Raw genomic sequence first — 68,825 nt, 5'->3', positions numbered from 1 at the left:
ATATATACAATGGAATATTACTCAGCCATAAATAGGAATGAAATTGGGTCATTTGTAGAGATGTGGATGGATCTAGAGACTGTCATACAGAGTGAAGTAAGTCAGAAAGAGAAAAACAAATAGCGTATATTAACACATATGTGTGGAACCTAGAAAACTGGTACAGATGAACCAGTTTGCAGGGTAGAAATTGAGACACAGATGTAGAGAACAAACGTATGGACACCAAAGGGGGAAAGTGGCAGGGGGTGTGGGGGTGTGATGAACTGGGAGATTGGGATTGACATATACACACTAATATGTATAAAATAGGTAACTAATAAGAAGCTGCTGTATAAAAAATAAATAAAATTCTAAAATTCAAAAAGAAATAGATATAGGCAATTCCAAGATACAGGTGAACATGGAGAAATTTGGGACTGTCACTGCATTTCTCCCTTTCTTTCTGGATTAGAAAATATTCTTGTTTAGATTTAAAATCTAAATCTAGGTTTTAAGAAGGGCATCACTTGGAAAAAGGGAGGCTTTCAGCTAGGAAATATCTCCAGTTTATACTCTAGTCACGACATAGCTGACTGAGAGTTTCCCAGTGGGCCATGCCCCGTGAATGCATAAATTCCAGATTTGTTGACCGTAAGCAACCAAGCAGACCAAGTCCCTCCTGCTAATAACATTCTATAGGTGAAGACTCTCCATTATCTGCCATCAGGAGGTGTGCTTAGCACATTTACAAGGAATAGTTTCTGTCTTTGAATCCCCCCTACTACCTGTTGGTATCCCCAGGAGAAAGAGAATGGGTTGCAGGCCAGCTGCTAATCTTTTCCTTTCTGGTGATGAATCATGCTTTGACTCTTAAAAAGGTTTCCATCTGGATATTAAGCATATCAGTTCTATTCACATTTCATTGACCAAAGCAGGTCACATGGCCAAGCCTGGAATCAAGAGGGTGGGAAGTATAATCCTTCCTTAGGGAAGGAAACCAGGTATTGCTAAACAGTGATATAGTCTACCACAGGCAGCCAATCCATAGTCAGGAAGGGGGATCCTGATGTACAGATTTGCACTGTGGTAGGGTAACGCTAACTGCTGTAACAGTTAAACCTCTCAATTTCACTTGCTTAACCCAAAGAATGCTTATTTCTCTTCCTTTTTCTTTTTAAATTTTATTGTTGATTACAATTTTGTGTTAATTATTTCTCTTACATATTACAATTCTATGTGATATTTGGCAGGCAGCTTTCTACATGGTAACTCAGGATACCAGTCTCCTCCCATTTAATTACCCTCTCCGGTGGCCTGAGTTCTCTTCCGTCTGGTTCACAGGGGAAGAAAGGATGCAGAAGTGAGAACAGGTGCTTCCTAAGAGCTTTGGTTCATAAGTGACACACACAGCTTCACTTACATGCAAGGTAGACTAGGAAACGTAGTCCAGACTGTACAGCTTCTTCCCAACCACAACTCTACACAGTGGAAAGGGAACAAAATCTCTGGTGGAAGCCAGTCACCTCTGCTGCAAGCATTAAAAGAGGGGACTAAACAGATCTATCTTTCTCTAAGAAATTCCAACTGGTGAACACTAAATAATTTTCTAATTTGTGATAGAGCTGTAGCTAAAGGAATGTATCAGTTGGGATTGGGTTGAGTTGTGAATGGCGGGGAGGGGGGTGGGTAAATAGCAACTTAAAAAAAAAAGTTTATTTCTCATATGTAAAAGTCCCCAAATGAGCAGTCCAGGCTCTGCTCCATAAAGTCCTCGGGGATCCAGGCTCCTTCGATCTTGTTTTAGAAGGCATGGCCTCCATTCCCAAGGAATGGTTTCCTCCTGGTCCTCAATGACAATTCCATGTCCAGCCAAAGTCTATAATCTAACTAATAAGAAGGAAGACAGGACAAAGAAGAGGGGAGAGGGCTCATACCTCCTGTCATTTTCCTTGAAAAGTTCCTGGAAGCTACCAGAGGACACTTCTGTTTATATTCCACTGGGCAGAGCATAGTTATATGGCCAAATCTAGGTGCAAAGAGAAGTCTTTATTCTGGTAGGCCAGAAGTTGACTGGTAAGAAGAGAACTACTCTTTTGTTTTACAAAAACAGCCTGATGGATGGAATTAGTTATGAACAAGTAGGCTCCTTGCAGATTAACCTAGATGGGAAAGAGTTAGTTAAAGAGAATTCAGTTGCTTTTCACAGTAAAATCAGAGAAAATTAGAATCTTCCTCTGTTGTGCAAAACAGCAAGATTGCAGGAATATAGGAGAGAAAGAGAACAGTCTTGGTAGAGGGTGGATCTGGGTACCATGGTGTATTGGTTTCCTAGGGCTGCCTTAACAAAGTACCATAAACTGAGTGGCTTAAACAACAGAAATTTATTGTCTCACAGCTCTAGAGGTTTGAAGTCTAAAATCAAGGCACTGACAGTGTTGGTTCCTCCTGAGGGCTCTGAGGGAAGGATCCATTCCAGGCTTATCTCCTTAGCTTGTAGATGGTCATCTTCTGCCTGTGTCTCTTCTTATCATCTTCTCTCTATGTGCATCTGTCTCTGTGTCCAAATGTCCCCTTCTTATAAGCACCCAGACATATTGGATTAGGACCCACCCCAATGACCTCAACTTGATTTACTCTGTAAAGACATTATCTCCAAGTAAGGTTACATTCTGAGGTACTGGAGATTAGGACACCAACATGTCTTTTTTTTGGGGGGGACACAATTCAACATATAACAAATGGTAAGGAAAAGGGTGGCTGGTGAGAAATTCTCTGGGGACGGATGACAAGGACCTTTAAGAATAGCAGTATTTAATATTCACTGTAATGTTCTGTGTATTTAGAATAAATATGTTCATTTAGATATAAATCCCCTCTGTTACCCCAAAATGTTAGTAAAACGTCTGCTGCCTATGAACAGCATTCAGTTTAGGGGTGCTTTGGAGAATGGGATCCTCTGTCTGAGGAAGCGATCTCGCCAGCTTGTCCTCTTCTACACAAGGCAAGCCTGGAGAGTTAATGCCCTGGAAGCACCCCTTAGACACTTCCAGATAAGGTGTTAGTGAATAAATACCCCAACTTCCTTGCCCCCTGTTTGGGACAACTTTGAGGTTCCTTCCTTGTCATCTCCAGATGCCTCGGCGGCACCAACCCCCAATTGCCCACTTCCTTGCCCTCCTGACCTCATGCCCCTCACTGGTGTTTCCTGGAGTTGCCTCACAAGAAAACTACTTGTGATCGAACCTCAGTCTCGAGTTTGCTCAGATGATTCTAAAGCTAAACAATGACCGAAAATCTGAAAACTTAAACTGGAATTCAAGAGCTTTCTTACTTAGTAAGCTTAGGAAAAAGTCCTGATATTCTTTTTTTTCTAATTTTTTTTATTGAAGTATAGTTGATTTATAATATTGTGTTAATTTCTGCTGTACAGCAAAGTGATTCAGTTATACATATATATATTCTTTTTTATATTATTGATATTTTCCACTATGGTTTATCATTGGATACTGAATATACTTCTCTGTGCTATACAGTAGGACCTTGTTGTTTATCCATTCCATGTATAATCATTTGCATCTGCTAACCCCAACTTCTCACTCCACACCTTCCCCGACCCCCTCCCCGACCCCCTCCCCCTTGGCAACCACCAGTGTGTTCTCTACGTCTGTAAGGCTGTTTCTGTTTCAGAGATAAGTTCATTTGTGTCATATTTTAGATTCCACATATAAGTGATATCATATGGTATTTGTCTTTCTCCTTCTGACTTCACTTAGTATGATCATCTCTAGTTGCATCCACGTTGCTGCAAGTGGCATTATTTTGTCCTTTTTTATGGTTGAGTAATATTCCACTGCATATATGTACCACATCTTCTTTATCCATTCATCTGTCGATGGGCATTTAGGTTGTTTCCATGTCTTGGCTATTGTGAATAGTGCTGCTGTGAACATAGGGGTGCATGTATCTTTTTTAATTATGTTTTGTCTGGGTATATGCCCAGGAGTAGAATTGCTGGATCACATGGTAATTCTGTTTTTAGTTTTCTGAGGAACCTCCACACTGTTTTCCATAGTGGCTGCACCAGCTTACATTCCCACCAACAGTGTAGGAGGGTTGCCTTTTCTCCACACCCTCTCCAGCATTTGTTCTTTGTTGACTTTTTAATGATGGCCATTCTGACCAGTGTGAGGTGGTATCTCATCATAGTTTTGATTTTCATTTCTCTAATAATTAGTGATGTTGAGCATCTTTTCATGTGCCTACTGGCCATCTATATGTCTTCTTTGGAGAAATGTCTATTAAGGCCTTCTGCCCATTTTTTGATTGGGTTGTTTGCTTTTTTGTTGTCCTAATATTCTTAATGAATGCCTATTGATGTCTTTGATAATCCCCTGCCCTGGAAAGTGATGCTGGATCAACATCTCTTGTTTCATTCATGAGCTTTCAGCATTAGATTTGAGAAGGTGGGAAACAACAAATAATTGTATTTTTGAAGTTCATTTTTATTTTGCTCTGTGCTAGTACCTTGAAACAGATGGTATCCATTCAAATGAAAATGAAGTTTAAAAGTGATTTTTATTAAAATTAACATTCAGTTTAAGCTTTGCTTTATTCATACCACAAATAACTATGTGAGTTCCCTGTAAATAGGTTGTATATATCACATAATTCATAATCATTTGTGCTCTACCAGTTACATTGAAATTATGACTGAAGTTACCACAGAACCTCAATAGTCATTACTATGTAATTTGCAGTTTTCCAGATTTGGGAGCTTTTTGGAAGCTGCAAGTAGCTAGCCAATTGTTTTTAGAGAGCACAGTAGTGAGTGTTATTACTGAGGAGTTGAATGAAGCTCCTTTTTATGCCCTGAAGATTACTTGATAATTATACTTGATGCTATCATTTTTTTAAAAAAGTAACCAACACATAAATAGACAGCAAACTAACTATAATAATAGTCCACTAATGTGGGCCAATATTGTTGGCTGTGAAAATTAACACACTCTTCCATTGTTTTTTATTTCTCTAATGGCAACACCTGCCTATACAAGTACACTTACCTTTAGATGGATTGCCTTGACTCGTGAATGGCATTAGATGAACAATCAGTGGAATTAAAGGGAAGAGTTCTGAGACTGTGTTTATCGTGTGAAAGCACAAGAGGCCACAAAGATGACTCAAACTAAGTCAGCTCCCCTTACCTTACCCAGAACAAACCTGGCCCTGTCCTCCCTTCAAAGTTCCTTGACTATGGTGCCCACACCTACCACCACCGTTTCGTTTCAGCTATCTGACCCCAGACTAGAATGTATTACTACAGCCCACATCTCAGAAAATATTTTCTATAGATGAGGCCCATTAAAAGAGTTCTAACTTTTAAGTACTCAAAAACAATATTTCTTCTCTACTTTTTTCCCTTTTAAACTAGGCCGTAGTAGCCTCTCCCCAGATATTTTTTATTTGCATATGTTTTTATTATGTATATATTTTTCCATTTTTTATTGAAGTATAGTTGATTTACAATGTTTCAGGTATACAGCAAAGTGATTCAGTTATACATATACACATATATATTCTTTTTCAGGTTCTTTTCCATTATAGGTTATTACAAGATATTGAATATAGTTCCCTGTGCTATACAGTAGGTTCCTGTTGTTTACCTGTTTTATCCCCAGACATTTTTTTATGCAAGGAAACACACTTCTCATTCAAAACTGACCCCAGGCCAAAGTGTTAGGAATTTAAAGTTTGCTTTCAGTCCCATTAAACTCCTTTTCTGCCTTCTCCTCCTCTCAACTTTATACGTTCAATGCACATCTGAGCATGGCTTGATTTTATGATAGTCTCTGGTGCCAGGCCCCGTGCTACCTTTATTCGTGGTAGTTGCTCTGTACATTTACCTCTAGGGAGTGAATAAAAGATTCTTTCCCCATCTAAAAGTACTTCAGCCAGGGGGAGGTCACATGAAATTCTGAAATCTGATGTCAAGTTACCTTCCTGCAACTATTAATATGTGTGTGGCCTGTGAAACTGCCCACCATCCTAACTTCCCTGCTGAAAGAATAGAAGTCCCTGCCTGAAAACAGCCCAGTGACGACGTTGATATTGAGTCTTTGGTGCCCTCATTTTCTGCAGCAGCTATTCCAAAATAAAAGCTCTTGCCTTTCACTGGTAGGTTGCCCTGGGAACCACTTTAATATGTCTATTAAGATCTTTGTTCATGTGCTGTCTGGCTGCTGGTATTGGCTCCCATTTCTAATTTTAATAAGACTTACACTAGCTAACTCACTGAAACAGTCCTCTTATATTTTTATTCAACTGATTAACTCCAACTGTTTTATGACTAAACCATTTTATTTAACAGTCTCCAAAAGTACCCCATAAAATGCTCATGAGTCCTTTCTAGGGGCCTTTTAAATGAGCAGGACCTACTACACTTTCAAAATTCTTGTGATCAAACTCATCTACTTCTAGAAGGCTCCAACTGATGGAACTACCGCCTGTAGAAAATCCGCTGGCTGTGTGGGATGAAATGGCAGACTGACAAGATGGATAGAAAGGCTGCGGTTAGACACTGCTGGGATGCCGCCCAGCTCTCCCTCTCTCAGGAATCCCCTTCCACAGAGCTGGGCACTGGCAGCCATGTTTATACTACAAGTCCCCACTGCCTGGTCACAGCTGCTTGGACCTGAGGGAAACTTTTAACCGAAGTCGGGCTAATCCAGTTCTCTGGCCCAGGAATTTGGAATTCAGACTGAGAACTTAGTTGGTCTGTGTAAGATTTGCAATCTCAGGAGCAGGGGCTGGGGGTGGGAGGTGCATGTTACATGCCACCCTGTGGACAGGGGAAGCAAGAAAGCCAATCTGAAGAGAAAGGAGAATGAAGTGAACAGGAGAGAACTAGAGATAAAGGTGCAGTGTTTTGAGAGCGTTCCAGCCCCTGGGCTCAGCCCTGGCTGACGCTCAGCTTCATTTCTGCCTTCCCTAGGGTTCCATGAGCTCCCCCTGCAGCCTTATAGCAAAGCCCTAAGTTCTGCTTCAACTGGTCTCTTATCATGGCCTAGGTGATGCTTTTAAAATACACCCACAAATTCTTTGACATTCCTCCGTTCCCATGGTGAAGGATAAACTCCCTCCCCTGAAATGTGGGCTGCATTTAGTGACTCACTTCCAACAAAGAGAATGGGGTAGAATGGACAGTGTGTGACCTTCAAAACCAGGTTGTAAAGGGCATTGCCACCCACCTTACTCTCTTGCGTCTTGCCCACTCTGGAAGACTCCAGTAGCTGTGTCTTGAGGGCACTCAAGCAGCCTATGGAGAGACTCAAGTTGAAAGGCACTGAGGCCCCCCAACCATCAACCAGCTCTTCTTGCCCGCCATGTAAGTGAGCCACTTTGGAAGCAGATCTTCCAGCCCCAGTCAAGCCTTGGCCAACACTTTGACTAGAAACTCATTAAATTCCTAGCCAGAGCCATCCAGCTAAGCTTCTCCCAAATCCTTCACCCATAGAAACCATAAGGGTAACAAGTGTTTATTGTTTTAAGCCACTAAGTTTGGGTAACTTGTATGCGGCAGACTTCAAGGTCCCACACTGTCTGGGCTCCCTTTCAAACCTCATTTCTGACCCCTGCTCTCCTTGCTTTTTATGCTGTAACTACATATTTTCCTCCTTGCAGCCTTCACCCTAATATTTCCATTACCTGAAGTCCTCTTCCCACAAATAGCACTTTCTCATCTTTTAGGTCTTAGCTTAAAAGACAGTACTTCCCAGAGACCTTACCAAGACTTTACCCAAACTATCCTTCTACCCCATTCTCTCACAGTATTCTGTTTTTTGTCTCCATAGATTTTACTGTAACTTATATATTTATTTGATTGGGGGTTTTCTTATTGATATTTGTCTTCCCACTGTAAGTCCAGGGCCAAGCACACAGTAGACTGTCAGTAGTATTTGCGGAGTAAATATTGTAAATGAAGTGGGTCCCATTAGCTATGACTAAGGAGTCCTCACTAATAGCCCAACAGATGAACACTGGGCCAGGGGACCCAGATTCTATTTCCTTGTTTTCAACAAACCAAATGCCCTTTTCAGGGTGTTTTCAGCTCTTGCAAGGTATCTGTAGGACAGGTCGATACTCACCTAATGAAGAGGGCCCCCAAGCCTAGGGGGTTAGCTGTAAGAGGCCAAACCGTTAAAAAGCCTTGGATGAGCTGGCTGGCCACTGAGAATCAGCGCCAGCTCTGACAGCCCTCTATCCTCCCACTGCTTCAATGTACCTGGCTTTCCAGCCATTTTCAGAGCAGCAGGTCTGACCCTAATCCCAGAGTGCTGGAAAGATTTCATTGTCACTGCACCTGGTGTGGGGTTCCTGATGTCCTTTCTCTCTCCTCCCCGCCCCCGCCACCCTCTCAGTGCTAGAAGCTTTTCCCTCTCCTGCTGTCCTCGCTGGGTCCACAGGAGTGCACTCTTCCCTCGTCCCTCTCATTCCAGCCTCCCCCCTGCCGGGTCACACAGTGCCTCCCCAAAGGGCCTCACTCTCCACTGTGTTCTCAGACTCAGTGGTGCCAGTAGAACTGCCCCAGTAACTCCCATCTCAAGTCTCTAATTTACCTCTTAGGATATTTATAGCTTCAGTGACCCCCATCCCGAGGATCACCCACAGGTAAGGTGACTTTTCCTCACAACGAGCCAGTATACAAAGCAGGGCCTAAACCTGAGGAGGACACAGGTGACCTCCTGAAGAGTAGCCATTTCTTGGGCAAAACCCATGGCTTATGTGGCTGAATAGGTAGCCACAGCTATCCCTCATCTTCTCTCTCTCTGTACCCCTGCTCCCCTTTCCCAAGACCACTGGTCTCCTCCCTCTCTCTCTCTTTCTCTCTGTGCATCTACTCTTCCTTTTTTTTTAGTCTCAACCAACTTCCTCTGTTAATTTATACAAAGCCCACCCTGTACTTCATTCCTACTTCATCCCACAGGTCACTGTAGATGAAGTGTACATCTGTATCCTCTGTATCCCTCTGTATCCTTCAGCTCTAATTTTCAAGACAGCTTGTGAGAATTCATATCATCTTTTCAGGCCAGCTATGCCTATCCGAGGGCAGTGGCTAACCTCTGCACGGAGGCGTCAGAGGCCATCAGGGGCTGGCAGAAGGGTCCTCGGCAGACTGTGGGCAGGTACTCTCCCAGAAGGGTGCAGTGTGGGCAGGCCTCCTTAAATGCCACTGCTCCACCAAGACCTGCCTCTTAGGAGGGAAAGTGTGATTTGAGGGTCACCCAACAGCCTAAATACCTACTCTATCAACCTTTGGAATTCAAGGAATTTTCTCCAGAAAAAATACTGATACTGGAGGATGTTACACAAGCACAGCTTACGGTCTTACAAAATGGGACTTTAGAGACCAGGAATAGCAAACTTACCTCGTGCCAACTCAGCAGCATTGTGTTACAAAGAATTGTGCCCTCATCATTCTGTGATGTTCAGGTGTGAGGATTTGCTGATATCTGCCTGAATGTATTGAGTCACTCAGCACCATTTCTTCGAGGAAACCACCCCTTTCCCAGTGTGCTGGACTGGAATGTCCCTTATGGTGTCCTGTCCCTTCCATCCTCAGTGGTGAGCACATGATCCAGGCTGAATCTGTTCTAACCTGGCCTCAGTGATTGGTACAGAGGTGGATATGGGACCCCCATAGGACCATTTAGTCTTTTCTCTGATAGATGTGTTTTGTTAAACTAACAAGCCCTGAGGCTGCCAGGTGCCCTCTTCCCCATGATGTGAGAAAGCCTGCAGGCAGGCTGAAGACAAGGAAAGTCCTGTAGAACACAGAGATGGAGAGAGAGAGAGGGAGGGAGAACCTTAATAATACAATTTGACCTACTGGATCCAACTGTGCCCAAAGAAGCCAATTCATTCCTTTTTTTCCCCCTTAAACTACAGTAGTCCCCCCTTATCTGCGGTTTTGATTTCTGTGGTTTCAGTTACCTGTGGTCAACCTCGGTCTGAAAATATTAAATGGAAAATTCAGGAAATAATTCATAAGTTTTCAGTTGTGTGCCTTTCTGAGTAGCATGATGAAATCTTACACTGCCCTGCTCCGTCCTGCCTGGGGTGTGAATCCTCCCTTTGTCTAGTATATCCTGCCCTTTACTCACTTAGCCATCTCCCTTACCACTATGCTTGTATTCAAGTCACCCTTATTTTACTTACTAATGGCCCCAAGCACAGGAGTAGTGATGCTAGCATTTCGGATCTGCCAAAGAGATGCTACAAAGTGCTTCCTTTAAGTGAAAAGGTGCAAGTTCTCCACTTAATAAGAAAAATTACATGCTAAGGTTACTAAGATCTTAGGTAAAAATGAACCTTTATGAAATCATGAAGGAGAAAAAAAATTTGTGAAGTTTTGCTGTCACACCTCAGATTGCAAAAGTTACGGCCACAGTGTGTGATAAGTGTTAAGATGAAAAAGGCATTAAATTTATACAATAAGATATTTTGAGAGAGACCACATTCACATAACCTTTATTACAATATGTTATAATTGTTCTATTTTTTATATAGTTATTCATTTCTGTGCCTAATTTATAAATTAAACTTTATCATGGGTATGTGTATATAGGGAAAACTATAGTATATATAGGATTCAGTACTATCTGTGGTTTCAGGCATCCATTGGGGTTCTTGGAATGTGTCCCTCACAGATAAGCGGCAGGGGGACTACTGTAGTTTGAGCTGGATTTTCTGTCACATGCAACTGACAGAATTCGAACTAATAATCCCATTCATTTTACAGAGGAGACTGGGAGTCCAAGAGAGTAACTGATTTGCCTAAGACCACTCATCTAGTTAGTTATATGGCCAATCAGAAAGCAGGTTCTAAAAGACTGTGACATGAGCCATCTATCCTTCTGGGTCAGAGAAAAAAAACCCTGTTGAAAGCTACCTGGATGCTGATTCTGTCACTAGCTCTCTCCTCCATTCCATGTCATTGGAAAATTTGATAAACATCCTATAAATGTCTAAGCTACTATTAATATTCTTAAACAACACTAGGTCCTAACCACAGAAACCTCCCCCCATTATGACAGTGACCCACTGACCAATCTTTTTTTTTTTTTTTCCATTTTCGGTGTTAGAGCTCTTTCTTGATTCTTCTAGCAAACCTGACACCTACATAGTAATCCAGACACAAGATTTTCCACTGTATTTCTAACCTTTGGGTCTACAAACACTGAATTAAGTTTGTTTTGTTCTTTTCTGCTCCCTTAAAAAATGACATTTTCCCCATTTTTTAATGAAATTCTTTTATCCTATTTTTTTAACATCTTTATTGGAGTATAATTGCTTTACAATGGTGTGTTCATGACTCTTTTTGAATTATGGTTTTCTCAGGGTATATGCCCAGGAGTGGGATTGCTGGGTCATATGGTGGTTCTATTTTTAGTTTTTTAAGGAACCTCCATACTGTTCTCCATAGTGGCTGTATCAATTTACATTCCCACCAACAGTGCAAGAGGGTTCCCTTTTCTCCACACCCTCTCCAACCAATCTTTTGATACAGCTGTTTAATTGCTTACTAACCCACGAATTGTACTATTGTGCAGTCTACACCCTTGCTATTCAAAGTGTGGAGGCTGGACTTGGGCAACAACCTGGAGCCTGTGAAAATGCAGACTCTCAGGCCCTACTCCAGACCTTCAGAATCTGCATTTTAACAAGATCCTCAGGGGATTCACTGCACAATAAAGCTTGAGAAGCATGGATCTTCCTTACCTAAGGATCCTTACCTTAACACAAACACACATACACACTTTTGCCGTATGTCTCCTGAAATTTAATGAACTTATTATACACACACACCCTTTATCTAAAAATCAGGCAACTCTGTTGCAATAAGGAATATAGTTAGTTTGGTGCATCTTTTTCTTGCTGAACCTGTGCAAGTACATATGGGTCCCTGCTGTTAAACCATAATTTTAATAAAAAGAAATATTGCTGAGGCTTAATGCCAAAATGCCAGAACTACAGATTAGAGCACCTTCTTTTTTTTGACTTTTTGAAAATTGGGATCGTATTTGCCCATCTCAAGGCTTTCCAAAACCACTCCTACTATTCTTCCAACACATTCTTCACAGTTCCTTAAAGATGATCAATGGAGTTCAGTGATTTCATTAGCAAGTGTTTTCAATATTCTGGAACTCCTCTGAGTCAGGTCATTCAAGCTAATTTAGAGCATCAGGTCAGTGGATTTCAACCCTGGCTGCACATAAGTGTCACCTGAGATAGCTTTAAAACGACCGGCACTTGGACCTCTCAACAGGCCAATTGAATCAGCATCGCAGGGGGGAGCCCCAGCAGGGCTTTGCTTTTTTAAGCACCCCCAGGTAATTCTAATGTGTCACCAGGGTTAAAAGCAATTGAACAGAGTGGTTTCTTTTAATCTAGCGCCCAGGGCCCATGCCTGAGGCACAGGCATCCATAGTTTTAAGCCCCCCAGGTAGCGCTCAGATACAGCCAGGACGGAGAACCACTGATGAGAAGCTGTTGTCAATTTAAGCCAGGTATGAGTGTTCTTCTGTAAATGCAGCCTAACCTAACCCAAACTAATGCAAGTAGGGCTCACCATTTGGATAAGTTCCCCAGACATCCTTGAGCCCTCCTAGCCCAAGGTCCCCTGGAAAGCAAGGAGAAACGATCAATTCAAGGAAAAAGTACAAAAGACCAGTTCAGGAAAAATATATAGCTGCCAGATCAACTCAGTAACTGAAGGTTTTATTGTTATTGAGCTGAAAATATTCCTCTAACCAGCGCAAAGATGTTAAGATGGCTCTTTGCCTGACCAGAGGAAGATGATTTTAAATCTTACTGGATTTTTGGTCCAAGTCCCTGGAGGAAGCCTAAGGGGGCTGGGAGTAACAGGAAGGGGGAGGCTGGGTGGAGGGATGAGGGGAGAGTGCCCTGCCTAAGAGCTCCACCACATGTAGGCTAATTGCCCCCTATATAGGTGTAAAGATGCAGGGATCAATTCAAAGTGTCACCCAGATCCCAAAGCTGAATCAGTGAGGCCTCTCGATGTCACCTCAAGAACTAACCTTATGGCAGGGGCGGCACACATCAGTAAGAATCTCTAATACTTTTTTCTTTTATTGATCTTAGCTGATCTGTTCATGTGATCCAACCTGCACTGAATGGAGGCTGGTCCATTTAGTCTCCTCCTGGCTGAGGGGCTTGCTTAATTATTCTTGCCATCCACTTTATCACCTTTCAGCCTTCCTTATGAAAGATGTCACTGACACCTCAGAGAAAGGAGTTCTTTATAATATAGCATTTTTCGGGAGAGGATTTCATCTGCCAAGTGGGAAAATACAGCTTGTCAGGCAGACTGGCAGAGCATTTTTCATGCTCTGAGAGTTTTCTTTCAGCTGTTCAGCAGCCTGTGGTCTGGGTCATTTTCAAGATCTACTGAGAGCCAGTGAGTGGCTGTGCCTACAGACACACAAGCCACACAAGCCCTCCTGGCAACACACGTGTGCTCGGGCCCCCTTCAGAGATACCATGTCGCTTTAGAAAGAGCAATGAGCTGCCACTGGGTTCAGATTCTGACTCTGCCCCTGTGCGGTTGTGATGTGTAGTAGAAATATGTATTGGTCTCTGCCCCGCCTCCCCCACCCCCCCCCCCACCCCACAATCAGGCAGCTCTGGGTGGGCTCCTGGATGAGGGCTGGTTACCAGAAAGACCAAGCCCATGATTAGAAGCTTGGCATTATCAGCCCCACCTCCATTCTCTTGAGAAGAGAAAAGGGCTGAAAATGGAGTTAATGATTGATCATGCCTATGGGATGAGGCCACCATAAAATCCCCAAAGTATGGAGTTCGAAGGGCTTCCAAATTGGCGAACACAACCACACAAGGAGGGTGACGTACTCCAACACCATGGGGACGGAAGCTCCTGTGTTCAGGATGCCCCCCGCCCCAGACTTTACCCTTATGTATCTCTTCATCTGGCTGTTCTACTGTATCCTTTATCGTCTCCTTTAATAAGCTGGTAAATGTGTTTCCCTGAGTTCTGTGAGCACCTCTAGCAAATTAATCGAACCTGAGGAGAGGGTTGTGAGAACCTCTGTTTTGTAGCCAAATTGGACAGAAGTTGTGAATGATCTGGGGACCTACTACTTGCAATTGACATCTGAAGTGGGGTGGGAGCAGGCTTGGGGGACCGCGCCCTTAACCTGTGGGATCTGATGCTAGTGTCAGAATTTAGTTAAGTTGTAGGATACCCAGCTGGTGTCACAGAGAATTGCCTGGTGTGGAGAAAAACTTCCACATATTTGGTGACCAGAAGTAAGGTATTCTGGGTGAGAGTAAAGAAGGACACAAGAGTAGAGGAGAGACATATTTTTTTGAGGCAGGAACCCTCTTTGTCTCCCTTTGCCTGGCAAAGTAATAAAGCTATCCTTTTCTACTTAAAAAAAAAAAAAAGTAGGGGAGAACTGGACTTTTCCCAGTTCCTAAGAGGGGAAAATTGGGTGGGTTTTTCCTTTTCAGCCCCTCACTCTGACTTGGCCTCTAGGTGACACTTTTGGGCAAGTCAGTTAATTTCCCAGGGCCTCGGTCCACTTATTTGTAAAATAAGAAAAAGTATTCTTTAAGAAAGCTTTCAGCTTTAAAATACTATAATTTTGTGGGTTTTCTTATTAGAAATAGAAAAATGAAAACATCTATATTTTTCACTACACGTGAGCAGTTATTTTTTATTACTCAAATAGCACACATATTTTGCCAGAAAGTAGAAATACATATTAGCAGAAAGATTAAACTGTAAATCTTCCATACTCTCACCACCCTTAATATTTTGTATATATCCTTCCAGACTTTTACCTAACCAAAACATGCTAGAAATCTTTCTGCAAAAATATGATTCTATCCAACCAGCTGTTCTGTGGTCTGCTTTTTCACTGAGTACAATATATAAAACATCTTTCCATGTCAAAAAAAAATATGTATTTATATGCTAAGGATTACATAGTATTCTAAGAATGTAGCAAAATTTATTTAACCAAATTCCCATTTTTGCTATTATAAATATTGTTGTATTGAACATCCATGGATATACACTTCATCTCATTTCTTTTTCCTTAGGAAAATTCCTAGAAGTGAAATTCCTGAATTTAACAGTAAACTTCTTTTAGGGATATTATACATAAAATTGTCCTTCAGTAAGTTGTATAAATTTACATTCCTCAAACATGATTTTGCATTTTCCCCATCCTCTCCCTCAATTGTTTTACTTTTTGTCTTTTGTAGGTATCCTATTACTTTTAATTTTGCATTCTTTGATAACCAGTGGAATCTGTTCCCTCTGTTTATTTTTCTTGGAGATTTGTGTATTTTCCCCTAGAAAACTGTCTGTGTCCTATGTCCATTTTTCCATTGGGGCTGTCTCTGGATGCTCTTGTATAGGCGTAGCTGCTGCCACCTTAAAAGTGACAGATGGATGAGACGTGACAGGTGAAGGGATGAAGAGGGAGGGAGTCACCATGGAAGGTTTCTAGGGTACCTGGGGCTAACGGATAGGCCCATGTGCCCCCCACAGCCCCACCCTGTACCCCTAGCACCTGGGTGACCCACAGCAGAGCACAGAGGAGGAGATGCAGAGCTTAGGCTCCTGACAATGTGGGGGGAACTGAAGCAGCTCTCCAGGTGACTAATGGAACCTTGGCTGTCGTAGCAGGATCAGGGCACAGAAGGATCCAGAGCAGTCCAGGAGGCATCATTGAGAAAAAGTCACCAGAAGACAATGAGTGATGCCTTGGGCTTGCGGCATCTCCAAAATATGTAGCTGCATCGCTGATATCCACCACACATTTCTGCTTTGGTTATTTGATAAATATTTATTGAGTATTTACTATGAGCCAGGGACTGCACTTGCCAAAATAAATAAATACACAACAGAAATATTGTTATGTATATAACTATTTGGTTTTTGTTTCTTCAAAAAGATTTGATTTTCAGCATTCAGGAGACTAGGGCTATTTCATTTGAAATAGTTAGAAAACATAATCAGAACACTAAAGGGAATAGGATCTGAATGGATGGAAATGGACTCCTCTGATTGATACATTGTTTTTGTAGAACCATGTGATTAGACAGGACCTGGAGATGACATGCCTTAAATGGTTTCCTTGGAGCGGGAAGAAGTGATATTACCTTATTCCCAGCCAACTCACCAGAGGGGAATATGCTTTCACAAAAGGCAAACTTATCAAGAGTTTGTGCTGGGTAGTGATGGAAATAGTACTAACAGTGGTAATGGAACATCTATCCGTTTTTACAGTGATGTGTGTTACAACTTTTTAATGTGAAAATCTCCAGACTGCTGACATGAGAGAAATGGAAACTTCCGGATGTTCCCTGTGGCAGCTGTCTAGTAATTCACTACGACTGACTCAGATTTCAAAATCAGTAGAGTTCAGCCCCTCTTCCTTGCCTGCCCCCAAATATCTGGCACAATCCAAAATCAATAATTCAGTTATGTGGATTATCTCCAAGGTATGAAGTAGTACAATAAGTAAGTCCCTCATTTTGTGTGTCTCTGTATTTGTAAGGCAAGTTTCACGTTTCACCCCGGGCATATCACTTGCCTGACCAGATTTTCCTTTCTGTGTGTTTTGTTCCATAGGACCAGCGGCTAAATACCACAGCTTGCAGGAGGTGGGAGGAGGTGGGTGGAGGTGGGAAGCAGATTTTGCAGTATCTGTAGCAATCTTCCAAATAAATAATAGCTATTCAGGAGCATAGACCTTTGTTTCATCAGTTCAGGAGAATTCATTCTCAGTAGGGAAAACTCATTTGCTGGTGGCAGTGATTCAAGCTGCTAACTTCACAGAGAATATTGCAGGAGCCAAATTCTTTCTCAGTTATGGAGGTCAGAGGTGAGGCAACCGTGCTTACAGGGCAAAGCTCTTTTATGGATTCCCTTAAAAGAAGCTTTCTGCTTTCTTCTTTACAGCTGATTAACACCCAATGGCCATTTCTTTAAAAAAGAAAAATTCAATTCCTCAGTTTAATTAACTTTCCTAATGCAGTATTCACCACAGCCTGCCAGAATTCAGATGATAACTTGAGAGACTTCATAATACTTGATTTCAGTTCAAGGTATATGGTTGCTGTAGTTTGCTAAATTCCAAATATTGTCTCAAGGCTGTGTGGTCAAGATCAGGCCTGGACTTAACTTGTGGCTGGCCCATGTGAGGACTCCTGAGTAGTGCATCCATTGTAGGTGATTTTTGGAGAGCCTGAAACTTTTTGTCTTGGTTTGACATTTTACCTTGACTTCATGGTCAAAACTTTTTTTTTTTTTAAATATTTATTTATTGGTTTGTTTGTATGGTGGGTCTTAGTTTTAGCATGTGGGATCTTCATTGCCATGTGCGGGATCTTTAGTTGCGGCATGTGGGGTCTTAGTTGCGGCATGCGGGATCTAGTTCCCTGACCAGAGATTGAACCCAGGCCCCCTGCATTGGGAGCTTGGAGCCTTAACCACTGGAAACCAGGGAAGTCCCCAAAGCTTTAAGATCAGTCTCCCAACCCTCTCCAACGCATTCGCTGCCAGCGTGGGTTTTGTTATTGTTCATTTTAAAACACTGTGGGGTACTTTTTTCTACCTCATTCTTTGAACTATCAATAAACAAATGTTTATTGAGAATCCAGGGAGCATGGTTTACTTTGTACATTTACTGAGTAGCTGTGTATTTAGACAATCATATGCATTTTTATTCTTTTAGTATAGCTCTTCAGTATTATATGGTAGAGGCAATAAAGTATAATGGTTAGGTGCATGAATGCGAAGTCGAATTGCCTGCGTTCAAATGTAGCTCTGACATTTCAAAGGTGTGTGATCCTGGGCAAGTTAATTGATGGCTCTGTGCCTCAGTTTCCTCATATGTGAAATAGGGATAATAACAGGATCTACCTTGGGGTTGTGAAGTAGTAAATTAGTTGATAAATGTAAAGCAGTTAGAACAGTGCTCTGGCTTATAGTATGTCTTCATAATGCTCACTCATAGTGAGCATTTATTAAAGAATATCACTACTGAAAGATCATTATTTCATTGAGAAGGGAAATTGTAAATTGTCTACAACTAATTGTCCTGTCAACTATCATTCGTCTATTACCTGTTTTGTGCAAGGCATGAAGCCGGAGGTGAATCCTACATAAATTCTACCCTCAAGTTGGCTGGGAATCTTGCACGTACATCACAATTGTGTAATGAGTTGCTGCGTGAGGAAGTCGCTGCCTCGCACCAGCTGGGCTATGACTGAGTCAGGACCCTGTACATCACACGATAATATGAAGTGTCACAGGGCTCTGATATCTAACTCATTATTTCCTTTAAGGCTTTATAGATTACCTTACCTTTGTTGGTGATCTCTGCTCTTGGGGAAAAAAAGCCTGGGGCACAAGAAAAGAAACAATTCCTAGTGACCTTTTAAAAGGTGTTATTGTATGTCACTGATTCTAAGGCACACATTTTTTTCACCTTTTTCACCTCTGAAATTGGATGCAGCTAGAAAGCTTTGCCATTGCCTTCTCATGAGCAACCGTGATCAAAGGAGCTCGGCTGTCACTTCAGTTCAGTTAGGTACGTTGTCAGTACCATGAGACTTGAAATTGATCATTGTTAAAATGTCTTCAGAAAGATTACACTATGATTTAGATCAAAAGTTACTGTACAGGGACTTCCCTGGTGGTCTAGTGGTTAAGAATCTGCCTTCCAATGCAGCAGATGCGGGTTCGATCCCTGATCAGGGAACTAAGATGCCACGGGGCTACTAAGCCCACGCTCGGCAACTACTGAGCCTGCGCTCTAGAACCCACACGCCATAACTAGAGAGCCTGCGTGCCGCAACAAAGATGTGACGGAGCCAAGTAAATAAATATATATTTTTTTAAAGTTACTATACAAACGGGAAGGCACAGAAACAGAGTACTGCAGTATATGATAAAAAAAAAAATTGTACCTAGTGAGAATAAAAGAGAGCTTTCACTGAATACAAAACAAAATTCTAAGTGCTAAGAAAGAATGGGCCATAGTTTAGTTAGCAGCATTCTCTGTTTCTTCATGATATATTATATAACGGTTCATTGTACAATTAAAAGCTTCTTAGATTTGATGAAATGTAGTACATTTCAAAGCCCTGGAAATAGAAGCTCCTAAAATAGTTACCTTGAAATTTTCCCCAACATTCCAAATTTTCAATTTGGGACAGAACCGAAATTCCACCTATATTACTATTTAATTTTTAAACTCATCTCATTTTTTAAACCTGAATACATTATTTTGAAAAAAAATATTATTCTTATAAATATGAAGTGAAGGTTTTGATGTGCTAGTCAAATGGTTTAAATATGAATTACAATAAATCCATAAACATTAAAATGAAAAAGACACATTTGACTTTTTACCACCTAAAATCATCTTAAAATAGAATGCAGGATCCCTTGGGGGAAACCCCACATTTAGATGAGATTCCACCTGCTCAGATTCGTCACTTCCTCCCAGCCACTGAGCCATTGCCAGACTTCATTTGCATTTGCTTCCAAGAACTCCACACTGAAAAATCATGCCCAGTCTGAACTCACAGAGAGCGGCTGCCAATTTAGTGTTTGACTCCTCAGTACCCGTAATTCCCATGTTTATTTTTGTTAACCAAGGGATGGAAAGTCGATGCCCTACTTTGGGCCGTCTACTGTAATGACCGACTCTCTAAGGTTGCCTGAGACTTTGCCATGAATTGTTACCAACGTTTTGACACATTAATTTTGCTACTTTGGGGGAGGAGTCTGATTTTAGCCTAGGGATATCATTTTCAAGGTTGGTACTTGTTCTTCAACTAAACCCAGTCATACATCTTCTTTGACTCAATAGAGCATCTCTTTCACATATGGGCAGAATTCTTGTATCTACAAGATGAGGAAATTCTATTTATCAGCAAGTGACACTTTCCCCACTTTGCACTTCCTACTAATTATGGCTGTTAAGTTTTCAGCATCCTATCACAAAGAGCAGCTCATTAACTTTAATTATTTTTGAAATCCGTTGGCTCCAGTACAGTGAAGCTAGCAGGTGCCAGAGGGTTAGAGTTGCACAAATTAATTAACAAAGAATGAAAGATCTTATTAGCTGATGTTTTTTGCTATCTTCCTTTTTCTCATTTAACCAGTTTAGAGTGGATCTAAGACCCTTCAATCTGGAGGTAGATAAAAGTTAAGAACTGAATGTTCAAGACCCAAGAAACCCAAGTCTCAGGCCTCGGCCAGGAACAGAGTAGAGTACTTGGCTTGTCTTTTCACCATTTTCCAACTAGTGTATCACTATCTAGTCTGGATTTAGAAAATACACAGGTCAGTTGGGTTCAAATCACCTCTAGCTGGTGTCAATGTTTAGTTGATTCCAGATAGAAGTTAACCCTTGAAAGCATGACTGGAATCCCTCTGCATGGCAGCCTGTTAAAACTAGATTTCAGTGGCCCATGGAAGTCCTCTTCTCTGTGAAGATGTGGTACTTTGCTGTTATTCTTTAAACAGCAAACTAGTTAGAATCGATTGTGGTAGATTTCACTATTAAGTTCATGTCTGTTCTAATTTCTCTTTTTAAAAGTAATTTCCTGATGTGGCAAAGTAGTACTCTCCAACACTGCTAAAGGCAGTGTAAATTGGTACAATCTTCCTTTCTTTCTTTTTGTACAATCTTTCTTGAAAGCAAGATAGCCAAAGGCATAAGATGCCATCAAATGCACATGCAACTTGACCAAGATTCCGACAAGTACTTTGTCCAAGGAAATAATAAGAAATGTGAGCAAAGACTTATCAACAAGGAAGTTCATCACAGCGTTAATTATAGAGTGAAATATATAAAGTGAAAGAACTATGTCACAGAACTATATAGTGTTATTCTAATTTTTAAGATTTGTATACATTTGTAGCACTTATGAGGGGTAGAATTACCATATATTTAAATTTTCGTCTCCATAAGTTTCTATATTTTTCAAACTTTCTACATTGAACAACTACCACTCTTGTAATCAGAAAAGAAACATTAAAGGCTTTAAAAAAGAAAGCAAACAACTCCTCGAGGCAGAGCACAATTATTGTAATTCAAAGTTTATCAAAGTCAAGTCCTTATTCTTCCTGAAAGTTCAGGAGGGAGGGAACTATGATTGGCCATGTTCTTGGCACTGTGCTAGGACATTTTGCATATTATCCCACTTAATCATCACGATAGTCTTGAAAGGTAGAAGCTGTTATCTTTATCCTTATGGGTGAGGATGCAAAGTCTGAGAGAACTTAAGTAGCTTAACTTAACTCAGTTGGCTCTCAGTTGGTTGAGAGCCAATAGCACAAGGGCACCATATTGTTTACATTTTAAAAACTTTGTATAGATAGTGTCATCCTATACATTTCCTTGCTTTTTTGTTTAACTTTATACTTTTGAGATCTAACTGACAGTCAGAATTCAGAGTCAGGTCTCATTCATATTCATTCATTGACGTATTCATATATATGTGTGTGTGTATATATGTATATATATACACTCACACATATATATAAACACACATATATAATTATGAGGATGGCTAAAATAGTTCTGGCATATGAAAAAATAGATAATCATATAACAAACATAGAGAATAATTTAAAATATCCATATATTCACTTCCCAGCTTAAGAAGTTAAATATTTTAGATACAGAAGATGATGCCTATGTACTTATCCCTAATTCCATTCTGTTCTTTTCTATCCAGAGGGAACCACTATCCTGAACATGGACTTTATCGTTCCCATGCAAGTTATTGTTCCTTTGCTACATATGTGTATATCCATAAACTATACTGAATCAGTCACTGTCCAGTCAGGAAAACAGAAACTATGTAGTAGACACAAGGGAGGTTTAATACAGAGAATTGGTTATAGAAGTATAGAAAGGGCTGGAGATGTAAACGGAATGAGGAGGCTATGATCAGTTTCATCCACTTGCCCCTCCAGGTCAATTCCGCACCTTTCTTTGAACTCAGAAAGCTGAGCTGTACAGACTGCCCCACTGGACTCTTAACCGGATTTCCAGTCAGTTTTGGACAATGGAAAGTGCTGGCCAGAAGTAGAGGTAAAGAGGAAAATGAGATCAGAGTATCTACTTACCTGCCTTCTTCCCTGTTGGGGTGCTACAGGTTGGCACTGCCACTGCTAAAATAGCCACCGATACTACTGAAATGCTCATTTTCAGTCATCCCCTGCTATTGCTGCTGCCACGTGTGCTGGAAGCACTGCCAGGAATGGAAAGGAAAATGGCATCTCCCTTTCTTTGGTTTTGCCTGGCACTGGCAAAACCTAACTAGAAGCCAGGTGACAAGGGAACCTGCAACATGGAGTTCACAGGTTTCCAGCCCTTTGCAATACAGAAGGGTGCACAGAAAGGGCTGGAGTGGGGTTGAGAGCCAACAGCACAAGCGCACAATATTGTTTACATTTTTAAAACTTTATGTAGAGAGTGTTTCATCGGCAGGCGGACTCTCAACCACGGCGCCACCAGGGAAGCCCCGATATACTTGCTTTTTTGTTTAACCTTATACTTTTGAGATCTATCCATGTTGATATATGTGGCTCTAGTTTATTCATTTCAACTGCAATATTGCATTCAATAATGGTATTTCTGCAAGGGAACAAGTGAAGATAGAAACACGGCATTGTCCAAAACTCCTAATTTATCTCCCCCACTGTAATTTATTTCCCCTTTGGTAACCATAAATTTCTTTTCTATGTCTGTGAGTCTATTTCTGTTTTGTAAATAAGTTCATTTGTATCATTTTTTAGATTCCACATAGAAGTGATAACATATGATGTTTGTTTGAGTTACTTCACTTAGTATGACAATCTCTAGGTCCATCCATGTTGCTGCAGATGGCATTATTTTATTCTTTTTTATGGCTGAGTAGTATTCCATTGCATGTATATATACGACATCTTTTTTTTAAGTTCTTTTTCCCAGTCCATAGGTTGTCTTTTCATTTTGTTTATGGTTTCCTTTGCTGTGCAAAAGCTTTTAAGTTTAATTAGGTTTCATATGTTTATTTTTGTTTTTATTTCCATTATTCTAGGAGACAGATCCAAAAAACATGTTGCTGTGATTTATGTCAAAGAGTGTTCTGCCTATGTTTTCCTCTAGGAGTTTTATAGAAAATAAAAATTATACATTGTCACAAACATCTAATTGGGAACTATGATATTGCTATTAAAATAGAAGTATGTTCATCACATATTAAATGAAAGGAAGAGGGAAAGCAAAATGCAAAATCTGGTGTATAATGTAACCCTTTTGTGTGTGAGAGAGAAGAAAAGAACAATGCATGTGTATGTACATAGGTTTGTATGAGTTTGTATTTGTCTAGAGAAAGAAATGGTACTATACATACCCAAATCTTAACACTGGTTATCTCAGAGGGGTAGAGTTAGAGTATGAGAGTTAGTGAACTTTTTATTACTTTAATTATACACCTTTGTAGTATTTTTAAATGAGCATGTATCACTTTTATCATCTGGTAAAGTAAACAAAACATTTCATCAGGTGGGAGGTAGTCAAGGGAGGCTTCCTATAGCGAGGCTTGAGCCCAGTTTAAAAGATGAGCAGTAATTCACTGAAGATAGAAATAGTAAGACGGGCTTTCTCAGCAGGAAACAGCAAAAGCAAAGGCAAGGAATATATTAGCATGAGAACTCATTGATTTTCTCTACCTGGACTGAACTTTCTCATTGAAAGAAATTTTCCTCCAGGATAGGGCTGGAGAAGCACTTTCTGGCTGACCAGCAGAGACCTACCCACAAAGAGAGAGTCTAGGCCAGTGGTGGGGGTGGCCTAAGGAACATGGCATCCTTGGCTCATGCTGGAGGGGGTTGACTGAGGACATAAGCTCTCTGGGGGCATGGACCCTCCTGTCCCTGCTTGGACAACTCCATCCCTCAGAGTCTGCTTAATGGCTGTGTAAGGTGGCACTCAAAGTCAGAGGGAGACCCTTTGGGGTGCTCTGCCCTGAGGGTCCTTAACTCTTCCCCCTCCACCCATGCAAATGTCCACCATGCTAGTGCCACTCTCTTCTCTCCTCCTGGTCCCCACCCCTCCCCAATATTCGAATCCTTTGCCTATATTACACAGAGCAGTTCACCTTTCCCAAGCCCTTCCCCCAGTCTGCACATCCAAACCCATCCTGCTTTGGGAAATCATTGAGACTTTTTCTTTCTTTTTCTTTCTTTTTTTTTTTTTTTGCGGTACGCGGGCCTCTCACTGCGGTGGCCTCTCCCGTTGCGGAGCACAGGCTCCGGACGCGCAGGCTCAGCGGCCACGGCTCACGAGCCTAGCCTCTCCGCGGCATGTGGGATCTTCCCAGACCAGGGCACGAACCTGTGTCCCCTGCATTGGCAGGCGGACCCTCAACCACTGCGCCACCAGGGAAGCCCTGAGACTTTTTCTTTAGCATAAGCCAACCTCTTACAAAGACTCATTTGAAATTATATGTAGCAAAACATTTAGTTTGTTTTGAATCACAACTCTGGTTATTTTCTCTGTGAAGAGTTTTCTGACTTTTTTCTATCCACATTCCATCTTTTCACTCACTGTTGGCCTCTCAATATTTTTTAAAAATCATATATTTCATGAAAGAATTCTAATTTTCTAATAAAACAATGTCTCACTCAAGAAGTCCAACTGATATCTTATACAATACCCTCTTATGCAGTTAGATTCATATGAGATGGAGAAAAGTATGCCTGTAGCCAAGCCAACACTTTAAGCAGGAATTGTAATCAATTTTCTTCCCTTATCCCTACTCCCTGGCAAGGACAAATCTGTTTTCTGACCCTGTAAAATCATCTTATCCAGAATGACGTATAAATAGAATCTACAGCTTGTAGCCTTTTACATCTGGCTTCTTTCACTTAATGCTTTTGAGATTCAACCAGGTTGTATCAGTAGTTTGTTCCTTTTTATTTCTGAGTAATATTCCACTGTTTGGATGCACCACAATTTGTTCATCCATTCACCAGTTGATGAACATTGGGTTGTTTCCAGTCTTGATGATTATAAACAAAGCTTTTGTAAACATTTATATATAGGTTATTTTATACCCATTTTGTCTAGACATTTATCTTCTGTAATTATCTAGGACTGAGATCACTGTATCATAAGGTGTTCGTTTAACTTCAAACGAAACTGTCAAACTGTTCTCCAATGTGGCTGTACCACTTTACATTTCCACCAGCAATGTTTGAGCATTGCAGTTACTCCACATCCTTGCTAGTGCTTGGTATTGTTAGCTCTTTTTATTTTAGCTACTCTGATAAGTATGTAGTGGTATCTCATTGTGGTTTTAGTTTTCATTTCCATAAAGCTAATGATGTTAAGCATCTTCTCATATTCTGATTTGTCATCTGTACATTTGTGTGTGTGTGTGTGTGTGTGTGTGTAATATCTGTTCAAGCCTTTTGGTATTTTAAAAAATTGGGTTGTTTTCTTATTACTGAGTTACTACAGTCCTTTATATATTGTGTGTATATTTATTAGGTATGTGTTTTGCAATATTTTCTTCCATTATGTGGCTTATCTTTTCTTTTTCTTATTAAGTGTCTTTGAAAAGCCAAAATTTTAAACTTCGATGAAGTGTTATGTACCATTTTTTTAACGGTTTACATTTTTTGTGTCCTATGTAAAAAATCTTATGTTTTCTTCTAGAAGTTTGAATTTTTAAAGTTTTGCACTTAGGTCTATTATCTATTTTGAGTTAAGTTTGGCACATAATGTAAAGTATAGGTTGAGATTCTTTTTTCTTTCTTTCTTTTTTGGATGTCCAATATGGAAGTGCAATTGTTCCAGTACCATTTTGTGAAAAGACTATCCTTCCTCCATTGAATTTCCTGAGTACCTTTATCAAAAGTCAATTAATCTTATATGTAGGTCTCTCTATTCTATACCACTGATATGTGTGTCTATACTGAAGCCAACATCACTGTGACTTGATTGCCAAAGCTTTATAGTAAGTGCTTCATGGGCCCTTCCCTAGTCCCAAGGGTAAGTACCAATTTGTCTAAATCAAGTCTGGTATTTCTATTCTCTTTGTCAGAGTCTGGTTCAGGCGTGATACAACCTTGGCTGATAAAACATGTGTTCTGGATGGCTTCTAAGAAAGTGTTCCTTGGTCTTAAAAAAGATACAAAGCCAAAATATGTTCTCTTCTCATATGCTGTCACATGACAATGTAAGGTGTGGAGCTGCCACCACCGTCTTGTTTTCACGTGTGAAAAACTAAGAGAAGCAGAGAGAAGCTCACCTTCCCTGTGCCCTGACATCACTGAGACCATGTGTTAACCAACTCTGGAATTTCTCTGTCTCCAAACTTCTTATTATATGAAATAAAATTTCCTCAACTTATAAGCCACTTTTAGTTGGCTTATGTTACTTGCAACTGAAAGCATTCCAACACAGCCCACACTGAGGGCAACACAAAGGAGAAATACTTTACTGGAAACATTGTAAGAAACATGAGGACAGGTTTAAGAAAAGCAAGAGGGTTTCCCTGGTGGCACAGTGGTTGAGAGTCTGCCTGCCAATGCAGGGGACACGGGCTCGAGCACTGGTCTGGGAAGATCCCACATGCCGCGGAGCAACTAGGCCCGTGAGCCACAACTACTGAGCCTGCGTGTCTGGAGCCTGTGCTCCGCAACAAGAGAGGCCGCGATAGTGAGAGGCCCGCGCATCGCGATGAAGAGTGGCCCCGGCTTGCCGCAACTAGAGAAAGCCCTCGCACAGAAATGAAGACCCAACACAGCCAAAAATAAATAATAAACAAATTTAAAAAAAAAAAAGAAAAGCAAGAAAAATGAAACAGAGATGAACAATGATAAAGAGGATTCAAGAGAAAATTATAGATATAGAAAATAGCCAAGGAATATCTAAACATGTAGACATTTAATGTTCTAATAATGAGAACTAAAATATTAAATCTGAATGTATATTTGAATAGATAGGAAAAATTAAATATTACTGAAGGATACCAAATGAGCATTAACCAAATAGTCATTTCCACTCTATGATAGAAAGACTCAACATCATAAAGGTATAGATTAATTCTCTCTAATTGATCTATATATTTAACAAGATCCCAGTAAAAATACTAAGATTTTTTTTAACTAGGCAAATGAGTTTGTCTACTTCAGGGGCCAGCAAACTATAGCCTATGGGCCAAGTCTAATGCATCCTGGTTTTGTAAATAAAGTTTTGTTGGAACACAGGCACATCCACTGACTTACTTATTGCTGATTGCTGCTTTCACTATACAATGGCAGAGATGACTAATCGCTATAGAGATGTAGTGGCTGCAAAGCCTAAAATATTTGCTCTCTGGCCTTCTATGGAAAAAGTTTGCCACTCCTTGATCTGGTTCATATGGAAAAATAAACAAGCAAGGATAGAAGGAAAATTCTGAAAAGAAAGAATAATAAAGTGACCACTCTACCAGCTATTGAAATATATTGGAAAACTATAGTAATTTATGCAATGTGACACTGGTTCATGAAAAGACAATGGGACAAAATAGAAAGATTATATACAAAATAGAATGAAATATATATTGGGAATTTAGTATTTGGTAAAGGTTGTATTTCAAGTTATATTTCTTCTGGGAAAATGTGAATAGGTAAAAGTTGTATTTCAAGTTATATTTCTTCTGGGAAAATGTGAATAATGCACTAAATAGTTTTAAAACAACTGAGTAACTATTTGGGGAAAAATTAGGTTGGATCTGTTACTACTTTCATCAAAATAAATTACATCGAGTGATTCCGACAGGATACACATTGGTTGCCTCCAGGGAAAGGAACTTCCTGGGTGACTTGGCCACAGTTGTCAAAGGGAGACTTAGTTTTCACTGTTCATTCTTTTTATCTGTTGAATCTTGTTACAAATGAGCGTATTACCTATTCAAAAATTAATAAGTGAAAGTTATATTTTTTAAGTAATAAGATCTAAAAATATCACAAATGACACAGGGAAGTTGGAAAGCCCAAAGCCCTCACAATTTTGTATGTATTTCTAAAAGCATAATTATTAATCTACCTAAAAAATTTTCCAGCCGCTCTGCGGCATGTGGGATCTTCGCGGACCGGGGCACAAACCCATGTCCCCTGCGTCAGCAGGCGGACTCCCAACCACTACACCACCAGGGAAGCCCGACAATAATTCTTTAATATTATCAAATAGCTAGTCAGTGTTCAGATTTCCCAGGTTGTCTTATAAATGTCTTTCCAGTTAGTTTGTTCAAATCAGGAGCCAAACAAGAGCCACGCATTGTGTTTTGTTTATATACCTCTTAAGTCTTTTTTTTTTTTTAATCTATAGGTTTTCCCTCCCCTTTTTTTTTTCCTTGCATTTTATTCGCTGAAGAAACTAGGTTGTTGTCCTGTAGTTGCCCACAGTCTGGAGTTTGCTTGCTTAACATGTTCCTCAGTGTGCTGTATTTACTGAAAATGTGTGGTTAGTTTCCAGAAGCTTGATCAGAGTGGAGGGTTTTTTTCTCACAATATCTTAGAAACATCAGTGTAGCAATATTGCCAGTAACATGTTCTGACCAAAACCTAAATGTAGTCTCTGAACTTTTCTAAAATGTATTCTATGGGAATTCCCCGGCTGTCCAGTGGTTAGGACTCTATGCTTTCACTGACGAGGGCCCGGGTTCAATCACTGGTCAGGGAACTAAGATCCTCACTAGCCACGTGGCCAAAAAAATAAAATAAAATGTATTCTTCAATAACAGGGCTTCTCCAGCTAGCTCTGAGGTTTTGAAAATGTTAATAGTGAGGTCCCTAGTTTAACTTCCCTATCCTGCTGCACATAGGACTATGAAACAGGACAAACCCTGCAGCTACCTTCAGTGTTCTCCTGTGTAGCCCTGGGCTGAATTCTCCCTCCTCCAGCTTGGAAAGAGAGGTAAGCATGTAAACTCAGCTACAACCCTTTAGTTCCACTTCCATTCCAGGAAGAGGTAGCATGGTGTAGCTAAAGGGCATGAACTTTGAAATCGATAGGTCTGGATTTGAACTCTGATTTACCATTTACTAGCTGTGGAATCTTGGGCAAATCACTTAACTTCTCTGCATCCCAGTTTCTAAAAAAATGAAGTTACCACCTTTCATTAACAAAGTTATTTTTATGATTAAAGATAATGCTTATAAACTGTTAAGGGTGTAAGATATATACGGCTGTCATTCAATAAATGAGGGCTACTATTAGTGCTCTAATTGTTAGTGCTTTAATTATTAGTGCAATGGAAGGATTTCTGAACATATGGTCAAAGACTTTGGTACCACATCTGGTTCTGACACACTAGCTGCTTCAATTTAGGCAAGTTACTTAGCCTCTCTCTTCCTCCACCTGTATCCAGCCCAACTCATTCCCTCCATAAACAAATGAGTTTGTGGCCCCTGGTTACATCAGTAATATGTTACTGTTCCTAAAGTATCAATATTTGCAAATGACATTTTATATGTACTAAAGTAAGATCAAAGTTTTCCTGGAATAATATTACTCCCAGCCACTTAGATTTCAATACACTTTTTAAAAAAAGGACTTGAGAGGTGTGGCTAAGATGGAAGAGTAGGAAGACCCTGGGCTCACCTCCTCCCACAGGCACACCAAGATTACAACTGTTTACAGAGCGACGATCTATGAGAATCACTTGAAGACCAGCAGGAAAGATTTTCTACCACTAAAGATATAAAGGAGAAACCATAATGAGACAGATAGGAGGGGCAGAGACACAGTATAGGTGAGACCCACACCCCCAGGTACGCAACCCACAAACGGGAGGGTAATCACAATTGCTGAGTTTCTCCCCAGAGAGTGAGGGGTCCAAGCCCCACATCAGACTACCCAGCCTGGGGGTCCTGCATTGGGAAGAGAAGCCCCCAGAATGTCTTGCTTTGGAGACCAGTGGGGCTTGAGTATGGGAGAGCCAGAGGCCTGTAGGAAACAGAGACTCCACTCTTAAAGGGCACATGAAAAACCTCACACACTCCAACTCCTAGCACAGAGGTGTTAATTTGAAAGGTGCCTGGGTCAGAACCATCTACTGATCTTGGAGGACCTCCAGAGAGGTAGGGGGCAACTGAGGCTCCCCTAGGAACAGAGATACTGGTGGCAGCCATTTGGGGAACTCATTCTACCATGAGGACACTGGTGCTGCAAGGCTATCATTCAGATTTGAGGAGAGATAAAGAGCTTTACAGACAAGCAAAAGCCGAAAGAGTTCAGCACTACTAAACCGGATTTACAAGAAATGTTAAAGGGATCTCGATAAGTGGAAAAGAAAAGGGTACTACTAGAAATATCAACATTACAAAAGCAAAAGTCTCATTGGTAAAGGCAAACATACAGTAAAGGCAGTAGATCAACCAACTATAAAGCAAGTAGGAAGGTTAAAGGCAAAAGAAGTAATCATCTATATCCACAATAAGTTGTTAAAGAACAAAACAAAAAGATGTAAAATGTGATCTCAAAAACATTAAACGTGGGGGGGGGGAGGTGTAAAAACGTACAGCTATTAGAATATATACAGATAACATTTTATCCAAAAGCAGCAGAATACACATTCCTTTCAAGTCAACATGTAACATTCTGCTCTGTAGATCATGTGCTAGGCCACAAAACAAGGCTCAATAAATTTAAGGAGAATAAAGTTATATGAAGCATTTTTTCCAACCACAATGTTAGGGGACTAGAAATCAACTACAAGAGAAAAACAGCAAAAGACACAAACACCTGGAGGCTAGACAATATGCTACTAAATAACCAATGGGTCACTGAAGAAATCAGAGACAAATGAAAATGGAAACACAACAATCCAAAATCTATGGGACTCAGCAAAAACAGTTCTAAGAGGGAAGCTTATAGGGATAAAAGACTGTCTCAAGAAACAAGAAAAATCTCAAAACAACAATCCAACCTTACACCTAAGGGAACTAGAGAAAGAAGAACAAACAAACTCAAAGTTAGTAAAAGGAAAGAAATAATGAAGATCAGAGCAGAAATAAATGAAATAGAGACTAAAAAACAATAGGAAAGATCAGTGAAACCAAGAGTTGGTTCTCTGAAAAGATAAATAAAATTGATAAACCAGACTCATAAAAAAAAGACCCAAATAAATAAAATAAAAATGAAAGAGAAGTTACAACCAACCCCACAGAAATAAAAAGACTCATAAAAAGTCTTAAAAAGTCATAAAAAATAAAAAGACTCATATTACTGTGAATAATTATATGCCAATAAAATAGACTAACTAAAAGAAATGATTAAATTCTTAGAAACATATAATCTCCCAAGACTGAATCAGGAAGAAATAGAAAATATGAACAAGCCAATTACCACTTATGAAATTGAATTGGTAATTTTAAAAACTCCCAAAAAACAAAAGTCAAGGATCAGATGGCTTCACGGGTGAATTCTACAAAACATTTAAAGAAGAGTTAACATCTATCCTTCTCAAACTATTATTAAAAAGGAAGAAATGCTTTCAAACTCATTCTGTGAGGCCAGCACCAGCCTGATACCAAAACGAGACAAAGACACCACAAAAAAAGAAAATCAAAGGCCAGTATCACTGATAAACATAGATGAAAAAATTCTCAACAAAATATTAGCAAACCGAATTTAACAGTAAATTAAAAGGCTCCTATACCCTAATCAAGTGGGATTTATCCCAGGGATGCAAGAATGGTTCAATATCCACAAATTAATGAATATGATAACAGCACATTAACAAATTCAAGAATAAATATCGTATGATCATCTCAATAGATGCAGAAAAAGCTTTTGATAAAATTCAACATCTGTTTATGATAAAAACTCTCCAGAAAGTGGGTTTGGAGGGAACATACTTCAACATAATAAAGGCCATATATGACAGACCTACAGCCAATATACCCAGCAGTGAAAAGCTGAAAGCATTTCCTCTAAGGTCAGAACAAGACCAGGATGCCCATTCTTGCCACTTTTATTCACATAGTATTGGAAGTCCTAGCCACAGCAATCAGACAAAAAAATAAAAGGAATCTGAATTGGAAAGGAAGTAAAATTGTCACTGTTTGCAGACGACATGACACTATATATAGAAAATCCTAAAGACACCACCAAAAAAGTATTAGAACTAATAAGTGAAATCAGTAAAATTTCATGATACAAAATTAAACACAGAAATCTGTTGCATTTCTACACACCAACAATAAACTATCAGAAAGAGAAATTAAGAAACCAACCCCATTTACAATTGAATCAAAAAAAAAAAAAACAAAACCTAGGATCTAACCAAGGTGAAAGACCTGTACTTGGAAAACTGTAAGACATTGATGAAAGAAACTGAAGATGACACTAACAAATGGAAAAAGATACTGTGCTTATGGATTGGAAAAATTAATATTGTTAAAACAAGCATACTACCCTAAGCAGTCTGCAGATTTAATGCAATCCCTATCAAAATACCAAAGACATTTTTCACAGGATTGGAACAAATAATTCAAAAACTTGTATAGAAACACAAAAGGCCCTGCATAGCCAAAAGAATCTGGAGGATTAATGAAACCCAGAATAGACACACAAAATTGCGTATGAGATGCTTCTTCTTCCAGAAAAATAGATTTCATCTATTTGACTTTTTTTTTTTTTTTTTTTTGGTACTCAGATCTCTCACTGTTGTGGCCTCTCCCGTTGCGGAGCACAGGCTCCGGACACGCAGGCTCAGAGGCCATGGCTCACGGGCCCAGCCGCTCCACGGCATGTGGGATCTTCCTGGACCAGGGCACGAACCCGTGTCCCCTGCATCAGCAGGCGGACTCTCAACCACTGCGCCACCAGGGAAGCCCCTATTTGACTTTTTTAAGTCTGTAGATATTTGCTTTTGCAGGGCTTCATTTTTCTGCTGCCTGTGATATTTCAAAATACCAACTTGCCTGCAGCAGATTCCAACTTCAACTGAGACTGACTTGGACAATAATTTCCCATGTGTTCCCCTCCATCATGTTATATTAATTTATATTAGCTTTGGCAACATCGTTGGTTGTTCTTTTATTTATTCTGTTCTCTTCCCTCTGAGCATATTTCCCAAGTAAAAGAGGAAAATGAGTGGCACCAGGAAAAACAGGAGCAATGGTTATCACATAGTCTCAATCCCAAATCAGGTGAGCCTTGCACCTCACCCCCCCCCCCACCAATTGCTGATAAAGAAGTAACACAGGTTTTGATGAGGCACAAATAGGAACAGCAGAGGTAACTTATTAACTGATCCTGAAAAAGGAAAGGTTTGGAAACTCTTCAATCACACACATTCAATTCAAATCAACAAACAATACTACCATGTTCCCAACTCTCAACGAGGAACTGGGAATATAAAGGTGAAAAATATGGTCCCCACCCTGAACGAATGGACTATAAATGGTGGAAGACAGGCCTGTGAGGATGATGATGCTACCAGAAATGAAAGAATTAACTATTCCAGGAACTCAGAGTAAGGAGAGAGTCATTCTGAATTTAAGGATAAATAAGTAACATTTGAGATAGGCCTTAAGGGATTAGTTAGAATTTTCTGAAGTAGAAAATGCAGGAAAGAGCATCCCAAGGTGTATGGATGAGCTTGAATAAAATCAAGAAGGTAAGAAAGTAAATGGCTGAGACACATTATAGCTCTAAGGAAGGGCTGGAGTTGCTCATGGGCTACTTCAGGTCCACAGCCAGGGTTCTGCAAACCATGGCTCGTGTTAGACGTCTGGGAAACAAAAATTTTGACCACTCAACATAGCAACAGCTTATGACCCCACCATGAAGAGGATTATAATTGCCAAGCAGAACAAGAATATTATCATCAAACCTAGCTCTTACACGTATTCCTTTGTGTCAAATTCATTAATTTGCATCAAATTCATTAAATTAGCTGGCAGGCACTCTGCTGAGTATTAGAAACACAGAGCTGACTCCACTGCAGTCTCTGTCCTTGACGAGCCTAATAACTGGAGAATTCATTTATGTATGTACTAGGTCTCCTAAAAACCTTGTATTGGTTTATTGACAGCAAAGAAAGAAAAATGATTTTTTATTTTTAAATACTCTTTTATTGTTACAAAAGCAGTCCATGAGCATTTTAGAATGTAGAACCAGCAGAAACAAAACACCTCTGTCACCACCCAGGGATCACCACTGTAACCCTAACCACATCTTCATATACATACTATGTATTAACACATATTTTATTTACAAAAATGTTTTCATATTGTTTACAGACATATCCTGTCTTATAACCTTTTTTTTTTTAGCCAATACTTTCCACTTTTCCATGACAGTAAATGCTTTTCTTCAAACGCTCAGTATTCATATTTTCCCAATTGAGCCCAGAATGTCCTTTACAGCTAATATCTCCAAATCAGCCCCCAACTCAAGACCTTTCATTTCATCTCCTGGTTATGTCCTTCATATCTCTTTTAATCCAGTACAGACCCCTTTTTTTTTTTTCTGCGGTACGAGGACCTCTCACTGTTGTGGCCTCTCCCGTTGCGGAGCACAGGCTCCGGACGCGCATGCTCAGCGGCCATGGCACACTGGCCCAGCCGCTCCGCGGCATGTGGGATCTTCCCAGACCAGGGCACGAACCTGTGTCCCCTGCATCGGCAGGCGGACTCTCAACCACTGCACCACCAGGAAAGCCCAGACCCTTTCTTATTATTCTGACTTGATGAAAAGAACTGGCCAGCTGTTCTAAAGAACAGCCCATTTCTTTTATTTTTGTCTGGTTGTTTCCTTATGAAGTCATTTTACTTGTTCTCTCCTTTGTATTCCTGTAAACTGGAAGATCTAAATAAAGGTGTGAGAAGAGCAAGTTAAACATTTTGGTCTGGCATACTTCATGGGTGATAATAGTTACTTCACGTTGCTTCACATCAGAATACACATGTTCTGATATCTGGTTGATCCACCGTTAGTGATGGCCAAATTGACCCCTGGGCAATAACTGGGAATTTTGGAGGGAAGGGACCAAAGGAGCAACCGAGTAGGAAAAGTGTGAATACAACTTGGCTACCTAAAGGAAGTGGAATGGGGAACCCAGCAGCAGGCGGTGCAACGCCAAGGTCATCCAACTGTGTTTCCCACTAGGGCATCGCTCAGGTTGTGATAGACTGATCTTGTTCTCACAATTAGGGAAACAAAAAGAGAACTTTGGTGGGTCCTCCATAAATCTTTAGGATATTTTCCTTTATAAAACTGAGCTAAGCGGAGCGGACACGGTACTCCGCCCACGGAGAGCCACTACCACGATCCTCTGCGCAACCTGGGGACAAGACCTAGAGGTTCAGAAACCCAGAGATTAGGGAGCTCGCTGTGTTTGCATCCGCCCCTATTCTTTTCAGCAGGAGCCCCTTCCCGGCCTCTGGCCACCAGGGGGAGCTACAGTCAAGCGACCGTTCTTTCGGTAGAGCGGGAACGCGTCTAGATGAATCTTGTCAAGCCCAGGGACCCGTAGTAAGGTGTAGCGACTGGATGAACCGTATTTCTGCTCTCTCGCGAGCACGAATAGGCCTCTCCCCGCCCTCCACTCCAGCCCTGCCTCCCGGGCTCAGACCCCTCCCGGTGGCTCGCGGCAGGTGGCGCTGTCTGCGGCGTCGCAGCGGCCCTGGCTGCCGCGGCGACGATCTCCCAGCGGGCAGTGCGGCCCGGCTCTCCTGAGGCTGCGAGTGCCACGTCCCAAGTGCTACGCGGAGGAGCGGAGAGGGCGGTGCGCGGGGGGGGGGCGGGGAGAAGCGCGGAGCCCGGCCTGGCCGCCTTGATCGCCCGCCGCCATGGGCTCCTCGCAGAGCGTCGAGATCCCAGGCGGGGGCACGGAAGGCTACCACGTCCTGCGGGTAAGGGCTTCGACGGCGGCCCGGGGGCGGCGGGCTGGAGGCGGGGCCCGGCCGCGGGGAGGCGGAGGCCCCGACGGGCTTCTTCCCGGGGCAGCCAGGCCTCTCCCGAAGGAGAGGCGACCGCGGGCGCTGCTTTGGCCGAGGCCGGCTCAGGAGGCCGCTCACAACCCGGGACCAGAGGAGGCAGCCGGCGACTTGGCCAGGAGCGGCCCAGGCGAGAGGGCAACCTTGACTCCTTTCCTCTTCACGGCCTTCTCTGTCCCCACTCCTTCATTCTTAGCTCCCAAAGTTAGGGAAGGCTCAGGCGCAGTCTGCAAAAGAGGTGATGGTGAAGGTAGCATTTGAGTTTTCCGAGAAAAGGAAGCCTGGAACCCGCAGACTAGAGGCGGTGGATGCGACGGCAGGTGTTGATTCTCCTCCGCGCTGTCCGGGTGTCCGAAAAGGCCAATTAAGCAAACAAAACGAAATGGCCTAGAAGTAGGTTTGACGGACTTAAATCTACTTGATTTTGACTGTGGTTTTCTCTCTCCTGTGTCGCTCCTGACCTTCCCAACCCTGCTCTTACCACATTTCTGGCGGTGGGAACTTCCGTTCTCTTTTTTCTAAAGCTGCTCAGGGTGTGGTGGAGATTAAGGTTTAGCTCCACAGTGTAAAAGAGGTAATGGAGAGGAACGTTTTTTTAAAAAAAAAAAAAATCCAGGTAAATAAAGGAAAGCAACTTCGGTCACCAGGATGCAGAGAAACATAGTATCTCGAAAGGTGTTAGCTAAGCCCCAGTTATGAACAGCCTGGGTTTTACGGAGCGTGTGGTCCTTTCCCCAAGGAACTGGGAGTCTTTAAAAGAGGCAGTGTTGGTTGTGTGTTGTGACACCTGCGTTGAGTGATAACATGATGGACTGTCAACAAAGTGGCCCCAATCTGTAGCACCATTTCAGGACATAATATAGTGTAAATAGATAGCTCCTCACAGGCAAGAGCATTTTCACTGAAAGTGGGAAAGTGCACTTCCTGGTGCTAGTCATCTTCTTCCTTAGGTCCCATGTTTTAGGTGAGACAGCATTCTTAGGGCCGTTATCAATCACCTTTCTGATCTTCAGGATTATCACGTCTAATTGTCTCTCCACTCTGCTAAAAATCCCTCTTGAAGCCATACGCTTGGTGGGAAAGGATGATTTTCCCAGAAAATAAAGGGAATCTATAAATAAACCATAATACCTTCCTGTTCTCTTTAGCTAAACCAACCCCCAAGTGCCACACTGATAGGGGAAATGGAAGGAGAATTGTCAGATCCCAGATGTGAAGTTAAAGTTAGTGGCGGTACTTTCTCTATTCTCTGGTTTGATTCTGAGTGCTTTGCAGTATGTTAAACAGTATTACTAGCTGATTCTCACAGTTGCTGATTGTGGCCATGAATCCTTGGGGATTCGTGATATTTTTATAATTACGCGCTAGGTAAAGCACAGTATTAATGAGTGTTAAAAGTCTGTAAGAAAGGTGTACATATCAAAAGGATTCCAGTTCAGTGACTTCTGTTGACTTTTGTTAATGACTACGTTCGTTGTTAAACAAGTTGAAGTGTATTTCTTTACATAGGTGCACCTCCGAAAATCAGCACTCATACATATTCAGTAGTGCAGATGCTGTTATTCTATAAATACGATTTTTAGAAGCACTAGGGGCAACCTTAGTTTCCAGTCTGCATCTGGAGCATAAATATTGCAAAAGATGAAATAATTCTTTTTTCATTTGAATTTTATTAGAGGGAGCTTTAAAATAGTAATGATCATCTAGTTTAGGAGAATTTTAAAAATTGTTTCTGAGTTCCTAACCCACTCTGCTCTGATTCTGTAATTGGTTTCTTTATCTTTGTTTTTAGAGGGGAAAAGTACTCTGTTAAATCTCAACATACAAAAATTTTCTTTTCATTTGTTATTGCCTAAATTATGGTTGTATATTTCATCTCTGGATTACTGAGCTTGTAAACCTGAGTAAATATGGCAGGATAATCATGGAATAAAATCACCCATGTTTAACAAGTTCTAGAATGATTTAATTAGAAGTTAGTTTTCTTTAACAATTCCCTGGCCATTTCCTTGCTAGTGATAAAAACTTGTATGATTGTTTTGAAATACCAATTTATAGTGACACCCATATACACTGCTATTTTATTACTGTTATTTTTAAATTGTATTCCTACAATTCAGAGATTGACCTTTATGTTTCCTCTGTTATTTTTTCATATCCATTGTTAGATTCTGCTTTAAAAAATATTTAGGGGACAACCTTGAAATGTTTCCAGATTTTCTGCTATGAACAGTGTACTTACCTTTTTATCTATTACGTATTAATGCACATTTTCATTTTGTGATCATATTATATACCCAACTCCCCATACTCACCCTAGAAGTAACCAACATAGTTTATGTATCATAGTTTATGTATCCTTTCAGAAATGTTTTATGAGTGTAAAAGAATCTGCCACCACCCCCAACCTTTCACTGTTTCTTTTTGTTTCCTTTTGTAACTGTTAGAATAACATGCTACATATGGTTAAACACCCTGGTCGTCTTTTTTGGCAAAGTGTCTTGTCTGTCTTTCCATAGCAGCGCACAGAGATTTGCCTCTTGCCTTCACCTAGCTCCATAGTAAGTCTTTTATACCATAGTTTGGTTAAGTACCACCTCCTGGTGTTAGACATTTAGTTTTTCTAGTCTTTTGCTGTTACAAATACATATCTACAACCTTAAATCCTACCTTTCGTTTTCACTTAAAATGTATTTTCCCATATTATTGAATTGTAATGTCTTTATATAAACATTGGTCTTCATTTTAGTAAATTACTACATTGTTTTCTGATTATCGGCACGTGTTCATTAGAGAGCATTTGGATAAGTTCAGAAAGTATAACAAAAAACCTAAATTACCTGTAATCCTGCCATCTAAAGGTAAATACTGTTGAAGTATTTTTCCTCGTCTTTTTTTTCCCTGTGCCTACCATTGCCCTTTAGCCATGTTTCACAAAGATTTTGAGTAATATGATATAATCAAGTACAATATGGCCAAAAGTTATCATAGGATGTTGGCTTTACAACCTAAATATCCAACAAATGAGGAATTGTTAAATAAATCAAGGCCTAACTACAGATTGGAATTCTGTGCATTCAGTGAAAATTATGTTTCAAAACACTCTGTGGTCACAGGTATGCCTCTGTGTGTGTGCATGTACATTTGAGTGCCTAGGGAAATAAAATGGAAACATAATAAGCCAGGATATTAAAATGATTATTGGTGGATGGTGACATTTTTATTCCTTTTAAATTTTAATATATTACCCCAAATTTTCACAGTGACTATGAAATATTTGTATATTTACAAAAAATATAGTTATAAAAATTATTTTTTGAAAGTGGACTCCTAGTGAAAGATTTTAAAATTTGTTCAGAAGCTTTCTTTTGAAAATAACATTATAGGGAATTCCCTGGTCATCCAGTGGTTGGGATTCCTTGCCTCCTCTGCAGGGGGCACAGGTTGGATCCATGGTTGGGGAACTAGGATTCCACAAGCCGCAGGGCATGGCCAAAAAAGAAAAGAAAAAGAAAAAGAACGTTGTATTTCTGATTCCCTTATGCATTGGGTCAGGTTCCGCATTCACCATGCATACCACTTTTATTCCCATTCTCTAATCCTAACATAAGGCAGGAGAAATGTTAGCCAGGACTTCTCAGTTTGGTTAGAGGTTACTACAGTTGCAGTATGTTGAATACAGAATTCTTGTCTAGATTTTCTATTAATTATCAAGTAAACCCAACAAGACCATTTTCAAAATTACGTTTTTGGAGTTGCCTCATGGATGCCCATTATAAGATGTTTCTAAATTAAAATATTCAAATTAATTCCACTCTACACTTAATATTCTTTGAAATGGAGGGTATCTGAGGACATTCTGGAACCAGTGTTCACACCAGTATGGGGATATGGAAAATGTCATGTTCACTGTTCCTTATAATTTCCTCTGAGAGAGATTTTGAGATGATGGATGTTTTGAAGGAAAGGCCATTGAGATGAATTGTGTCTCCAGTGTAATAACAGGCTTTTATCTTCTGAGCCATTTGCTGCAGACTGGGCAGCATTAGGTACTCTCCTTAGAGGAGAAAGTGAGAGTAAGTGGAATTATTTCTGTAGAAAACAGAATACCTAGACCGTATCTACTATTATATAGATGTGCTCTTTTTCTTTTTTTTAAAGAGTTGCCTATACTTTTTAAAAAAATTAATTGATTAATTAGTTAATTTTATTTTTGGCTGTGTTTGGGTCTTTGCTGCTGCGCACAGGCTTTCTCTAGTTGCGGTGAGTGGGGACTTCTCTTTGTTGCGGTGTGCGGGCTTCTCATTGCGGTGCTTCTCTTGTTGTGGAGCACAGGCTCTAAGCGTGCGGGCTTCAGTAGTTGTGGCTCATGGGCTCTAGAGCACAGGCTCAGTAGTTATGGTGCACGGGCTTAGTTGCTCTGCGGCATGTGGGATCTTCCCAGACTAGGGCTCGAACCTATGTCCCCTGCATTGGCAGGTGGATTCTTAACCACTGTGCCACCAGGGAAGTCCCTAGATGTGCTCTTTTTTTAATGGAACCTAAGTAATCTACATGAAATCCTGCAAGATTTCAACTTGGTACTTGTTCTGAGAAAGTGAAATCCCATTATTTGATAGTCATAATTTTTTTTATTCTAACCCAGTGTTTCTCTAACTTTTTAAACTCATGCCCCCATTTGAAAACATAAAAATCTCACTATTATCCCTTATCTTCTCACTCATTCTGAAACAGTGGGTATAAAAAGAAAATAGTTGGGTTATTTGATGTTTTCCAAATATAAAGTTATAATTGAAAAAGCTTTATAAACACCATTTGAAGATTCTAACCTGCTCCCAAAATTGATCTCTTCTAATAAAAGGCTGTGAAATTGTTTAATACACATTCTTTGATATTGCTTTCAAATGTAGGAATCAAAATACTTCATTTTATTATGAATGAATGTTTTATTAATGCCATGAAATACAATGTTTGTGAACCTTAGGACACTTTTAGGAATTGTCAGTATAATTAGACATAAACTTTAACTGATATTAATAAGCCTCGAACAAATTAATAGTGTCATGTTGTTTGTATACCCTTATATATTTTTGTGATGAAGTGTGCTTTAATGTATGGATCTTCAGGATCCTCATTTGGGGAGACCTGCTCTTGGTGGGTAATTACGGTTTCTGTCTCTGGTCAGTAAGTAGTAGAGTGCACAGAACTGGCTTCAGTGCCTTTCTGGGTCAGATACTGACAGGGCTTTTTAATAATTCCCCTGAAATTTTCAGAAGAATTGAACTTAGAATAACCACTAATATCAGTACATTCATTTAATATTCTACCAAAAGGATTATATTGATTGATTTACTAATAAAAAAGCAGTTAACAATCTAAACTAGAAAATATCCATAAAGATTTGAGATGTGCTTTAGAATCTGACTGTAGATTGCCTTGGGAGTTGTGATTGTCAAGTAAGATGACTTTTTTCCAAACAACATATGCAAAAACAAAGTAGTTACTTTGAGAGACTGTATAGGTCTTCTTGGCATCGCATATCAATTTACTACAGCATGAAGAGAATAATGCTGGGGTTTTTTGGGTTTTGCTTGTGTGTTTGTTTTTTTAAGCATCAGTGAGGGATCATGTAAGCACATCATCCGTAGTAAGGAACCTTGTCATCTTGTGGACATGGATACATTGAGAGACTATCATAGTAGACCACTGGAGACCACCCTTGTGAATCACTAGATTCTAGTGTCACTCCATCACTTCATTGTCTTCCCTTGGGCAAACCTTTGAACTTCTTTGAGCTTCATTCTTTTTATCTGAAAAGTGGGGATAAGAGTAGTGCCTCCTCCACCTTTTGTTTTTGATTTTACTAAAAACCACATTAGATAGTATACATGAAAATATTTTGAAAAAAATCGAGCACATTAAATTTCTTTATTAAAAAATGCTGTCTACTTCATTGGTTATTCTGAGGATTAAATGGCATATTCCATGTAAAGCACTTAACATAGCATCTGGAATATGATAAAAACTCAATAAATGTTAGCTGTTACCTTTATTATTAGCATTTACGTTATTGTGTCACCTGTTGAGAACAACTATTATAGTGCCAATACTGCTTAAAATATACTTGTTGTAAACATTTTAATTAATATTTCCATTTAATTAGTCATTCAGCAGCTACTTTTTGTCCATGTACCTAACCCTGTACGTCACTGCTGTTTAAGTTTTGGATCAAATCTGACCCATTAATTTTATAAATGTCCCTGTTAATTTTTAAAGATCCTCATTTTTGAGGAAATTTTACATCTGTATTTTAAAAGATAGGTGAGTGCCAGTGTCCTTTTCATTGCTTTGCCACAGTGTTACTAAACACCTGAACTAAAATGACCTACAGTCTGTATAATTAAAAATGATCTTGTTGGGTTTGATCTACACTGTAAAATCTATAGATAGCTTAACAACAGACTTCTTTCATGGTGAGTCATTCAATCTTAGAGACTATCTAGTCAGCCTCCTCACTTTACAGCTAAGGAAAAGGAGCACAGAAAGATTATTGCCTGAGATCACACAGCAAGTTTTCTTTCCCTAAGAAACAAATACCCGAGTTGGTATTTGAAGAGTATAAAATGAGATGGCATGTTGTCAGAGTTTTAGTTTCTTCTGAAGCAGACCAGTTTCTTTCAGCATCATTTTTCTAACATGCAGATCTTTTCTAGGAAGCTATGATGTAGTGATGGGTTTTTATTTCATTTAATTAGCATTAGAATTTTATTTCAAATTTCTTCATATGTCACAAGTTACAGCATTGGGTCAGAATCAGGAGAACATGCTCTTTGATTTATTTTGATAAAACATGTGAAGAGAATGTTTTAACAGGTAAGCCTTGAACTCCTCCAGTCTAGCTTGGGGCTGTTACAGATAGTGCTGCTATGAATGTTACATTATGTATGCCTTTGGAGAACATATGTATTCCCATTCCTACAGGGTATACTAAATAGTGGAATATTTGCAACGATGTGTGTATTTTAGTATAGATATTGCCAAATAGCTTACTAACGTACATTCCCACTAGCAGCAATTAAGGTTTCTGATTGTTCCATATCCTCATAATACTTAGTATTTTCCCTTTTTCATCTTGGCCATTCTGATAGGTGTGTAGTGGTATCCCATTGTGGTTTTAATTTGCATTTCCTGATGACGGTTGAAGTCGACCACATTTTCATATTTATTGACCACTTCAGCATCCTCTTTTGTTTAGTGTCTGCTACAGTCTTTTCTCCATTTCGTTGTCTGTCTTCTTTTTTAAACAGCTTTATTGAAATGTAATTTACATACCATTAAATTCAGTCTTTTATTAAAGTTTACAGTTCATTGGTTGTTTAGTATATTCACCGAGTTGTGCAGCCATCCAGGACCTTTTTATCACCCTAGAAATAAACTCCATACCCATTAGCAGTTGCTCCCTTTTCCTCCTTCTCCCAGCCCCTGGTCACCACTAATCTACTTTCTATGGATTTGCCTATTCTGGACATTTCATATAAATGGAATCATACAATATATGGTCTTTGTGACTGGCTTCTTTCACTTAGCGTAATGTTTTCAAGGTTCACTCATGTTGTAGCATATATCAATACTTAATTCCTTTTTATTGCCAAATAATATTCCATTCTATAAGTGTACCACATTTTGTTTATCCATTCATCAGTTGAAGGACATTTCCACTTTCCAGCAGCTATGAAATTTGTGTATAAGTTTTTACATGGACATGTTTTCATTTCTTCTGGTTATATACCTAGGAGTGGAATTGCTAGGTCATACAATAACTCTCTGTTTGACATTTTGAGGATCTGCAAAACTGTTTTCCACAGAGGCTGCACCATTTTAGTATGAGGGTTCCAGTTTCTCCACATCCTTGCCAATCCTTGTTGTTGTCTTTTTTACTTTAGCAGGTTTTGTGAATGTGAAGTGGTATCTCATTGTGGTTTCACTCTCCTTAATGATTTGCAGTAATTCTGAATTTGTTCTGAATACAGTTCCTTTGTTGGATATTATGTTGTATCATTTCACTCCCTTAATTGTGTCTTTTGATGAGCAGAAGTTCATAGTTTTAGTAAAGTTTATCAGTTTTTAAAAAATTTATGGTTAGCTTTTTGTGTTCAGTTTAAGAAGTCTTGGGACTTCCTGGCGGTCCAGTGGTTAAGGCTCTTCCAGTGCAGGAGGCACGGATTTGATCCCTGGTCAGGGAACTAAGATCCCATCCCACATGCCATGCAGCGTGGCCAAAAAAAAGAAAAGTGTTCATACTTGATGATCTCAAAGATATTCTATGTTTTTCTCTAAAAGCTTTATTGTTTTACATTTGACCTTTAGATCTGACGTCCATATAGAATTGATTTTTGAGAGACAACATTTTTTAAAATGATTTATCTCCTCTACCTAGCTGACTGACGTTCTATGTCTTTTTCTCTTTTTTTGTTTAAGAGGTGAGAGATAATTAATACATGGCTAGAAAAATAATGTAGTGTCCAGGAATTAATTGGTTATAAAGTTTTGCCCTCAGGTGGTGATTGTGGAGTTAGGAAGAGGAGTTTAAGATTTGTAGGACTCCTATCATATGTCAGAGACTTCACTAGGCATTTTATGAACTTAAATTCATTCAGTCTCTACAATATTCTCGTAAAGTAGCTGGCATTTTCTCTTCCTTGCAGATGAGAAGATTGAGGCCCAGGAAGATAAACTTTCCCAAGCTCAAAAAGCTAATAAGTAGGCAAACCATGACTCAAAATCAAGTCAGTTTGGCTCTAAAATTCTATTATCTTTTCACAGTTCTTTTTTTTTTTTTTTTTGCGGTACACTGGCGTCTCACTGTTGTGGCCTCTCCCATTGCGGAGCACAGGCTCCGGACGCGCAGGCTCAACGGCCATGGCTCACGGGCCCAGCCGCTCCGCGGCATGTGGGACCTTCCCGGACCGGGGCACGAACCCATGTCCCCTGCATCGGCAGGCAGACTCTCAACCACTGCACCACCAGGGAAGCCCCATGTAAAATCTTAATTATTAAACTTTCAAAGTTAATCTGTTCATCTTAAATTGCTGTGATATTTGGCCCAATAATAAATTAAATAGCCCATGGAGCCGGGCATATTATGTTTTTTCTTTTTTTAAATTAAGATGGTTTGAAGGAAACAGACGAATCAACAATCATGAGACCTCATAGGGAACAAAGTATTGAAGTGGTAATCTGATGCTTGAGAGATTAGGTGCCTAAGAGATTCTTGTCAGTGGGTAATACTGCCAGAGGAACTTACCTTTGTGGATGTTTAATTTGTGGTGTAGTAGAATTTATTTTCCATGCTATGAAATATAGGAAATTTTCTTTAAATGAATTAGGGTCAAAGAGAGCATTTTCTAGGGCTCCCTCTGCTGGCTTCCTAGTAGTAATTAAGATACCTAGATGCCAGAATTGTGCTGGTACTAATGATGTAAATAAATTTAGGAAAGAAATTAATTTCAGGGTCCATTAGAAACAGAGATATCGATGTTTCTAGCAAATGAAAATAGAAAATAGAGAAAGGATTATTTATTTATTTTAGAATCCAAATTTAGCTATTAAATCTTTTTAGAGTTATGGGGAAGAACAATTCTAATGGTATTGGAAACTTTCCATTTCAAACAAATAGTGGTAAAACTTGATACTTGGAGGGTGGCATGATAAGAATCAGTGTGTGGGATCACCTTTCTTGGTTGGTGGTGATATTACAAAAGTATTGCCTTTAGCCCTTTTTAACTAAAAGGTGAAGTGTTGGCAGCCTCAGTGGAGAAGTCTGAAATTGATCAATGGACTAGTTGGTTTCTAGATAAAATGGTCATTTGGAAACATTTCCAGTCAGAGAATTAGATGATTAGATGTGGACCCCGTTAAATGAGAAGTTCCCTTCTGAGGGGGCTCCTAGGGTCTGCGCTAACTATTCTCTTTTTACACCTCAGGCATTTCGAACCTAATTGATAGGAACCTAATAGGCAGGCATCTTACACCTAGAGTATTATGACTTTTTTTGCCAGCTAGCTGTGACTTGACGTCTCTTTTCTTCTCATAATAGCTCCAGGCAGCCACCATTTTCCTTTCAGAGTTGCCATTTGAGGAGAAATCTATCTGCCATTTTGGAATATAAAATAGGCCCCATTTAAGAAAACTGAGTATAAAGAAAATAAACAGTATATACTGATTATTTTTATTAGCGAGCCAACACCTTTAAATAATAAGTCCCTTTGATATTTAACTCGTTTAATTTACAAAAATTATTTAATCCCACATTTGCAGGAAATTTTACATAAAACAAGGTCAGTTTTAGCAAGTTAAACATTGAGCTATCTTTATAATGGACAACTAACTATTCCTTACTGTGACAAATGAAGAAAATCTAGTTTTACTTCTTCAGAGGCAATGATAGTATAATTTGGCTTTAAATGAATGAAAGGTAACATTAATCCAAATAGTAATGAATGTATCATTAATCCAAGATCAAGTCTCATTAATCCAAGAAGTCTGATATAAGAGGGACATATTCTGGGGACAATTTGGGTTCCATTTTGAAAGCATTAAAATGATTTGTTACTGTGTGAATAGCTACAGATTGATGTATGGATGGATGTGGATCTGTTACTTGCATTAGCCTCAGAATTGACTATTAGAGCTGTTTAGACTATTGTATAAGTTCAGCCTACAAATATCAATGCAAACTCTTTTCATGGGATAGTTTCGACCATATTTAGTAACATCAAGCAGAATAAAAATTCCTTAAAACGTTATGAAAATATTTTAGAGGAAATGCAAAATGTTCTGTATTAACTTTTTGCTCTTTTGTCATATTACTACCATAACTAGCTACCAATATTTATATTACTGCAAATTTAGGAAATTTAATAGTTTATTTTAATCCATTTCAAATTGGGGATGCTAAACATTTGAGTTGTTGAGAAACTAGGTAATCTTAATCTTCAATGTAAAATCCTCTGTAAGTCTAGCTCCATTCTTTCCTTCCAGCCTTCTTACTGGACTAATAGTTATATACTTTTGAGTTTCACCTCTACCACTACCCAGCTGTAAGGCCATAGGCAAGTCATAAGATGGTTTCTTCACCTGTAAAATAAAAGAATTGCACAAAATCCATGGTTTTAACACTTTATTTGGGTTGAGGAGAAACCTTTTGAGAATCTGAGGAAAGCCATGGATCTTTACACCCTGAAAACTGCTGATTCATACAAAATGTTGCATGTAATTCATTTCTATCCCATACCACCCTGTTGGCTCTAGGTATACTATATTATGATCCTCATTTTTCAGGCTCCCCCTGGGTTTTTACTCATATTATGTCTTTAACTTTCAAATGTTTTTTCTCATCCCCTTATCCATCTGCACCTTTGAAAGTTCTACCCCCTTTTAAAGCACAATTCAAATGTCATTTTTTTTTCTGTGAGACTTCTTCAGTCAGATTTAATCTTCCCCTTAGAACTTTGTACCTCCATTATAACCATTAACATCTTTGGGCTTGTATTACAGCTATTAGAGGTCTGTGTCCTCCATCTCTCCTTCTTCTTGCCTGTTCCTCAACAGGTTATAAATGTCTTGATAACAGTGGCTATGTTCCTACATTAGTTTTGTAATTGAATAGTGCCTTGCTAGTAGTAGTCATGTAATAAGTAGAATAAATTAATTTGAATTTGCCACTCAGTTGTAATGATTAACTGTCTGCTATGCCATGCGCTAAATGCTGGGAGGATTGTCCCCCACCCCCCAAAAAGCAGAAAGTGGTGTGAAATAGAACCATAGAGGAAAAACCTCATGTACGAGATGAATTTAAAGAATGAGTAGAATTTAGGGAGCTGCAGGGACATTATCTGGGAGATAAAGAGAAATAAGAGAACTAGTGGGTACCTGTATCAATGAAATTAATCTATTTTTACTGAAAAGTGATGGGTATTAAAATTTAGCTTTTGATTCATAATTAAGCTTTGCATTTTTCATTTTTGGCATTTTTGTTTTTACAGGTACAAGAAAATTCCCCAGGACATAGAGCTGGACTGGAGCCATTCTTTGACTTTATTGTTTCTATTAATGGTTCGAGATTAGTAAGTTCAGCTTTTTATAGTTATGCCTATGGTATTTTGTAATCTTTTGAAAATGGAATTTTTCAAATTATCTGGGATGGATATTTATTCATTGGTTACAAACATTATTTAGAGTATGATACCAATAAAATAACCCTGTGTTAGTAAACATGAGAATGTCAAATATAGAATACTATACCTCACACTCCAGTGATAATCTTAGGAGAAGAAAATCACTGGAGACTTTTACTTTATATGTTAAATATTTAATTTTTTTAAGCAGAAAGATGTGGTTTTGTTGCTCTTTTGCTTTTTCAAAGATGTCAGACTTTTGTAGGTTATTGGCAAATGGATTAGTAAAGACTCATTCTCAAGTAACTTGTCAGTTTTCTTGTTGCTCAATTCCCTGATATATCAACAGAAATAATGTTACAAAACTATACAGAGATGTGTTCCAGAAGTGCACAATTAAAACCACTTTCTATGGGCTTCCCTGGTGGCGCAGTGGTTGAGAGTCCACCCGCCGATGCAGGGGACACGGGTTCGTGCCCCGGTCCGGGAAGATCCCACATGCCGCGGAGCGGCTGGGCCCGTGAGCCACGGCCGCTGAGCCTGCGCGTCCGGAGCCTGTGCTCCGCAACGGGAGAGGGCACAACAGTGAGAGGCCCGCATACCGCAAAAACAACAACAACAACAAAAACCCACTTTTTATAAGTTGCTTTCAGTTTACATGTAGTAAAATCCAATAGGAAGGAAACTATAATTTCAGTAAAGGAAATTCTTATGACAATGGCTGCTTTGTTGGTTTATTTTTTCACAACAGTTTATTTTTTCACAACAGTCTTATTTTTTCACAACAGTAATGAAATATTTAACATGCTGTTTCCGTTTTCTTTTCCTGCCAGTTTGTAGTAAATAAAGTGTATATGTAGGAGTAGAGTCTAAAGTTAAACTTCAACTCTAGCAGATGTTTTAGATTTTTAAAATCAAAGTCATACCAACTCTGTTAGTAATATGTCTTCTTGTGGACTATTTTGGTTTTTTATCATTGAAGCCCTGGATCATTTCAAATAATGTTAGCTTGCAAATTCTGTAATTCCATAGTCAGCTATGGAGTTGTTCCTAATGTTATTTGAACACAAGTTCATGTGCCTGATGCACAGTGGGGCCAGACAGTACCGAAATGTCAGAGTCTGGAGCAGAGAAAGGTTTATTGCAGGGCCAAGCAAGGAGAATGAGTGGCTCATGTTCAGAAAAACCTGAACTCCCCGAAGGGTTTCAACAAAGCATTTTTAAAGGCAAGGGGAGGGGAGGGGTGTCCCACGGTATGTGATCAGCTCATGCACAATTCTCTGGTTAATGTTGATCAATCCTTAGCCACCAGTAGGTCTGGAGGCTACCTGCTCATGATCTTCAGGTAGTTAATTTCTTCCTTTTGGTGGTGGTTTTTAGTATTTGAAAAACTCAGGAAATATGCATGAGATACTATTATGTGGGTACTTCAGAGAGGTACTACAGCAGAGGATAGGGGGAAAGGCCTGTCACAGGAAGGCCCCATAGGGTCCTGCTCTGTTACACTAACATAAATTCTTAATTTCTTGACATTCTTTTACTTTGAGGAGTATTTGAATGTTAATGAAACCTCCACCTATTGAATGTTTTATTTATGTTAATAATATTATTCCAGTAGGGCCATGGGATGCTTAAGGTAAGATAATTAACATTAGATTTTTACTGTTAAGTAAATGTTTTTTATTAAGAAAAATTTCTATGTGTTTACAGAATAAAGACAATGATACTCTTAAGGATCTACTGAAAGCAAATGTTGAAAAGCCTGTAAAAATGCTTATCTACAGTAGTAAAACACTGGAGCTGCGAGAGACCTCAGTCACACCAAGTAACATGTGGGGTGGCCAGGGCTTGTTGGGAGTGAGCATTCGTTTCTGCAGCTTTGATGGGGCAAATGAAAACGTTTGGCATGTGTTGGTAGGTATCAACTGTGAATTGTTACTTGCAGTTTAAGAAACAGTATAGAAAGGTGTTTTAATAGTGGTTTTCTCCAATTTGGTGAGATTGTAGGGGTATTATTAGGCTATATTTAGTTTCTGAAAATCAGAATTGATTGCTTTTAAAATATGGATTAGTGAAAAAGAAAAACAACTTGAGGAAGAGAAGCAAATATGATGCCTAAGAACTATTTTTCTTTTTTTCTTTTTTTTTTTTTTTTTTAGTACGCGGGGCTCTCACTGTTGTAGCCTCTCCCGTTGTGGAACAGAGGCTCCAGATGCGCAGGCTCAGCGGCCATGGCTCACGGGCCCAGCCGCTCCGCGGCATGTGGGATCTTCCCAGACCGGGGCATGAACCCGTGTCCCCTGCATCGGCAGGCAGACTCTCAACCACTGCGCCACCAGGGAAGCCCAAGAACTATTTTTTAATGATTTATCCATTAGAAGAAGGTATTTTAAAGCAAATAGCTACAGGAACTTCCCTGGTGGTCCAGTGGTTAAGACTCTGCATTCCCAATGCAGGGGGCCCGGGTTCGATCCCTGGTCAGGGAGCTAGATCCCACGTGCCGCAACTAAAGATCCCGCATGCCGCAACGAAAATCCCAAGTGCTGCAACTAAGACCTGGCGCAGCTAAATAAATAAATATTAAAAAATAAAATAAAGCAAATAGCTACAGAAATGTTTTAAATATTTGTTAAATATTGTGGGTTGTTTAATGCTTGGGAGATTAAATATATATATATCCTATAGTTTCTGATCTGACATCTCTAACAAGAAAAATACAGGGGGGGTTAAATTACTATAATTAAGGACTGAACTATACAATTTGGAAGATTATTTTATATGCAATAATTTGATGGGGGGGTTGTTTTTGTGTCATCCTAGGAAGTGGAATCAAATTCTCCTGCAGCACTGGCAGGTCTTAGACCTCATAGTGATTATATCATTGGAGCAGATATGGTCATGAATGAGGTAATTCGTTTGTTTATTAATACTAACAATTATTTAACATTTTCTCATTAATGGTTAAATTCAGAAGTATATTTGCACACTTCACATTTAAAGTTGAAATTTAGGTCTTTGCTGATCAAGATAGCTTACGCTCCAGGGTGTTAAACAGAAATCTGGGAGGTGTCTTACTAGGTACAGCTGTGACGAAAAAATACACTCTGTGGCAATTGCACAGATTTTGTGTATGGTATATATTAGAAATCTCTTGTACCTCAAGATTAAATTGAATCCTCGTCTTGATTATTGATTTCCTTTTCTCTTCTCCTTTCTAAGGTAACAAAATTGGCTTAGCTGTATTAGCTGGATCCTTTTCCTTGTCTGTTAGCTAGTGGAAGTATATATTGCTAAATCACAAATGAGAGAAAAAATAAGGTGCCCAGAGAACCAGGTCTTAATAATGGATAGTAAGCAGAATATGTAGAATTTGGGTATAGAAGACTTTTACTAAAATTGCTGACTAGGTCTTACAGAACTGGACATGAGGCCTTGCATTGTGTAGATAGGTAATATATTGAATTAAACCTCGTTTGGAGTATTGGTTTTAAGAAATGATTTTTATGTCCAGCAGCAGGGCCCAGAATCTGGTTTTTGTGTATGTCATTTTTTTCATTCTTGTTGTTTTAGGTGTGTTTTTTGTTTGTTTGTTTTAGGTTTTTGTTGTTTTAGATATTAGTCAGGTTCGAGACCTACTATTCTAAAGTTCAGTAACAAAAACATTTTTCTCCTGTAATGCTTTTGCAGTCTGAAGATCTGTTCAGCCTTATTGAAACACATGAAGCAAAACCATTGAAACTTTATGTGTATAATACAGACACTGATAACTGTCGAGAAGTGATTATTACACCAAATTCTGCATGGGGTGGAGAAGGCAGGTAAGGTCATTTTTTAGACTAAGTTATGACTACTTAAATTTACCAGTCAGATGTGTTGTAAACATTGTTTTTATTTTGAAACAAGTTATTGGTTTATTGTAAGACTTCTCTTGAGAAAAGGAAAGAGCTGACCTAGAATATTGAATCCAATAATTCATATTTTTAAAGCACATATTTATTGAGCATGGTACACATACCCAGTCCTTTTCTTTCTGATCTAACAAACTTCTTTGTTTTGTTATTTTATTAAAATAGTTTTCAGTTTTATTTTATTTTCCTAAAATTCCCTCCTCAGCAGTGGGACAATACAGTATAACTTTCTGTAGCTGCTGGGGAAATTTATTAGCACTTTGTGGAAACTGTTACCTTTTAGAAATGGACAGGCTGATTTTAACCAAAAGTTAGACAAAATTGCAACAACAATAAAAAGCAATTTAGAAAGAGGATCAAGCCAAGCATAAAAGCAAACTTTATAAAATCAGTTTTCTGGGACTGTTCATCAAGTCAGTTCCCTAATTTCAAAAGGCCAGACCAAAGCAAAGCATGCTGACTTAACATGGTATCTTTAGGTCTTCTGTCTACTGTTTAAATTGAAATTTTTCATTGTTTTGAAAGTTCTAAGAACCTTTTTTAATTTGAGGAATTGTTGAGTGTAAACCAGAATTATAGGAAAGCCTAGAGTTTGGAAACTTCTACCAGTGTTTTATAAAAGTTCCAGCACTTGCTGGGAAAAGGATGGCTTAGCTGATGCAGACGGAGAAAGCCTGTTTGCTCACAGTACCTTTACCCACACTACCTGAGGTTCTACAGCTAAATGTATATTGCCACCAGAATGCTAACTTGTTGCAATTTGAGAAAATGAGATAGAAAATGTGGCCTGTCTGGGGGCCATACTTGACCAAGTTATCATTGTCCTTTGTCCAGGTTTGTAAACACACAGAAAGATGATCTTCTTAAGGTATTCAAAGTTGATTTCATTTCAGAGGGACTGCCTCATATAAACTAAATTTGCAAAGAAGCTTCTGTCATCATTAGAGAGGCAAATTTTCAGTTTACAATAGAAAAATAACCCCTCTCCAGTTAGAATAATACTTAGATCCTATTACTACCACAAGATTGCTTGGTGAGCATGAAATCAAAGTCTTACGGAAGAGATTCTAGATGGTGAAGTTCAGCAGCAAAGAACATTGCTAGTTCATTAATTTTTAATTATGCTGACTAAATACTGCTACATTCTTGTTCTTAGAGCCCTTCTTTTCTAGACTTTAGCAGTTATTCCTTTTCTATGGAAGACATTTTTCCTATTGATGTGGTTTAGTACCACTGGTCAGCCGTTGCTTTAGACAGGCCCATACAGACCACTTTCCTGAGTCTGCCCCCATTTGGCATATGTGTGCCTCTGGTTTTCATTCCTTCCTCAGAGGCTGACCACATTACTTTCATTACAGCACATTTTTCTTAGCTTCATTCTTGGGCTGTCTTTAAATTTATGGAGGTCTCCCTCTTGCCTCAAGTGCCTCCTCTACCACCACTTAGTTCTTTTGATTAATAAGCACCTTGTTTTTAAATGTAGCTACCTCTGAAAGGCTTGTATTTGATCAGTATAAATTATTTAATCTTTCTTTCTTCCTCTAAATCTATCTGAGATCCAGTTCAGCAAAATTTGCAGCTTGATGGTATAGGGAGGAAAAGTGAGAGAAGAGGGAACAAGTAATTTTTTAATATGAAGCATTGTTATGAAATCACATTTGGATAAGGAAGAGCCGAAGTTGGCCACTGCCTGCTCTCCCCGCTTTTGGTGGTAGTAGTACCCATGGAAATAACAGCTGCCCTGGCAGGAGAGAGGCACAGTGATACCTGTGCATGTCCTACTCAGAAAGTGCAAGTAGTTTGGAAAATAAAGGCAATTGTGACAGAAACATAAGTTGGAACCTGATTGTGAAAATCCTTAAATACCCTGGTCAGGAGTTTGGATATACTTCGGGCAGTGTTAGTTCTATAATATTGTAACAGTGAGGGTTCTTTGGTTCCAAATAGTAGAAACCAGCTGCAGCAGACATGAATTTATAGCTATGGAGTCACTCATATAATCAAAGACTCAGAATGAGAAAGGACAGGACTCAGACACCCTTAGGGTTTTAGAAAGGAAGAACTAATTGGCAATTTCGTCACTTTCTACTGAAGTGATAAAGCCATTTTGGTTTTTTCTGTCGCTTCCAAGATTTGCAGCCCTGGGCAAGAGAGGTAAATTGGCCTGGCTCTGGTCATGAGCCACTCCTTGTTTTGGGCAGGACAGGCCCCCTGATTGACAGTCCCACCCGTGCTGCACAGAATGGCAGAGGAGTAGTTCTCCAAAGGGAAGAAGGACAAGGGAATGTTGGGAAGACAACAGACTCTGGAAAGAAGACAACAGACTATGGGAAGATCACTCTGGAAAGTGATTGTATCTTATTAGAAAAATACCTCTGGTGTCATTGGGAGGATGAATTAGAAGGAATCTGGATTAATTTGGATTGATAATGTGTCAGGTTCTGAAATAGACCTATAGGTTGTGTAAATGACATCAACATGCAAAAGTGCTTGGAGCTCTTCAGTGGAAAGGCTATATGTCATTCATTGAGCAAATAATTATTTAGTGTCTGCCATGTGCCAGGAACTGTTAAGGCAGTAAACATAACAAGGTCTCTGCCTTCAAGGACCTTACCATTTTATTGGGGGAGACAAAATAAACAAATAAATAGGCAATGTGTTGGATGGTGATAAATACTTGAAGAAAAATAAAGGAGAGTACGGTTAGTGTCTGTGGTGGAAAGAAGGGTGCTATTTAATAAAGGGTTGTCAGAAGAGACTTATGATAAGATGACAGTATTTAAAAGAATGGAGATTTGTTTTTCTGTTTCAAAACCTCAAAAATGCAAGCTGTGATTGATAACAATAACTTTAAGAAAAAAATATCTTCATAGCCTAGGATGTGGCATTGGATATGGTTATTTGCATCGAATACCTACACGCCCATTTGAAGAAGGAAAGAAAATTTCTCTTCCAGGACAGATGACTGGTACACCTATTACTCCTCTTAAAGATGGATTTATGGAGGTAAGATAACTTTACTGCCTGATTATACCATAACTTTCCACCCAGATGAATAGATGTGTGGGGTGGTAGCACTTATTTGAGACTGGGCAGATGATGAGTTGAATATTGACATGTTGGATTTGAAGTTCCTGTAGGATATCCAAATGAATATTTTCTGGTTCTAGATTTCAGGAAAGAGGGCAAGGCTAGAGATACAGATTTGGGAATCAGCAGAGAGAGGGTAATTTAATCCAATGATCAAAATGAATAAAAATCATCGAGGGACTGGGCCTGGGTGGGTCAGAGGACCGAGGCCAGAATCTTGAACATCCCTAGTGTTTAAATGGATGGGCACAGAAAGGGCATTCAGCAAAGGAAGCTCAGGAGAAGGCCAAAGGGAGAGAACAGAGCTTCAGGAAAGGGGGCATAGGCAGCTATGTGAGGTACTGCAGAGAAGTCAGGTGAGAGAAAGAGTGAAAAAACATGTCCTGGGCTAGAGCAACTTAAGGCTTGATGGGATGCAGATACCAACTTACAGGAGATAAAGGGTGAGTGGTGAGTGATAAGGTGATGATAGCTGCTGCTTCCTATTTCAAGAAACTTGACTGGGAAAGCAAAGAGAGCTAGGGGTGTGGGAAGTATTACAGGATCAAAGTGAGGCTTTTTAAGGAATAAGAGGTATTTGTGCAGGCTTATAGGCTTTTAAAATGTTTCCTGTGCAGGCCTTACAGGACAGTTAACTCTTATGCATGACTAAATAAAAACCAAACATTCAAAAAGAAAATGCTACAGTTGTAAAGAAAGGGCTGCTGCCACTGTCATTTTATGGTGCATGGTTGGGCCATCCCCAATTCTAGAGGAAGTGAAGGGGAGCTATGGGGAAGTGTAACCTCTCCTCACCCACATCCACCATTGGCTCATAACCAGAACCAGTGTTGTTGTATGTTCAGACTCCTGCTATCATATCCGCTGCCCCAATCAGTGCTCTCTGCCCCAGATGAGGCGCTATGGGCAGTCTGAGAAGACCAGAGGGTGAAATGGCAGCTAGGGAGAAGGGCCAGAATACAAGTTATGTTGGAATGTGCCAGAGGGCACTGGAGCTGGCATAAGTTGGAGGATTCAGAGGTGAAATCACCCATCCACCCATCTGTAAAGTCCATATAGATTCATTCCCACCCCCACCCCATGCTCCCAGAAGGTGGAGATCTGGCTGCCACATTCATTCATTGATGAGAAAAAGTAAGGAGGACTCATGAGGTTAGACATCTTAAGAAATTTTTAAGGAATCTATCATGGTATTAAGACTTCAGCTGACTTCTTCCATGAGCAGTGAAAATTAAAAACACAAAACTGGCTGAGAATTCAAAGAAGAAGAAAGCAGTCGTGCTTTAAGGGTTGAGTATAATATTTTTTGGCTGGCTAGGAAGGAGGAGAGAGAATCTCCCCCTGGTGTCGAAGTGGCTATAACAGTGTGTATGATGGGCTAGATGCCATGTGTTAAAAGACTGGAAGTGACAGGAGGGGGAGATGTTTACAGTGCGTGGTCCTTGGCATGTATGAAAATTAGGAAGGAGTGTCTGAAAGCCAAAGTGCCAGGTGAAAACTTTTGACAGTTAATACATGATCGAAAAAGGTATCTGTAGGACCGGTGAGAGCCAATATTTATATTTTCTTTTAAGTAAATTTGAGTAATTTTCCTTTTTTCTTTCTTTTTTTGGAAGGTCCAGCTGTCCTCAGTTAATCCCCCGTCTTTGTCATCACCAGGAACTACAGAAATTGAACAGAGTCTGTCTGGACTTTCTATTAGCTCAACTCCACCAGCTGTCAGTAATGTTCTCAGTACAGGTGTGCAGAAAAATAGATTCTGTTTTCAGTGGACTTCGTTTTACACGATACTGTTTTCTGTCCCAAGCTGTAGAATTTTAAAAGTTGATGCCAGTGTACTTTGAAAACTGTAAATGTGCTCTGCATTGACAGGCCCTGTCTGAAAGCTGGTATTGAATCATCACAGGCATTTGAACCTCTTTTCAGACAATTTTAGATCTTGGGCTTATCTTGTTGTAGAGTCAGGATTCTACCTTTAATTTCTGTTTAATAGCCCTATTTACTCAACAAATGTTTGCATATCCCCTAAGTAGTAGACACTGGGGATACAAAAGTGAGCAGTTTACCATTCCTTTCCTAGGGACTCAGTCTTGCTCAGGGGACATACACCTATCTCCTCTTTTTCTGTACTCCTTGTTCTACCTAATATACTCCTTTTTTGTTTGTTTGTTTTGGTGTTTTTCAACAGCTTTCTGGAGATGTAATTCACATAGCATTCAATTTACCCATTTAAAATATACAATTTAGTGGGTTTTGCAACCATCACCTCAATCAGTTTAGAACATTTCATTACCCGCCAAAAACACCCTGTACCCGGTCACTCCCTGTTTTCCCCCAATCCCACAGGCCTAGGCAATTACTAATCTACTTTCTCTTTCTAATCTAGACATTTCATATAATATGTGTGGTCTTCTGTGACCTTCCTCTCTGGCTTCTTTCCCTTAGAATAGTGTTATCCAGGTTCATTCATGTCATAGTATATATTAATATTTCATCTTTTTTATGGCTAAATAATGTTCCATTGCATGGATATGCCACATTTTGTTTATCCATTCATCGGTTGAGGGACATTTGGATTGTTTCTACTTTTTGACTATTATGAATAATGCTGCTATGAACATTTGTGTACAAGTTTTTGCATGGACATATGTTTTCATTTTTCTTGGTTATATACCCAGAAATTAGAATTGCTTGGTCACATGATACAGTTCTTAACTTCGTATGTTGATAGAGTTTATTTTTCCCTTTCCTTTTCTTTCTTTCTTTCTTTCTTTATTTTTAACATCTTTATTAGAGTATAATTGCTTTACAAGTGGTGTGTTAGTTTCTGTTTTATAACAAAGTGAATCAGCTATACATATACATACATCCCCGTATCTCCCCCGTCTTGCGTCTCCCTCCCACCCTCCCTATCCCACCCCTCTAGGTGGTCACAAAGCACCGAGCTGATCTCCCTGTGCTATGTGGTTGCTTCCCACTAGCTGTCTGTTTTACATTTGGTAGTGTATATATGTCCATGCCACTCTCTCACTTTGCCCCGTGTCCTCAAGTCCATTCTCTACATCTGCATCTTTATTCCTGTCCTGCCCCCAGGTTCTTCAGAACCATTTTTTTTAAAATTCCATCTATATGTGTTAGCATACAGTATTTGTTTTTCTCTTTCTGACTTATTTCACTCTGTATGACAGATTCTAGGTCCATCCACCTCACTACAAATAACTCAATTTCGTTTCTTTTTATGGCTGAGTAATATTCCATTGTATATATGTGCCACATCTTCTTTATCCATTCATCTGTCAGTGGACACTTAGGTTGCTTCCATGTCCTGGCTATTGTAAATAGTGCTGCAATGCACATTGTGGTACATGACTCTTTCTGAATTATCCTTTCCTTTTTTTAAATCTCCTGTTTCCTGGTTTTCTTTCTTTATATACTCAACTAATGTTGAATAAGTGGATGAAATACTGTGACATGGTTTAGTTTTATTTCATTAATAGCCTTTTATTCTTGAGCTCTTTTTTAAATATTTATATCCCAAATTTGATCATATTCCACTTTGTTCTCGAATGGATTTAAAACAGCCCATCAAGATGCAGTTAAGGTCAACAGTATGATCCCTGGAGCTTGTCCTCTAGGTTCAAATCTCAGATCTTTTCAGAGTCTTTGTTTTATTTCCCAAAGATACGTATGAAATTTAAATTTTTTACAATTAAAAACTTGAAACATATTCAAAATTAGATGACTATTAATAAAGATTCATTTGCGTAACAAGTAGAACAACCAGCCCCCACCGCCCAGCATCGCCAGTTATCAGTATGATAATGTACCTCCCTACCCCCTGCTCTTTGCTGGGTTTTTTTCCCAGCTTTATTGAGGTATAATTTGCATACCATAAAATTAACTCACTGCAAGTATAGAATTCATGATTTTTAGTAAATTTATGGAGTTGTGCAATCATCACCACAGTCCAGTTTTAGAGTATTTCTTGGATGACATTAAATATTAATGTCATCAGTATCAAGTCATAGATACATTTGGAAGAGATTTTAAAGTTTATTTCATTCAAGCAGTGTTTGAGTTCTTTTTATGATATTAAGATTTTTTTCTTACATCCCATCAGATGTAAGAAATGGTTTTTTAGTTTATTCCTGGATAGACTTCCCAAGACAGCAATCCAATCTGTGTCTGATAACTCTCACCTGGCTTTGCGGTGAGTGTTCCAGTGCAAAGTGTTCTGGCTTTAGGAGATAGCTGACATCTCTCTTCAAGTTCCAGTTTCTTTTGAGAGGCATTTTAAATCTTCCCTAATTACATTACAGTTATACTTATATTGTCATATATGCACATGCACTGAGATCCCTGGTCTTATTACACTGTAGAGAAATGGTTTCTTGAGTATTAAAAGACAGAGACATAAATAAAGCAGAAATTGCTCAAAGGAGACTGAAAGAAATCAGCATTTTCACTTTGAGTAAATAAATTTAAAAACACTCAGATGTTCTAGCATTATAACATGTGAGAACCCACTTTTTGTTAGGCATTTATTTTTCTGTCTTTGCTTTAATTATATTGCTGCAAAGTAGCCCAGACAGTAACTGTAGAAACATTAAAGTATGTGCTTTAAAAAAACACCTCTGTGGATTTGAAAATTTTGGATTAAGAAATTTTCAGAAAATGAATATATCATTTTGAAATGACATTAATCGATGTGATCCTCTCACACTTCCTGTCTCCCTTTCTTTTTCTGCCCCTTATCAGAATGTAAATTTCCAGAAGGTAGTGATTTCTATTTTCTTTATGCTGTAAATTTCCTCAGTGCCTAGAACAATGTCTGACATATAGTAGGTGCCCCCCCCACCCAAACTTTAAAGACTGAACACACCAACCAACCGTCCAGCCCCTTTGAGAATCTGATAAAACAAAGAACCCTCTCCTATTTTTTCATGGCTCCAATTTCTGCAAAAAAGTAAACACATGACTAACTAAATTTTAAAAGCTATCTGAAAATGGTTGCTTCATACTTTCAGGCACAATTCATTCTTGCTACCATATTTAAGCAGATCTCTGTAAGACAAAATCTAGAATCCATGTGCAGTATTACTATTGTTTGGACATCAGCGAAACCTCCCACATGAGTAGGTGGTAAACATTAATAGGTAATCTTCATTAGGTGGTATCGTAAGAGTTACTTGAATGTAAAGAACATGACCACTTCAAGCTAACAGCAGTAAAAGTGGGAATGTACTAGACTTCAAAGGAGTGTCACAAGGAAAGGTCAAAAGGAAATGAAGATTCAGGAAGCCAGGTCATTCTCCCCATCTCTGGAGGTCCACATGCTCTTCTGTCTCTTTCAGGCCATCTACATCATTCTCTTTCACAGACCAGAATTCACTGTTTCATGGGGCATATAGCCCCCCAGCAGCCCCAGGTGTACGTGGCCTTTTAGGTCAGGAGCCCAATAGAGACTGATGAGGATCCTTGTATCCCATTTCCAAACTTCCAAAACAGTTTTCTAATCCAGCCCCGCTTAGGTCAGGAGTAAAACTCTTACCCGGTTTTACTTAGCTGCAGAGGGCTTGCAGAGCCCCCCGCCCTCTTGGCTCACGGTCTGCTAACAGCCATTGCGAAGGGCCAAGGGCAGAGCAGGTGGATGAGCTGTGGCAGTGATGCAGCTAGAGACCAACTGACTAAAGTCACACTGAGTGAAGACCTGACCATGGCAGGAGGGAAGGGACGGAAGACTGTCCGAGATAGTCTGCTCACTCCTTATCAACTGAAATTTTTAAAAGGTTGTGCATTTATTTTAGGTGTACCAACAGTACCATTATTGCCACCACAAGTAAACCAGTCCCTCACTTCTGTGCCGCCAATGAACCCAGCTACTACATTACCAGGTAAGTAGCAGGAGACATATATGTAATAACAATAGCTTTATTGATATTTTGCATCTTAGAAAACAATGAAAAAAAATTTCTACCTATGCGGTGACTATTTATGTCTTTTACTCTCATTCTGTCTCTGCTGTAACTTTGTGTTAAGTGAGACCAAGTGGCAATGAACTGCTGTCACCAGCTAGTCAGCTGCTGAGCCTTGGGCTCCTTAACCCCAGCCAACCATCCTCCCTGCCCCCAGTGCAGCCTGAGGCAGGAATAAGGAGTATATAGACTGTCCGTCCTTCAGCACAGGGCTTTCTGGTTGTTGTTTAGTGAATAAGACATTGTGTCCTGGAGGAGAGCACTCCTTACTTGAGTCTTCAGTAGCTCTAATGTTAGGTTAGATTTTTGTTTATTTCACTTACTGTTCCCAGTGAAGACCAAGTCCCTTTATCCAGCAGATAACGATCAGATATTATTTCAGTGATCAAATATACTTGCATTGTGAGAGCCTTTAATTGTATGGCTAAAGATGTCATTACACAGACATATTAAGCCATTAACCAAATGTGTGCACACAGCAAGTTTGGTAAAATGTTAACATTTGAGAAGTTAGAGTGAAAGATATACATGGGGATTCTTCATATAAATTAGCAACTGTAAGTCTGAAATTAAAAAGGAAAAAGAAAAAAAAAGCCTGAGAGACTGTAAACTTCAACGATCAAAGAAAATCAGTTCCATATTTGCTGAGATAAGTCAGCCCCTTCTCCAAGACATAGGCCAGCATCATTCTTGCTTTTGGGTTCAGAAGTGTGTGTTAGTTTTAACCCTTACCCACTTAGCCTTCTAATCACTTAGGTATAGAAGGATGCTTCACTTGGGAGAGATTTTGTTATTGTTACTGTTGTTATGATATAAAACTGCCACACGGTAAGTGGACTTCTGGTATTCTCACTTTGAAGTGGGTAGTATTTTTTTCAATATGCAAGGATTGGATGGTTTATCTTTTGTTCTCTGCCTTCTTTTCAGGTCTGATGCCTTTACCAGCAGGACTACCAAACCTCCCTGCCCTCCCCAATCTCAACCTCCCTGCCCCGCACGTCGTGCCAGGTGTCAGCTTACCGGAACTCATGAACCCGGGTATGTTGCCCATCTTGCCTTCCTAGGACTCTGTCTAATAAAAAGCTTTATCCAGGAAAGGCAGTCCTCTATTTCAGTCTTTTCCTGGCAAGGGCAGATCAGTTTAACAAATTTCAGCTGCTTCAAATAAAAATCAATCTTTTTTATTTAAAAAGCTTGAAAAAGAAGAGGAGGAGGAATGTCTTTGTGCTGCTCCCCTGCCTGGCTGCCTCTCCTCCCCCTTTCTCCTCTCCTGCACCTGACAGCTCAAGCACACAAAGGCCAGCTGTAGAAATAAAGAGCAGTGGCGTGGCCTTGCTGGGCTGAGTTGGATGGGAGGTGTGTGCAGTTCACTCAGTGGGGGCAGATGACTCCCTGTGATTCTCCTCATGTTTTGGGCAGCTGCCACCCGGGAAGTAGTGACACCTGTTTTGTGTGGCTGAGGCTAGCTGGGCTTGCTACTTGATAAATATTCTTCGTTATTAACAAATTTTTTATAACAAAAACTGTGAGAGATTTTAGCTACAAATAGTTAAGTTCACAGATATTCGGAGTGTTTACACTCATATTCTGTGCACTGATGAAAATGAAGCAGCAGAATGTCCCCACAAGTCTGCTCTTCTGGTTAATGATTGCCCAGATTATCTTTAGCTTTGAGATGGCCACAAGTCAGGTCTGACTTTTAATTGCTAATCTCAGGAATTTGGCCCATCAGTGATGTCAACGAGTGATCTTATTACACCCTGGCATTGTCACATTTCTAACGGCCCCTGTTGTAACACTCATCATCTACATGTACTCGTTACCCATCCTCATTAACCCATTTGCTTTTCAGTGCAATGGGTTAAAAAACAAATGAAGTCAATAAGTTCAAGCTAATGTTTACTGTCTCAGTGCTCCCTTTGTCTTTTCTTTTGTGCCCTGTATTCTTGGCTTCTGGCTCTGCCCTTTCCCCAGATTGACAGACTCTAAGAGTATTAAGGGTTTCACCAGTCCCCAGCTTGCCCCAAACCTGTTTTACAACCTGCTTTTCCTTTGTTTCTTAAAGAAGTAATACTCTTTCCCTTCATCTGCATTTAAAAATCATTACAGTGAACCCGCCAAGTGTCCTATAAATAGTTATACTATAAATATAGTTATAAAGGCTGAGTACTTCTGGTGAGGCTAATGCCAGGGGCTACACAGCAGGCCCTTCCCTTGCGAAACCTTCACAGGAGGCCTGGCCCCTGTGTCTCCTCTTCCTCTTGTCTGTCCAGAGGGCAGCTTAAATCCACCTGCAGCTTGCCCCCGAGAGTGGAGTCCTCCTGCTGGGCACTCGGTGTAGCTGCATCGCAGGCTGGGTGGGCTCCTGTCCATCCTGGCTGGGAGAATCATTTCCTCCCTGAGCTCTGGGCTGAGTCACATGAGGGAACCTTTCCTCCTGGCCAGCTGGTCCTGCAGTGAATATTTAACTCTGTCCTGGCCTCCAACTGAGGATAATCAGAAGTTGTGATTTGTATTGTCTCTCCTCAGCTTCTGTTTCCTTAACGAAATGCAAATTAATAGTCGTGTGATGCTGACTGCTGCTCTTCTAGTGCTGGGAGGATGTGTGATCTATGCCGTTTTTGTCCTAGGTTTGCCACCTCTTCCTTCCCTGCCTCCCCAAAACTTACCTGGCATTGCACCTCTCCCCATGCCATCCGAGTTCCTCCCGTCATTTCCTTTGGTTCCAGAGGTCTCTTCCACGGCAGGCTCCACAGAGCTGCTGTCCTCTCTCCCACCCACCGGCAGCCCACCCTCCGACCCTGTCCCGACCACTGCAAGGGCAGATGCTGCATCCACACTCACCGTGGGTGTGACACCCCCCACTCCCAAGGCCCCGGCCACTGTTGAGGACAGAGTCGGCGAATCCATCCCAGCCAGCAAGAAGCCCGTCTCTGCGGTTACGGATGCAAATGCCTCTGAGTCACCTTAGCTTTGGACCGGCCTTCGGAATTGGCGTGGTGTGCTTATTTCACCACAGGAGTGTGTCTGGAAATGCAAACTATCATTAATTTCATACTAGTTTGTACCGTATCTGTAAGCATCTTGTAAATAATTCTGAGGGGAAAACTAAGCAAGAGGACGTGGGTTTGTATCCTGCCAAGTGGGGGTGGGGCTCATGGGCCGGGGAGGGAAATGTCAGGAAGTGCTTGTATTTTAAAACAACCAAAAAGAATTGTAAGGGTGGCTTGCTGCCAGGTTTCCGCTGCCATTCTTGAGGGCGTGCGTCCTTGGGAAAGGTGGCGACAGGGTGTCCACTAGGTTCCCTGTCCTCCTGCTGCCCCTTCTGTAAGAAAATGAAATACTTCACGCCTAATACCCACATGCGGCGTTTCTTGTATTTTGTAAATCATTTGCGAGAATGCAGAGCACCTCAGTAAACGGTGAAAGGAAAAGATATTTTACTTTTTGGTCTCTGTGAGTCACATCTCTATTAAGGTTTACATGAAAATTCCAATGAAAGATGTTGTTAAAGTTACACTGTGTGCACTACTAATTGAACATCTTTTTATTCAGCCTATACACAGGTCTTTGTTTTGAGCTCTCAAAAGTACTCAGACAACATTTTGTAACTGCTGCCGTTGTTATACGTCCACCAAAAAATGGCATTTAAAAAGAAATAAAGATGATGTTCCACAGTTTTAAACCAGAAGGTGGCACTTTGTAGCTACTTATAATATTATAGCTATACTGGGAAGCATAGATACAGCAATAAATTACGGTAGTTTTGCTTTTCTTCCTATGGTACATTTAAATTACAACTCCTGATTGCCATGGTGCATTCGTTCCTCTCCACTGCATCACACTGCGTTCCTGTAATTTTTCATGTCTGATGTTTGCTGTCTCCTGAATTTTCTAAGAGATGGTAAGTTATGTGGAATTGCTTTATTGAATGAAATTAAATGCATATTATATCTCTTTTTTAAATAAGATGAAAGATTGATCGGTTATTGACTTGGCACTAGCATGAATGTTGCCAGGGGAGCAGCGCGTGGAACTGGTCTGTGATCGCTAGCTGGGAACTAGAGTTATCAGCGCCCACCCAGTGCCAGCCAGTTTTTAGGATAAGTCCATTTCTGGAGCCAGGTTCATACTTAAAGCTAAATGATAAAAGAAGGCTCCACCTCTAATCATAGCTCCTTCTGTTTGCGTTATAAATATTTCTAGAATATTTCTCGCAGTTAACAATCCTGTTTTTTGAAATGGAGCTTATAACAGGTAAGGAAAATATTCACAAGCATACTTAAATGTTACAACTTTTTACCTTCCAGGATAGGAAAAGTTGAGCAAGTTGTTATTACTTTCTAAAAGATGTTCATATTGTTTTTAAATGTTAAGGAGATACTTCATGGAAAGCAAGTAAGTAATTTTTAAGCTTTAAAGACAGTTTCTTTAACAGTAGTTTTTCCAGTGCAGTGATTCTTAACTCTTGTGAGGTCACAGTTCGCATCTGAGGATGACAGCAGCCCTGATGTCTTCCCAGTAAAATGTCTATAAGCATATAAAAAATACTAAGCTCTGGGGAGAGAGAGGGATTCTTAGTAGTTACTTGGAAGATGGGCACAGACTTGGCCTAGATTGGCTCATTGGATCTTGCTGAGGTGGAAAACACTTTAGATATTCTCTGCTTCCTTCAGAAAAACCAGTTTCGGTGTTTATAGAGAGTAGCATATCCTGTACCAGGGGCCAGAAACACGGATGTAAAAGATAGTGTTCCTACCAGTGGACCACTCACTGTGGCCTTGTAGAGGGACAGCTCGGGTGGTCAGTGCTCAGGGCACTCGAGGGTAGCGCTCTAACCATGGAGATGTGCCCCGCAGTGAGGATGGCAGTCAGAATTAGCTTCGAACCCCTGGGTCACTCAGTGTGCCTACGTTCACGTGAGAGGCATGAGGCAGTGACAGGGAGGGCGCTGGTCTGAATAGGCCCAGTTACCAGAACAATTCTGAAAATAACAGTGGTTTAAACAAGCAAGTTTATTTTCTCTCCCGTGTTCAGAGTTGGAGGTGGTCTGGCTGAGGCAGGACCAGCCCTTGGCAATGTCAGAGACCACAGCTCCTGCCTTGTAGTTCTGCCTGGTGTGGTTTCCATTGCCAAGGTCGTCACATGGGCCCAGATGGCAGCCAGAGGCCCTGCCATGCCCTCCTCGTTCCAGCCAGAAGAGAAGGGCCAGCCCCCCTCTTTGGGGGACATTTCAGAGAAGTTTCACGCAGCACCTTGGCTTACATTCTTCTGGCCAGTGTGAAGTTATATGGCCACTTCTAGCTGAACGGGAGGCTGAGGAATGAAGCCTACGCTGTCATGTACTGAGGAGGAAGAAGAGTGACTAGTGAGGCACCGTGAGCAGCCCCCGCCGAGCCCTCATGTGGTCCCCGCACAGCACCTCCGTTTGCCCAAGATTCGATGGAGCCAGAGGAGGCAGCTTGGCCAGGGTGCTGGGGTGGGAGCAGGGAGATTTCCGAGAGATGACATTTGACATGAAGAATTATTTAGGCAAAGGAGGGGCAGAGACCATTTGAGGGTAGAGGAATGGTGAGGAGTAGAGCGCACAGGGCCAGATCTTGAGTGCCGGGCTGGGGAGTTGGGACTTCGTCTTAAAAACAGGAGTCACTGGAGGATTTCCGTGCGGACAAGCTCATCTGCATTTGAGGAAGTCTGTCTAGCAGTGGAAGCTGGAGGGGCAGTCAGCCCTGAAAAGAGCGGAAAGGAGGGAGGAGCTTCAGAGCAGACGGAGGAGACTCGGGAGGCTGCTGTCACCTGAAGGACACTTTGCTAGCTGATAGTCTGTGAGGATGATTTTGTCTTTACACTTTGTGTTCCTGTTTTATGCTTAGTCCCATACTAAATGCGCTTACCTTAGAACAGCTGGCTTTAGCTCAATTCCTGAAAATTGAAAAAGAAAGTGAATTGAAAAAGCGCTTCCCCGTTTGTGAGGCAGCAACTAATGTTCAGGAATGGCTCGGCCGGGGCCTGTGGGTGACGGCCTCCCCTTTAATTATCTGACCACCCAGCAAGGGGGGTCAAATTAGAACCACTTCTATGAGAATATGGATTCCTGGGTTCCTGAGTTCTGGAAAGCTTTTCAGAGAATGAGAGACACTAAACACATTTGTCTCCTTCATTATACCTGCCCCTCCCCAGGTCCAGTTAGCAGAGGCCCTGCACCACCTCCTGGGTGATAATTGAGACAGGCTGGTCACTTGAAGTAATAAGGCAACAGAAAGTCCATTGTCTGCTGACACTTTGACCACTTAGCAAAGTGCACACGTTAGAGAAGGGATCCTTTTATCAATGATACTGTTTGTAGTAGATCTAGGAAGAACAGTTTCCAGTCTTGCTAACCAACACGTTCCTTTGTCAGCTTCTTACATGTGAGCCAATTTGATTAACTACAAGAATGGGGAAATAACACCAGAACCACAGGCCAGCGGAAGGGCAGGTGAAACCACTCCCAGGCTGGCATCACTTTGGGAGCTAGAGAGGGACAGAGACAGAGAGAATGCACTGTTCACAGGGATGCGGCCAGTGGCAGAGGCACCCACAAGCTCCAGGGCTGGGGACAGAGTTCACTGTCTGTTAAAGAGCAGCTGAGGACTGACCAGTGCAGGGAAAGCAGCCTCTCCAGGGGGTTACACGAGCACCGTGCCCTCTGGTCACTCTTCGCCAGTTCAAACAAAATGGGGAAACACACTCCATCTGCTGGTGGACGTGGGCTCAGGGACTTTGTGTTATTAGAGTTAAGGTTGCACCGTATTTCCTGGCACTAGATAGAAACAGGCCTCGACTCGTGGGGTAGATACTGAAGGGAGGAGCTGAGCCAGCCCTGTGCAAAGCCCTTTGTAGGACAGTCTACCCAGTGAACAAGAGGTAGCTTCCTCCAGACTGGTTCCTTTGAGCCACGCTGTATATTTTTAAATGTGAATTAATTGCCAACATTTTAAAATCAGAAAATTTCACATAAATCCAGATTTCTGGTTTCTCTTACCCCACATCTGGCAACACTAGTTCCTCAGCCCCACAAGGAAATAAACGCCCCCTTGCGCCTACACCTGCCAGTTTGCCACCTGGCCCACTGGTTTCTTCCACCTGCCCAGTCCACAGGCGTCTGAAGTTTTATCCTGGTAGGGATGAGTGGGAAGCCTGGGCTTCAAAAAGTTGGAGAGTCCAGAGCCTAGGGGATCCAGGATCAGAAAACAAGATCTTTCATGGACATTATTTTGGATCCATGAATCATGGTGGAATGGGTGCTAAGGTTGACAAAATTTGAAGCAGTCCCTTAAACTATAAACCTGGGGGAGAAATGGGTGTCTGCACAATGTCAGGGACAGTGACAGGAATTTGGGTCTCCCCAGCCTCTTCTGGAAGCCAAGTCTGGGACCAAAAACCCATTAGTTATTTATCTCCGTGTCCCCTGCATCGGCAGGCGGACTCTCAACCACTGCGCCACCAGGGAAGCCCCATCAGTTCTCTTTTTTAGGGACCAAGGAGTAGGTAATGAGAGGTCCTGCCTGAATTCCTGAGTGGCTTCCTTGCCCTGTGCTCTATGGCCTCGAATCCTGGTGAGAGGCAAGCCGCTTACAATTGCCCA

The 68,825-nt window shown here is 40.3% G+C and overlaps 1 protein-coding gene and 1 non-coding gene across 3 annotated transcripts; both read left to right on the top strand.

The window, feature by feature from the left end:
- The first annotated feature begins 35,733 nt into the window (after nt 1–35,733).
- Nucleotides 35,734–65,167, top strand: GORASP2 (golgi reassembly stacking protein 2). Of its 2 annotated transcripts, none has more exons than XM_024765719.1 (10): nt 35,734–35,965; nt 48,094–48,174; nt 49,936–50,139; nt 51,046–51,132; nt 51,913–52,043; nt 55,007–55,139; nt 56,840–56,963; nt 61,031–61,117; nt 62,126–62,236; nt 63,829–65,167. In XM_024765719.1, exons 1-10 carry the CDS (start codon nt 35,903–35,905, stop codon nt 64,167–64,169), a joined length of 1,362 nt encoding a protein of 453 aa, XP_024621487.1. In that variant the 5' UTR covers nt 35,734–35,902; the 3' UTR covers nt 64,170–65,167. The 2 variants fall into 2 exon arrangements, with proteins under 2 accessions (XP_024621487.1, XP_024621488.1); XM_024765720.1 differs by having other exon boundaries at nt 35,842–35,965; nt 63,928–65,167.
- TRNAG-CCC (transfer RNA glycine (anticodon CCC)) lies at nt 50,639–50,711 on the top strand. The gene has a single exon. It is a non-coding gene; the product is annotated as a tRNA-Gly (tRNA).
- Nucleotides 65,168–68,825: the final 3,658 nt, after the last annotated feature.

This window comes from Neophocaena asiaeorientalis, unplaced genomic scaffold (genome assembly GCF_003031525.2).
Source record: "Neophocaena asiaeorientalis asiaeorientalis breed wild unplaced genomic scaffold, Neophocaena_asiaeorientalis_V1.1 scaffold721, whole genome shotgun sequence".
Lineage (NCBI taxonomy): Eukaryota > Metazoa > Chordata > Mammalia > Artiodactyla > Phocoenidae > Neophocaena > Neophocaena asiaeorientalis.
The sequence above is the reverse complement of the archived record's forward strand: the minus strand, read 5'-3'. Positions and strand labels throughout refer to the sequence as shown.

Coding starts and splice junctions, on each gene's coding strand:
- GORASP2 (XM_024765719.1), top strand. CDS start 35,903: ATGGGCTCCTCGCAGAGCGTCGAGATCCCAGGCGGGGGCACGGAAGGC. Junction 35,966..48,093: donor AAGGCTACCACGTCCTGCGG/GTAAGGGCTTCG, acceptor TTGTTTTTACAG/GTACAAGAAAATTCCCCAGG. Junction 51,133..51,912: donor CAGATATGGTCATGAATGAG/GTAATTCGTTTG, acceptor ATGCTTTTGCAG/TCTGAAGATCTGTTCAGCCT.